Here is a 64,884-nt window from a genome sequence, read left to right as displayed (position 1 = left end):
GGAAGCTGGGATGCTTCAGCTTCTCCATGTTTTGCTGCTTTGAAATGTGATTTGGAGAATTGTTTATCAAGCATATGAATTGTTTTAATTCAATGACCAATCACAGCCAGCTGTGTCAGACCCTCTGGTCAGTCACAGGTTTTTATTATTGATTCTTTTCTAGCCTTCTGTCTGTATCCTTTCTCTATAGTTTAGTATAGTTTTAGTATATAATTTCTTATAATATATTATAATAAATATAATATAATAATATAATAAATATAATGTAATAAATACAATATAATATGATGATACAATATAATTATATGATATATGATATGATATATGATATGATATATGATATGATATATGATATGATATGATATGATATGATATGATATAATATAATATAATATAATATAATATAATATAATATAATATAATATAATATAATATAATATAATATAATATAATATAATATATCAGCCTTCTGAGAACTGGAGTCAAATTCTCATCTCTCACCTCATCCTAGAATCCTCCCAACACCACAGCTTCTCCTGCCAGGGCTGCTCCTGCCATGCAAAGCCTTGGAGTGCTCCCTGCTCCAGGAGTGCAGCACGGGGGGAGGAGGCACCACTGCTCCCTTCTCCCTCCCACACAGCCTTGGTGTAAATGGGGAATTTCTGTTCTGTTTTTTTAATCTGGTGTCCTCCTGTGAATGCCACTGGGAGTAGAAATTCAGGAAACCAAGTTTTAAATGTTTGGATGTTCAGATCCTGTTAATCAAGGCTGGAGTTTCTTAATGAAGGAAAAAGAGCAGCACATTCATTTCGTTTTCATTTCTGTGCAGAGAAGAGGGCTCCAGAAATTAAGCGATAATTTCATTAAACTATTATCCATAGAAATACACCCAGATTAGTGTGATAACTCAGCTAATGGCATCTGTAATTATTTGATTACACATGCTGAATGATGGATCTATGAATATTAAATATATTAGATACTAATATAAAGCCAAGGGATAATCTAACTCATGAATTCAGATAAAACAGTTGTAAAAAGCATATGTGCAGTATTAAGCCCCCCAAATGAAAACCAGCAGAACATCCCTTCCCAGCTCTAACTCAATGTGATGCTTCTAGGCTATTTGGAGAAACATATTGCTTTTTAAAACAGAATAATTATCTTTTCCCCCAAATATTTGGACATCTGTGCACTGACACACACCTTTCCTCCATCCTCAGCCCCAACAACCCTTGAACTGCCAGCTGTGGCACAACATGAGCCAAGACACCGAGTCTGCTCCAGAGAAGAAAATGTTAATACATATCCCATATGTATTTTTACAATCTGTTTCCACTGATTCAGAGGGAAGGACCTGGCACACTGACCTTACGTTGACAGAAATAAATACAAATGAAGCTTTTGAAAGGAATATATGATGATATATGATGGTCGCTCCCCCCAAAATGGAGAAAACATTATGTAGAAAACATGATGTGCCATGTGGAGTTAACAAAGCAACAAAAGAGGGGGCAGCAGGAGAGCACAGCTTCAGAGGAAGAATAGTAAGGATTCCTGGGAAGAAGGGAAATGTATCAAATAGCTGATCTGATTGCTGTGCTCTGTGACAGCTGTTGGGTTTTGGGTACAGGAAAACCCCAGACCTAAAAACACTTTATAAAATATCCAGCAAGACCCATCTGCTGCCCCTGAAAACACATCATAGGTACCCTGCAGCTGTACTCACTGCAAGGGTACCAAAACTGCTCTGAGTGGCTAAATTCAGTCCCTTCAAACCTGTGGCAGACTTGAGGCAGCGCAGGGAACCAAGCCAGTGCTCCAAGGATGATACAGCCCAGGAATTCCCAGCCTGAGCAGATCCCACAGGCTCTTGTCCCTCTGGCACCCAGCACCCACCCACAGACAGCACCTTCTGCCTGGCTGAGGGTGCTTTATTCCAGATAAACCACCTGGATGGATGGCATGACACCCCTGGGCAGGCAGGGCTCCAGCGGACACCGCCTGCTACAGCCAGTGTGTGCCAGTGGGGGCACAGGGAATTCAAAACAAATTTCAGCTGACTTTTAGAATGCCTTATTTGTTCTACAAGTTGTGCTGGGGTTATTTATGACTTTTCCTCACCATTTCAGCAGACATTTTTACCTCAGGGAAGGCTGATGTTTAAACAACTCTCCTTCCCTTAGCTTATTCCTTCTTCTTTCCTCCCAAAAGACAAGCTAAAGGTGAAGGCATTTGGCAGCTAATATTTCACCTGCAGAAGAGAAGAATGACTTAGAACACAGTATTTAGCTGCTGTTGCTTGATGACTTTATATTGATTCATGTCTGCTCTGTCCCTGTAATGTGTCTCAGCAGCCCCACACTGCATGAGGCCAATGACCAGCTTGGGGAACCAATCTGACTAAAAAACAGTTCTTTTACAATCACATTAAGATGAAAAAAATGCCTTCAATCTGATCAGTTTTGGCAAGTGATGGACCATTGGGGATGCTGACATAAAAGAAATGGAGGGAAACTTCTGGCTGAGGACCTTTTGGTGAGTGCCTGTACTTTGTCCCTGTTTGGCTGACACTGCCTACAATGAAATGGGGTGAGCTGGAGCAGCAAAGGAGGCTGAGATGACCCAAAATGCTTTGATCTGCAAGGCCAGAACAAGAACTTCAGATCTGGAGTAAAAGGCAAAGAGAATATAAGGAAAAAAAGAAGTTTTTAGAGAAAGCATACCCCATTTCCATGTTTATTGTACTTTAGGGTTTGTTTCTGTCTGTTCCCAGGAGTAAAATACAGGAAGAGTTACAGAACATTTGTTGACAACAACTGACTATAGCAATTGGGGGAGAAAAATGTGCTTTGGAGTAAGTGCTTCAGCATCCTCATAAATCTGCACTGGAATAGACTCTGGCCATTGTGTTTCTGAGGCTGTTACAACAGAGCACAGCGTGGTGGTTGCTCTCACCATGGCAACCCAGAAAACTGCCCCATCACAGAAGGTTTGCACTCTGCAACACCCATCTCTCCCTGCCCCTGCTTCTCAAAGGAGCCTGATGCTTTCAGCACTTGAAGCACCACTTGAAGCCCGAGCCCCAGCTCCAGTGGCACTTAAAGTCTCCTGCACTCCATCCAACAGCAGCCACTGGGAACAGGAGCAGCAGCTCTCTCATCTGCAGAGAGCTATTGAAAAATGGGGTCAAACCTGGGAAAGAGTATTTTCAATTTCTTCAATACACAGCAACCTTTTGGGGCCCAGCACTCACTCTTTATGGAGAGTATTGGAGAGGTTTGATGACCTGAGCTGAGGTTTTGGTTGGGTTCCTCACAACATTGCCCTTTACCACTGCACCACTGCCTCACTATGAAGAAGGGGGCTGAGGTCATGGCCTGAGCCCTGGGGGAATTGATTTTAGGCTGCTCTGGGGGAGCTGGAGCTGAGGCTCCTGCCACCCCTGCCACAGCCCTGCCACCCCTGCTGTTCCAGCTGAGCCTTCTGGCAAGCACCAGCCAGGCAGCCAGAGGTGATAATGTCACATTATATCTACAAACCAGAATTTGTCTGTTAAACTTTGTGTTCTTTAGTATTTCCATTCTGTTTCATTTGAAACATTTTATTAACACCTCATGGCAAAAATCTTATGCAGTCTGCCTGATGAGACAAGGTATTTCATTAAACACTTCTGGAGTCAGTAGGACATCACCCTCTGTTTCCCTCAGCTAGAAAAGCAGCCACTGCAGAGGAGAAATCACATACATTATCCACTGAGACTGAATGACTCCACTACCTTCCCCAGCTTATGTTCTGCTTGCTCAGGACAAATTGTTAAGAAGATTTTCAAGAACTGACACTATGAGGATCCCTGAAGTGCAGGTATTATTCCATACTTTTGATGGAACAGAAGTATTATCTCCTCTGTATAGGTGGAGAATTGAGCAGAGAAGCCAGAGGACCCATTTTGGGAAGTTTTATGCATCCTACTCCCACACAAACTAAATGAAGTCTTCCCTGGCCAGGGTTCCAAGAGATTACTGGTATTCCAACTGCTCTTGAATCCTCCAATAGCTGAGCTGCAGGACTGCAAATAATATATTTAGTACTTGAAATTCTTTAAACTTGAGCAGTCAGTCATTACACACATAACAACATGGGAGTAGGTGGTTTGGATTTTTCCTACTCAGTTGATTAGAAGAGTGTGGGGTGAGATGCACTTTTTGAAATAAATAATTCAGTGAAGAACTGAAAGGGCATTGAAGTTGGTTCCAAAATCCCATGTCTAACCTCTGTTCATATTACTGCCCACAACTGTGCACAATATATCCACTTGATCTTTTAAAGAAAACCTTCATATTCATTTGTCCTTGAGCAAGCAAAATGTTCAGTAGCTTCAGTGGGGGTTCTGTTGAGCCTCAGAGGCTGGATCAGGGAGCTGGCTGTCCATTTCAGCCATCTAGTCCTGCTCAAATCACTCCCTACAGAGCTCCAGGGGTACAAGAGAATCAGCTTGCAGCACTCCTGTTGGTGTGTGTCTAGGCCAGTGTGGAAGAGGTTTTACAGTGACTTCTTGGAGCTAGAGAGAAGTTTGATAAGAGGATCCATATTTACCCCTGAAAGAATCTCCTACCAAGATTGCTGACATAGAAAGCAAGAAAAACAGAAGGATAAATAAGAAAAACCTGCAACTGTCTATTCCAATAAGCACTTTGTCTCTTCTGACCAATGAGTAAAGTGTGAACTTATGAGCTTTGTAAGAATGTATAAAAAGCATGCATGCTAAAATCAAAACAGGTTTTGAAGCCTTCTGAAAATGGAGTGTGTTATTTTGTATTGTCTCCATTTCAAACATGACCATCTCCACCACGACAGGCCAGTGTGAGTTAGTGAGCCAGGCTGAGGCAGGCTCTGCTCTAGCACTGCTGTGGGTACCACAGAAAAGGAAGGCATTTGTTCTCTTTGCAACAATATCAGGTATGAGAAGATGCTGCTCTCCAAAGCCAACTCCAGCAGCACAAAATGAGTGTTTGCATGACTGCACCCAGCAAAGCAAGTAATAAACTCGTGCTCTGCCTATGACCCCATTTCTCAGTTTCAGAATGGTGGGTTATGTGACCTTACTGGCAGTGTGGAGGTTTGCTGACAGCTCAGAGAGAAAGCCATTGGATGGAGACTTCCTGCCAACAAACAAACAAACAAACCCACCTCAGCACAGGGTTAGCTTTAGAAACCCCCTTGCAATCTGCAATTCCAAAACACTCTGCAAAAGGTGATACAGCAAACTATGTTTTCTTTCATAGTCTGTGATGCTCTATGAAAAGAGAGCAGCTAAATGTTGCAGTGACTCAGAACTGCCTTTGGGAGTTTGCAGGCAACCTGCTGGAGACCTCTGGCATCCTGCTCCTCCTTCAACTAACACATGACAGAAAGTGCTGAAACACCTGCCAGCTGCAGTAATTTGCACAGTGCCAAATATCCCAACACCCCACCACGAATTCACATGCAGAAATTCTGCTTTCACTAAGGTTTTTTAAAACCCCCTGGTTTCCTGTCTCACAAAGGTACTGGAGCAAATAATCTACTCTACTAGCAAAGGAAACACTTACATGACCTCCACATTGGTTTTTCCTGAAGACTTTATTATTTTTTTTTCCCAAACCAAATATGTAGTGACGTACTTACCCAGTAAAACTGAAAACTGTGTCTCCTACTCTTTTTGGTAGAGTTTGAACTCACACAATGATCTGAATCTCATAGGAGTCATGTGGTCTCTGCTGCAAAAGGACAGTCTTTCTCCTTGTCTGATTGTTAAATGATTTTGAGATCAGAGCCCTGACATGAGGTTTGGAGAATCTTGTTCTCATAGAGTAAAACTGCTTTCCTTCTCAAACTGAGAACAGATTTTGGGCAAAGTCCCTGGATCACTATTTTAGGCAAAACCAAATTGACCAAGAGTTACTCAAATTGCTTTTATGTGACATGATTTTGATCATGGTCTTAGAAGCGTTGTTACTGAAGTGCTCTCAGGAAATTGCAGGAATGATGCAGATGCTGTTGATACATCTTTTATTTAAAGTTATCAATATTTTAAAATCCAAAACAGCATACAACCAACCTTTTTGCAGTGCTTACCAAGTTTTATTTTTTCAGAGCAAACCATTACCTAGGAACACATATTAGAAAAGAAATCCTTTAATCCTATTTCCTTGCTTTTCTACTTCCCTGACTCAAACCCAGGAGAATATGAGGCTCTTGCACCCATAAGGAACCCTCATGCTTTGATGCTCTCAACCTTTGTCAGTTGGTTTCTGTTTCAGACTGATCAAGTGTTTGCACTAAGGGTGCTCTATCATCACATTTTTCAGATGGGAACAGCAGTAACAGCCAGCAGACATAAAAACTCATCTGAGCACATCAGGAGCAGCCTAAACTGTCTTGATTATGTGATATACAACAGTCAGTGCATGGCTGTTCTCTGTGAGCCACACTTCTCATAAATGCCTGCTGCTTGCTTGCTCAGCCACACTGTGTTGGACTTCCCCAGGATGAAAAATTTTGTCTGATAAACATTGCAATTTGCAGCTGAGTATCCACCTTCCCTGCTGACCTGCTTTTCTGGAGGGCAGCATACTGAGAGTCTGATCCCAAAGGACAAAATGGTGAAGAGAAATGAAAATATTGTCACTCAGATGTTTTTTTCCTTTGGTGAAATGAATACCTACTCCCTTCAGTTTCTCCTCATAAAATATCATGAAAGTTCTCTTATTCAAGTGTCCAAGTTTGGCTGCAGCACAGTGAAAACATTCCTATGTCTATATTCAGCCATCTACACATTCAGATAATTTAAAATGTTAGTGTTCACTTTGGATAGATTGTATTATCAATAAACTTTTTTCTTCCCCCATTCAATATTTTCATATTAAAAAAAAAATTGTTTTCCCTTATTTATCATTAAATTCAACTCCCAGTAAGAGCCTGCAGAAGGGAATGAAACAAGTCTTCAGAGCCTTCTACAATTAGCATATTCTCATCATGCTCCAGTAATTATCTCCCTTGATAGTTCAGTTGGGATGCCACACTGCTCTCATCACTACAGCATTCCCATGAGGGAAATTAAGAGGCAAAACACCAAGATTACTCAGATTCCACATTTGCCATGTGCATATCAGTGCCCTCGTGGTCTTTGTGCATCTGACTCTCCTACAAATCCCCCACCAGCAACCAAAACCAGCACAGTTGTGTTTGTGCCAGTCCACTGACAGTGGGTCAAAAGCACAAAACTTGTTCTTTATTTCTGGGGAGAAAAGATTCTTTATTGAATCAGTGCTGCTCAGAGCTGCTTAGGACATGTCAGGGAGAAGAGTGTTTGGGTGCATTAAAGGGTTTTGTGCACGGTGCTTTTGTTCGTTTTTCTTCTTTGCAGCCTCCTCCACAAATAACCTCAAAAAGTCAATCAATATTGTCTTCATTCTCCATTTAATTCTCCTTCTCTACTTGCAGGACTCATTTTGGGTACATTATTCTTCTAGTCCCAGAAGGTGTTTGGCTCCTTTCCCAAGGCCCTAACACCCTTTTTATCTTCAGGTGGCATAAAGAAGTCTGTAGACCAAATTAAATTTCTTTTTTCTACCAAAAAATGACATTTTTCTAATTTCAAAATTCAGTATCCCTGTGTTCTCAGTGATGCCTCTCTCCATTACTATCCCAGAGATCACCAATGGCCACTTCACAAAACTATAAAAACAATTCATACAACTCCAACATTACCCACGCCATCTGGTGTAAGGTGTGAAAGGAAAACAACCCTCAGAATCCCAGCAGTTTCTATCAGCCATAGCTATTCCTGAAAACAGTGTGCAGCCAGGTTTGTCTAAATTAAAGCAGGAAATTCGGGTGCTCAGCTTTTACCCAGGATTGCCCAGAGATGCATTACTGCTCCCTGTTTGATTTGCACTGAATGGGCACCAGGCATAGCCAAATTTCAGGCTAGTCTGCCTGATAAATCACGACTGACACTACATTGTATTGCAGGAATGAACTGTTTATTTCACAGCTGCCAACATTATGCAACTCTTTAGAAATAGTCAGAAAACCAGATGTGTGGTACACAACGTACAAAAAGCCATGTCTCCTCTTCCATCAAACTCCCTGCCCTAACTTCTGATCTCAGAGAGCATCTGCAAAGCCCATGAAAGGAAATTCTGCTATGTTTCTGATGAGGGAGATGAATTTCAGTACTTGATTTATTGGAAAATACGAGAACACAATCCCATCACACATTCCTATGTGATGCTTTACAATATTTCAACAATTTAAGAATATAAGGAATGAGTATTTCCAAGTTGTAGGTACTTTATAAGAAATCCTATTCAATATAGAAGATCTCTTCTTCTGTTCCTTGCTTTTCTTAAACCAGTTGCACAGGAGAAAAATCCATGTTGCACCACAATATGTACTCAGTGCCCTTCTGAGCCATGGATGATTTACAAAACCAGTTTGGCTGAAGTTCATAATCTTAAACAAGAATAGACAGAGCTTTACCTAGAAAGGAGGGGAATATCCATGCCTTTGTGTTTGTGCACAAGTGTCATTTATCTGAGATACTTATATTAAAAGCCAGTGCCACAATTTCAGTTTAAGGAGACATGCACAAAGTTATGGGTGCTCTTACCCCTTCTACTCCCATGGAGTGCCAAGGCATAGCCCACAAGTAGGAGGCCCTTAGTAATTAGTCTTAATGGTTTAGGAAATACAATAGCTTTAGTTTTCAGTTGTCCTCTGAGATAAAAACCCCAACCCATCAGTTCCAACTACACCCTCATACCACTTCTTTTCCCACTATATATGATTTAGGCTTGAATTCCTGAATGTTTTATGAAGTTGCATGAACATCCAAGTTCAAAAAGGGAATAAGGATGGACTGGATAAAGCTTGGAGGAGGGAACAGCCCATAGAGCCAGTGAGTGGTTCTCCCATGGGTGGGATGGGCACAGCAGGCTCTGCTGGGCTGGGATGGGCACAGCGGGTTGGCCTGGGTCAGGATGGGCACAGCAGGCTGCCCATGGGTGGGATGGGCACAGCAGGCTCCCCATGGCTGGGATGGGCACAGCAGGCTCCCCGTGGCTGGGATGGGCACAGCAGGCTCCCCATGGGTGGGATGGGCACAGCAGGCTCCCCATGGCTGGGATGGGCACAGCAGGCTCCCCGTGGCTGGGATGGGCCCCAGGCTGCTGCTGCGTGTCCGTGCTCTGTTCAGCGATGTGGAGGCAGATCCGGACCCGGCTGCAATCCCCGGTGTGCAGGCAGCTGTGCCCGGGCCCCGCTCCGTAGCACGGGGACATTTGCTGCGGCTGGAGCAGCTGGAAGTGCATTTCCACTTGCACGGCAGCCGAGTGACGGTATCGCGGGGTGAACGAGTACTTTTAAACGTGCGCAAAGCAGCTGTGACTTCAATCTGCTGGCTGGGACTGTGCCTGCTACAGCGCAGAATCAAGAACTGGTAAATAATGTGTAAAACAGACGGAAGAGTGATGCCGTGGGTCTGAACTCTCGGACCAAACCCCTCAGCGGTTTCTGCCGGACGCTGGCCCCGGGCCCGGCCGTGTCACACGGCTCGGCCCTCGGGCCCTGCGCGGCCGCCATCTTCCCCCGGGGCCGGGAAGGGAACCGCCTCCCGGGCAGGCTCTGCCCCTCAGCGGAGTCGCGGCGGCCGCTGCCACCTCCCGGTTCGGCCGCGGACAGCGCCTGCCGGGGCCGCCCGAGGCCGGCAGCGCCTCACCCGCTCGGGGCGGCCCCGGGGCCGCTGCCGGGGGGGCGCGGGCGGGGCCGCCTCACGCCAGGGGCGGGGCCAGGGCCGGGGCCGCGCGAGGTAGCTCACTGCGCACGCGCACCGCGCCGACGCCCCCGGCACGGGGCTGTGACGGCGTAACCAAACCTGCGTTAGCCCCGCCCCCCGGGGTGTCCCGCGTGACGGACACGTAAACGGACCAATGAGCGCTGGGGATCCCGCACAGACCGGCCGTGCCGGGGCGGTGGTGGCCAATCGAGCGCTGCGGGCGGGTCGGGCCGGCTGCGCGTTCCCAGGCGCCTCGGCCGAGCTCTCAGTGCGCTCGGGGCGGTGCCGGCGCTCGGAGTGTTTGGGGCCGGCGGAGCGACGGGCGGGCCCGGCATGGGGGTGAGGTAGGGCCGGGCCAGCGCACGGAACGAGCGCGGCCGGCTGTCGGGACCGGGTGTTCGCGGCTGTGGGACGCGGAGCCGGGCGGAGGATGGAGGACAAGAAGGAGGAGGGCGAGGCGGAGATCCAGGAGCACGGGCCCGAGCACTGGTTCAGCAAGTGGGAGCGGCAGTGCCTGGCTGAGGCCGAGCAGGAGGAGGCGCTGGCGCCGGAGCTGCAGGACGAGGCGGCGGCGCAGCCCGAGCACAAGCAGCAGAAGCTCTGGCACCTCTTCCAGAATTCGGCCACCGCCGTGGCGCAGCTCTACAAGGGTGAGCACGGTCAGGGGCTTGGGGAGCGCACAGCAGGGGCGGCTGGAGGCCGGTGGAGCCCGAGCGCGGTGGGCTCTTGGCCCGGCCCGTGGTGGGTGGGGGCGCCGAGCAGCCGCGGAGCCGCCGGGGTGGGGAGGTGTCCGCAGCGGTACAAAGGGGCCGAGGCGGCGGGAGGAGCGGTGCCGGCCCGTGGCCGCCCTCGGAGACGGACGGGAAAACAAAATGGCGAGAGGGAGGGGGAGCCGCGGTCGCGGCCCGGACAGCGCCCGGCGCGGCCTCCGGGGCGGCTCCTGCGCCGGCCCGGCCGCACCCCCTCCCCCGGCGGCCGGAGCGCTCGGGCCGGAGCGCGGCCGCGGGGCGTCGGGGCGCTCCGGCGGGGGCCGCGCCGGGAGGCTCCGGGCGGCGGGGGCGAGCCCCGAGCCCCGGGGAGGGTGGGGGGGGGGGCCGGGAAGCCCGGCCCTGCCGGCGGCTCCCGACGCCCAGCCCCGGGAAGAGACTCCCGACAAAATGGCGAAGCGGGGCCGGGCTCATTGTGCGGCGGGGCCGGGGCGGGGGCGGCCGGGCGCTCCCCGCCGCGCTGGGGGCACCGCGCCCGCTGCCCCGGCCGGGCCGCTGCCCGCCCGCCCCGCTCGGCCCCGATCCGGAGCTGCCTCCGGAAGGTGGAACAAAATGGCGAAACCTAACATGGCCGTTCGGAGCGGGTGACTCCAAAATAAACAGCGTGTGTCCTTCCCTCCCTGCAGACCGGGTGTGCCAGCAGCCGGGGCTCTCCCTCTGGGTCCCCTTCCAGAACGCCGCCACTGCGGTCACCAACCTCTACAAAGGTAAGGGGCTGCCCCCCCGCTGCCCCGGCAGCCCTCTCCGCCGAGCCGGGCCCCACTCTGCCTCCTGCCCCGGCTTACTCATAAGTAGGGCCTGTTAATGTCTCTTATTCACCCTGATAAAATCTAACCCGAGACTGCTTCCTGAATCTTGCAGGTTTTCCCTGGTCCACTTCAGCTGACGGTAGCTGAATCTTTTCTGTTGCCTCATGTCAATGACTCATAAACTTAAAATCTGTTTTACTTTGAGACCCTTGAAAAAGGGTATCTTTAATATGTGTCAGTTTCTTGTGAATTCAAGGGAAATGTACAACGGCTTATTAAACAGTACTGAAATTCCCTGCATTGTTTATATTTCATGGTGCATTCGATGTTGGGGTGTCAGTTTAATGCCTTCTCTTTTGTGGTGAAGCGAAGTTGGGTTTAGTGCTCATAAGATTCTGCACAGATGTTATGTGACAGAAACTTTTATCTTCTTGTGGCACTGAGGCTTCTTAAGTAAGCCTCACAGTTTATTTTAAGCACTAAAATGTCATTATGTCTGTGTTCAGCATGGCTGTAAGAAGGCAGTGTTAGCCAGAACTTTGATAGGAGTGTGCTTTGCATGTGGCTGTGCTTTAGTGCTGGTTTACTGGGTCTTTCTGAACTCTGCAGTTCTTTGGGTTGTCCCAGGAATTCATGTCTGCAGAAGGCTCATTCAGTGGCTTGTACTTTATTTAAAAGGTTGTGCTAAAATAATACATATCAGTGAAGGCTGAAATTGGCACATTGTGATTCCCATTGTTACTGCCTTCCATTACAAGGAAGGGAAGTGCTTTAAAATTACAATGTTGGTTTTTCTGGCTTATGGTTTGATTTTTTTTTTCCCCTTGGTCTGTACGGCATTATCTGTAGTTCTACCTCCATGCTCCTTCATTTGCCTCCAGTTTTGTCATTTTGGATTTGCTTTAAGCAGTTGATGTGTTTGTGACGGGTGATCAGGTTTCTGACAGATGTGGACAGAGCGAGGAGGAAGTGTGGGTGCACAGCCCTCCCTGCCAGAGTCTTGCCTCCTGCAGAAGGTGCATTTGAATGCTGTGTGTGTGTGTCAGGTCATGTGAAGGGGCAGCACCTGAGAGCAGGAAGGTGCTGGCCTGAGGGTGTGGGTCACTAGAACATGTCTGGGGACAATAGTCATTTGAGAATGGTGCTCGAGTAGCAGCAGGTACTGTTAATAAATTGTCTGGAATAATTACAGTCTGTCTTTACAAATGGCATGGCTCTCCCTTATAGCATCTTTATTATGAAGACTTAGACTGTTTATTTCTGGTTAAAATGTTAGATTACTTCTGTTGTAGGCAAATTGAGCCTTTTTGTTGGCAATGATGTGATTAACTGATGAGTAGGTGATTGGGGAAACTAGGCTTTAAGTTGGAAGCTGACTTTGGTCAGGTGTAATGTAATACTTCAAAAACCAGCACCTGAAACAAATGTTTTCTTCAAACAGATCCTAAAGTACCTGAGTTACTCAGGAATGCCATCTTTCAATTTTCAGGTAACTTGTAAGTGAGTAGAAATTTGGTGATAACATGGTAGAACCAGCTGAACACTGTCATATCTGACAAGTTGGAGCTTGCTTACTGTGAGCTTGCTTTCCCTAGTGGTGAACATGGCTCTTAAAAAAACTCCTGTTTTTCACATTCTCAGTACTGTTTGTTTTGGAGGACACTGTCAAAATACTGGAGGAATACTTGGTGGGGTGAACTAAACACCACAAACTGCTTCTTGCCTTGTCAGCTGCTTTCTGATCTGATAAATACTTGGATTTTTGAGGCATCATCTTTTAACAAGAACAACCCGAGGAATGGTGCATAATGAGAATGCCATGATGTCTTGAATGTCAGCATTTCTTCTGAATATAGATTAGAAGTTTAATATCACACCACACTGATGGTCTTACATCCTGCATTTCTGGTGCTGGTGATAGAGACTGCATTCAAGACACTTCATTATCTTGATTGCACTAAAAAAGTGAAGCGTGGTTTGTAATGTAGGATTTAGAACTTAAGGCCACTGTGGAAAGTTCTAGGTATATGTTAGAATAAGACTTCTGAGCCTACAATTTACTTTGTTTTTATTAAAAAAGCCCTGAATATTTTCTAATGTTGATTTTGACTTAGTAATTTCAGAATATATGCAGCTTGACGGCTTAGGTTTTGCAAGCTTAACTTTGTAAACAAAGTGGTTGTGGCTTTTACCATAAAAAATCTAATGTACCCGGGGTAATGATGCTTGAAACTTCTCTGGGCTGCATCAGCAGTCAGTGTTTGACCTCATACCTAGTTCACAGTTAGCACTTTGTAAAGCATTCTCATACACAAAGAAAGCAGGGTATTGACGTAAAGCCAGCCTCCAAGCCTCAGAAGGACACTCTTGGTATTTCAGGAAGTGATTAAAGGAGTATTTTCAGTTTCCAGGTTGGCTCCAGAATGTTTGGGCAGCTTTTGCTGCCAGTGCATTGGAGTCCAGGCTGCTGTGCAGTATAAAATGGCAGGAGGAATAATCTGTCATGTTACCATTGCTTTCAGAGGAATTAACATTTGTAAATGTAGCCTTTGGATTACAAAGTAGTACAGGCAGAATACTCTTAGAGTGGATACAAAGAACAGGTTAAATTACATTTGTTTACTTGTTTGGTTTATACTCCAAAAGCTCCAAGATTTAACTCAGCTCAGTTTGAGGTGGTTTTGGTCTGTTGTGTTAGGTTTGAAGTGCTGCTCTTTGACAGTGTAGATCTCAGTGCTGTCTTTCATAGTCTGTGCAGTGGTGCCTTAGAATACAAGTCCAAGAATAACACTTAACAGTAGGACTTTCTGGGTTCTGGAGTGTGACAAAGCTACATTAGATGTGTATGTCATTGTTTGTAAACCAATATTTTGGGATAGCTGTTCTTAAAGAAATACCTTTGTCTTCTGGCTTTTGCCTTGGGCTTGTTTAATAAAACAAGATTATAAAATGCTGTTAAATCAGCTTTGCCACATAGAAAAAAATCTATGGAATTCAAGTAAACAAAATTGGAGTGGATATGTTCATGTCTTTTAAGGAGCAAGAGCAACATAAGAGTATGAAACTTTACATGAAACTGAAATAGGTGTTGTCAAAGCTCTGATAGCAAACCTGTGACGAACAAGATGAGCATAATTGTGTGGTGAACAGGATTTGTCCCACCTGTTACTGTGGTTTGAAACTTACTCAAACTGGTAGCCAGAAATACACTTCCCAAAGTTTGAAAGCAACTTAATCCATTGGAGACACAGCTATAACTGATGTGCACAGGTGACTAGTTACATTAACAGAGAGAGAAATTGCATTTTGTAGTAGGATATATTGTAAATTGTGTGTTTAAAACTTTTCTATATCAGAATTGCTATGGGACCCTAAATGGGGAAGGAAACTTTCTTAGCCTTTGTAAATGATATGTTGGCTAATTGAAAGACATTGGGGACACTTGTGTTCTAACTAGTTTCAAAACTCTGGCCTGTGAATTGCCTCTGCAATTGAAATCCAGCTGAAAATAGAAGAACTTGAAAGAAATCCTGAGTTTTCTGGCAGTTCCTTACCTGTCAGAATGCAGAAAAGCAGTTACTCCTTTCTTATGTTGGGGCTTCCTGCTGTATTGATGCACTGTGTGTGTCTAAGTCTGTTGTCCATTGATTTAAGTATCTTCCTCAGCCTGACAAGCTCTAAGTGTGTTTTTAATGTAAATAAACAGTGCTGTGGTGTTGACCTGAAGTATAGTAAATGCTGTTTAAGTGGAGCTGGAGTTGCTGTTGACTATCTGATGTGTAAAGAGGATGGAACATTTTGGCTTTACTCTCTTCAGGTTTAATGGAACTCCTCCTCTTTTCTGCTGCAGCCACCTTGGTGCTGCCTTATGGAGTAAGCTGTAGAAGATGTAGATACTTCTTCTTTCCCATGCTTGGCAGGAGGCCCCATCAGTGCTGTGCTGTACATTGCTGTGTAACACTAAGAGAACTTTTTTCTGTCCTCTTGCAGAGAGTGTGGATGCCCACCAGCGAAGCTTTGATTTAGGAATTCAGATTGGCTATCAGCGTCGGAATAAGGATGTGTTAGCCTGGGTTAAAAAACGCAGAAGAACTATTCGAAGAGAAGACTTAATCAGCTTCCTTTGTGGAAAAGTCCCTCCTCCAAGAAATTCTAGAGCTCCCCCAAGACTGACTGTAGTATCCCCTAACCGAGCTACTTCAACAGAAACTAGCTCATCTGTAGAGACTGATTTGCAACCCTTCCGTGAAGCCATAGCTCTGCATGGTAACTGTCACTTTTTCAATACTACTTGGTTAAAATTGGGTGGGGGTTTTTAAGGTGTGTTTGGCATATCATAATGTGTCATGTACCTGGTGTTCCAGCTGAAGGTATCCCCTTCATTCTTTAAGGGAGCTTTTGCATGTATAAGGCATGTGTTGGCTGCTAAGAATTTGTATAGTTGAGTATTTTCAATGAAGAAAAGATGCTGAATAAAAATGAAATTTGGGTCTGTAATATTGCACAGCTGTGTACTCAGCAGTTAAGTTTCAAGTCTTGGTAGTGTTTTTGAAGCATGAAGAGACTTGCATTCATGCCAATGCTAAAGTAAACAGAATTCTTGGAAAATGGCAATGCTATGCTAGCAACTAGTTAAATATTAAGATTTGACTACCAGCAAATTTTTGGAGGATTAGGGAGGGAATTTGATGTCTGAGGCTTCTGTCTCTAGCTCTCTAGTACCTTTGTTAGGCACTAATGCAGTTCAGCATTCTACTAAAAGTACCCTGGGAAGGGTGTTTCAGTTACACATTTTTACAATAATTGAGTCCTGTTCAGAACTTTGTTCTAGTTCACTTTCAGATTTACATGTCTTCCATCGTCATACTGAATTGCCTTCCTTGCCATCACCAGCAATGCTGGGTGTATCTATTTTCAGATATGAATATTCAGTAGCCTATTCTGTGTTGGATTATGATTGAGCAAGTGATAGACAGATGTGCTTTAAACTGCTCTTGAGGTGAGATGGGGCAGTTCACCTCTGGGTTTTGACCTTCTAAAATTCAAAAGGGTATTAGATATCTTGAGGTACAAACCCTAGACATTCTAAAAATGAAAATGAAGCTATCTAGAAGTGCAACCTAAATTAAATTTTTACTGTCTGGATATTCTCATTGGGTGGTAGAATTGATGGGTTAATTAGAAGCATGAATTCCAGAAAATGCAGATTTGGCTTCTGCTGTGCTGTGGTGGTTTTTAAAGATGCCCAGTCCAGACACTGTTACTGTCTAGGTGACAGCCATTTAAACCAAGCATGCTTCCCTACTCAGCCATGTTGGTTTTGGCAGTTTCCTGTCTCATACTGGAAGGAGGCTAGGGAATTCTGTGCACCACTGTTGCTTACTCAGTGTAGATAAAATTAATTTCATGAGAACAGCTGCAGAAGCTGGCTCTCGCTGTGGTAAGCACCCTCATAAAAATGCTTTTCTGAAAATATAGTTGAATCTGTGGAGTTGGATTTAACTGGAAAGGCTCAGTCTCAGGTGAGAGGAAGCTTAGGTAGGCTCACTTCAGCACAGTGAGCTCTCTGAGCAAACTCAGAGGTGTTTTTATTGGTAATATGGCTCTTTTTGTGTCCATGTATTGTTTCCTAGCATCTGCTTTGTACAGAGGTGGTTTATGGAAGTCACTTTTCTATAGCATGAGGATCTGAACAATGATATATATATATATATAAAGTTTTCTATATTTCATAATGTAATGCAGGGTTATGAGGAAGTTCTGTCCTCTGTAGTGGCACTGCAGGGGCTCAAAATGTACTTTTTCCCCTTCATCAGCTGGTTGACAAGATTACATGTCAGTCACCTTCTGGATTAGGTTCTCCTCATATCAGTTTCAATCTGGTCCTTGACATAAATGCTTTTGTGCTAATCCTTTAGTGACTAGGCTTGTATTGGGCCTCATAACTGTTTTTAGGTTATTTATTGCCTACAATGTTTGCATTACTCCAGCTTTTCCCCTTTTTTTTTTTCTTCAAGGAAGTTGTGATTAAGCAATCTCATGAACTCATTTCCTATTTATTGTAGGGCTTCTCAAAAGTATGTTTTGATTTTGAAACCTGCCAAGGACCTTTAGGTGTGTGTATATTGTCCTCATGAGGCCTGTGCTTATCATAATTTTTGGCACATTGTTTGAAAGTGCTGCTTCTAAGTTTCATGAGGGAACATGAGAACCTGGTGATAGTGAGGAGCAGTCCAGGCACAGAGGTTTTGAGAGGAGTTTCCAACTGGCATGTAAAGGTGAGAGGTTGTTTTGTGCTGGTTGGCTTCTGGTGGGAACAGAGTATTTATTGATCATGTGGATGGGTTGAATTAGATTTGAGGGATAATGCTAAAACTTTGCTGCTTGCAGCAAGACCCCTTTTAGTAAAGCAGGGATAGATATGAATAGCCCGTGGCACCAGGTAAAGTGGAAGCAGAGCTGGGGTATTGACTTCTCAGAAATAGGTACTATTATATGTCTAAAGATCATGGCATTATAGCTTGCTGATCTTCCCCTGTGATGGTGGAAAATACATGTTTTTTCATAATCTAACCCCTAAATGCATCATAAGCACATCTGAAAATTTTGAGAGAAGCAGTGGTAACAAAATAGCTAATAATTGAGTATTTCCTGGAACATCAAACACAGTTCTGGGTGTATGCCCTAGACTAAAGCATTAGAGATTAGCATCCTTTAGGCATCAGTACAATCTTTTAACTGTATGCTTTCTCTGAAAAGAAATATCTTAAAACTGAATTTTTGTCTCTAGCCTGGTAACCTCTAACCTATATTTTATCTCTGTAAGATGGTTGACAGTTTTTTGGACAGGATATTGACCCCAGAATTTCATCTTGTGATACTGGTTATCAAGTCTTTGTACTACAAGAAAACTTGAGAGCAGAACAGCAGAGAAGAACCCGTTATAGTAGCTAAAAGCAAAATTATCATGGCAAAAACTTAGGCATGAGAATGTTTAAGATGTGATCTCCCTTTTCTTTTAACTCCATAGCACTTATGCTCTGCAGTTGTTACTGACATCTACTGAGAAGGAGACTTTGGAATGTTACTTGAGAGAGAGTAAACTTCAGTAAACAACATCTTTTCCCTTATTATCAGCTTTTCACTGTTAGCATGCTGATAGTCACCAGCCATGCTTTATTTCAAGGTTACCTTCAACTGTGAATATTTGAAAAGAAGTTCAAGCCTTTTAGAGCAGCTGAGTAGTTATCTCAAGGTAATACATGATGTTTTACTCTGGAGTGCCAGTGCAGTTTTCTGAAACTTTAATGAAACATCAGTCTAATGCTTTAAGATGTGGTAGTAGAAGATAATACCTTTATTGTCCAACATCTCAATTACAGAGTTGGGTTTTTAACTTCCATTAGTCCCTGAAATGTCATTGCAGCCAGGGAAAGTATGGATGTGTCTTCACCTACTCTCTGGATGTGTATTGACATTTCCAGTTCTGTAGGAGATGAGTTTCAAATGACAGAATTGCATTAATCTGAGCTAACAGTACAAGACTCCCAAACACTGCCACGTGCTCAGCCACGTTGTGCCTGGCTGTAGCTGCTGTACCAAGTGTGGTGCACAGCCCCTGTCCTTCCCTGTGCATGTGCTCCATGTTTCACACACCATCCTCCCAGCAAAATGGGAGAAGATGCTGAGATTTCAGGAGGGGCAAGAAGCAAACTTGGAAAGGTAGTGTTGAAATGCATTTGACTTGAGCATTCTTAATCAAAAATTAGGTGAATTTGGGGAAAAATAGAGCAGCAGTACAGTGGGAGAACATTAGTTCTTTTTCTCCTTAGCTTTAATGTTGATGTATATAATTCATGTGATTTGGTCTCTGTGGGGTAGGGAGAACACTTGCACATAAAAGTGTGTGACCTGGCCCCTTAAGAGTCTGAATTCCCTCTAGGCCTTTGTGTTTGCTTCTCAGAATATTCAAGTGCAGTTTAAAACAGGGGCACTTAGCAGAGTGGAGAAGCTGCAGCTGGTAGAAGAGGGGATGGAAAACAGAGTTCAGATTGGTCTGACACAGGTTAATTTAAAGGTTGTATGTAAATATAGCTGTGATGGAATTGTGTATTGGTATGTGCTGCTAAAGCTTGCTCTTTGAGCCAGTATTATGAAAGGGTGAATATGACAGAGGAGTGACAAGGATCTCTCTGCATGCAATTTTGTATTTATCTGGGTTATTAACTAATTCCTGCTTTGGTCACACTACCTAAGCATGAATGTTCCTTTTGATACTTCCTGATTAAAACTTCTAGAAACAATAGTTAGTACTATGTGGAACAGTAGCTACCCAGTATATTATGCTGTGATAGTGACCTGAATAAGTTGTACATGGGCATGATTGTAGTGCAGATGAAACAGCATTTACAGTTTGTTAGGCCAGTGGTGACAAACTTGCTAATTTTGAGTTGATAGTTTTAAGTATTTTGTAATCCATGAAACATATTTTCAGTCAAGCATTCTAATATCTTGATAGTTTTGGAGTGTACTTAGCTATAAATTGGGTAGTATTGGTCACAGCTCCTTTTAATAGCACTGTAAGACCTTTTAAAATAGAATTCTTTGTAAAATCATTGTCTATGAAATGTCATATTGTTGATGAAAGATATGACAGGAAAGAGAATGTACTAGGTACTGCAAAATGTTTGAGATATGCCTTCCACTTCAAACCTTTCTAATTCAAAAGGGGGTCAGAGCCATGTGGACCTTTTAAAGTCCTCAAAGAATAAAGGAGATGTCCCTGGTAGAAAGGAGTGAGAAACTTCAGAGGTGATGAGATTGTGGGGAAAAATAAAGGCACTTCAGCAGCTGTTTGGATCTCTGTCCTGTTGTATGGACAGAATCTGTCCTTTTGTATGGACAAAACTGATGTGCGTGTGATTAAGGCCATATTAATCACAATCCAGACATTTGAGGTTGGGAAGTGGTGTTTGCTGACAGTCATGTCATCTTACCACTTCCTAGTGTCAGTTACTGCTTTAGATGCTTTGGGAAGAGCTCTGAGTCTGCTGAAAGCTTGAACTCAGAGTAATTCACAGTAAATGGTTTTTCTGAGATTTCCTCTGCTTTGCCACAGCTTCCCAAGGAAAAACTTAACTCTTTTCCTGTCAACCAAAAGTGGATTTTTTTGAGCATTGCAAGTTGTTCTCAGAGATGTTGGTTCCATGTAGTGGCATCTTGATATTTGAATATATGCCTTGAGTTTGCTTTGACTTTTCCATGTTAGCTCAATTAGCCAATCCTAATGTGCAAATCCAAACTGTGATCTGAGTGTTTCATTTGGCAGTCTTGCCCTTCTGGATGGATGGGCAGTGCTGTGTGATGTGGTTCACTGCCAGGAGCTGGGGCTGTCAGTCTGTCAGTGTACCCAGCCACGACTCTTACTGGTACTAAGTACCTGTGTGAGATGCAAGATTAACCTGTAGCTCAAAGCCCATGCTGTGATGCAATAGCCTTGTATTCTGATCTCTAGGATTAAACTCAAAGCTACTCTCCTGCCTTAGACACTAAGTTGACTTAAAGATTTTAACTTGTAATTACCTCCTGAAGGTTGTTTCTGTATTTAAATGTACAGTGATTCAGCATTACCTAAATACTGGGAAGTCAGTGACTGCTTTAGGCATTGCTTGGGAACTTTGGCAGTCTGGTTTAGAATATGCTGCATGTGTTACAGATACATCTTTTAACTGTATCAACTATTTTAAAGAATGCTTGTTACTTGAAAAGGCTCCACTTAAAAGCATAGTTCTTGAGTGGTGGCAAAAAATGTCTTTTGACATCACAGGTCAGTTTTGGGGTTTATTTAAAATAATTTTTCTGCCCTTACTTGGGCACTAGATGTAAAAAAGATGTCATGATAAAACTGAATTGCTATGTTGCTCCTTTGGTATGAGTTGTATAACAGTGAATGACTGATAAGTGATGTAAATTGTTGACTCTTAAGTGTAAGTAATGACACTAAACTTGTGTGGTCACAGCAGTTTTGCTTGGAATAGGGATGTGGGGGGAAATCTCTACAATCGGTTTGGATTTGAAAAAATGTCACCTGTATGCTGTCAGATTTTTTCCAATTTAAATGTACAGGATGAATTAATGTTTTTTCTGATGTATGTCATGCCAGTTGAAATTAAACTACTGATGTCTTTGAATTGTGAAGTGATTTGTTACCTGCCCAAACTGTGTATGTTTGTGGTTTATCCAGGATATGGTATCTGAATTGGCTTTTTCTCATACATTTGTCATCAAGTTTAGCTGCATTACTTTCTTTGGTGGATGCATGGGAAATTCTTTTCCTAATGGTTTTGAATTTAAGCTCGACCTTAATCCTGGGAATACTGTCACAAACCTCATTTCTGAGTTACCTTTACACTAAAACAGCTTCTTCTGTTTAAATACTTTCTGCCATTGTGAATGAGCAATGATTTTGCTATTAATAAAATCTGCAGGGTGCCTCTTGGAGTTCAGACCATGCTTCTGGGCCCTGTTTGAACACCACTTGGAGCTGTAAGCAAAAGCCCTAAGAAAGAATCAGTGATTAGTGGCTGTGTCTGCTGGTTGTTGTGTAATGCCAGATCTGTGTGAAGTATTTCCTGTGCTGTTACAAGTTGGAAGCTTTAAATGTTCATTCAGTAATGTTCAATAGAGTGACGTTGGCTGGGCTGCTCCATCCTGACCTGTGTATCAGCCTGCCATTGCTGCAGATGGCTTTTAGACTTCAGCTTCTACCTGAGGTTTCTGGTGACTGATGATGTAGTTCTAGCAGTCCTCTCTTCCCAGAGCCTCTGAAGTTGCCTATCTGGCCTGCTAGCAGCTGGTGGATTGGGTTTTGTTAGGCTTGACTTGTCAGTCAGTAGTTTTTGGCTGCTCATTTGACAGTACGTGGAGATGGGAATTAGTGCATGCACAAGGTTTATGATGGTTGGACAGAGCTATGGAATATCTGAGACTGGAGAAGGGAGCTCTTAAGATTTTGAAGGTTACTGAGAGAGGAATCTTCCTGGACAGTTCAACGTTTCCTCATTCTTGTTAGAAAATATGCAGACCTATCTTTATCTTTGCTAGGGCCAACAGATGTTTCTGTACTCTCCTACTAATACTCAGGCTTGGAAAGTTATGATAGTAAAGATGTTTGTCTTAACTCTGAGCTCCTGTTTATCTCCAAATACAGACTGAATGGGAAATTGAGAAGAGTAGTTAGACTTTTGTGTATTAGTCCTTACTAAATTTTTTGTTTTAGAATGTCCCCCTTTTGCAAAATTGTAATGTTACAGAAGGCAGAGGTTAAATTAGTATGAAAGTTCATGGTTGTCTTCTTATGGCCTTTTTTTCTACAATAAATAAACTTCAGTTTGAATCCAATACTATTAATCTGAATACAAACCAAAGTTCTTGCAGGGTACCTGTGACAGTGATTTGTATCAGATCTGTTGATAACAAATTTTGGGTGATTGCCATGTGGTTTTCCTTGCTTGTTCTTTAAGTGCATTTCTGAATTTAATAATACTAATGTGTTGGCTGTTAGAGTTAGCCATGAAATAAAGCTTGTGTTTATGAACTGGCTGTGGTGTACACCTGTCAGAGACCTGCTGCCATGCTGCAGTTTCCTTCAGGGAGTGAAAGGGAGCAGGGTGGTGGTGTTGACACAAGACCAGGTCAGTTCAACTCAAGTCCTTGGCAGGGCTGTGTAACTCTTGGTCCAGTGTGAATCTCTTTAAATTGAGATTATCTGCTCTCGAGTATGTCCCTGTATTGAATAGCATGTCATGCCTATGGAGTTAATGTTTTTCAGAGTGTGCTGTTACATCCTGGTGCATAAGCTCACTTTTAACATCATAAAAAGCGGTTCTGGTAACTCCTGGACTATTGCACAGGCTGAAAGCTGAGAAGGTGTGGTGCTGTGGACTGGAGTGGTACAAAGAGCAGGGTGAAGTGTCTTTAAGGTGTCGGTGGAACGGGGCTGAGTGCAATCGTGTGTGGCACACGTGGGGACTGAACTGTCTGTGCTGTCTGACTGAAGCCCTTTTTCTCTCTCTCCCCAGGTCTTAGTGGTGCAATGGCTAGTATAAGTGTTCGCTCGAGTACCCCAGGCTCGCCTACTCACGTGAGCAGTGGCTCCAATGCTAGTCGAAGGAGAAATGGACTCCATGATGTTGATTTGAACACTTTCATATCAGAAGAAATGGCACTCCACTTGGACAATGGTGGAACTAGAAAGCGTACCTCAGCCCAGTGTGGCGATGTCATTACAGACTCACCAACCCATAAACGCAACAGAATGATCTAAACTGCAAAAATTTCAAACCCACCATGCTGCTTGAAAGCCACTTGATCCTCAGAGTACTATTGAAAAGGAAACATGAGGCCATCTTTCCATATTCACTGTTTAAGACAAAGAATTCAATAAATGCCATAAAGGAAATTTTAGATATTACATTAGATGCCTCTTGTAACTGCGGCTTTCTTAAACTATATTCTTAGCAGAGGACATCAGATATTGTGTAGTAGTTAGCAAGATCATCATAGGTGAACATGTATCTGTTCCAAGGCTAAAAGTGACCTTACTTGTATTATTAAAGGGAAAGGAAATTTCAGATGTTTATTTGGCTATAGAATTCTTTTTTTTTTTTTTTTTTTGTCCTTTATTTCCTGCTTTGAGTATTTGCTTAAACAGTATTGCCAGTTTGACTGAAATTGTCTACAACATGACTTGGCATCTTTGTCAAAACTGCAGGCTTCCATTTTTGCAGCACTGTACCATGCACCTAGTTTCTGTATAGTAACAGTGTGCAAGTTATAAATATTGGACTGTACCCTTTTTAGTTTTAAAAGCAGTTGATAATTCTGGTGATTGTGTGATAATGTAAAGAGGTGCTATGATGGTCATGCAATTAATACTTAATATTGAATCAATACAAGGATCTTTATTGGATTCACTTTGTGTGTTCTAGTGCTCTGAAGTAGCAATATTAAACTTTTCCCCAATTAACTTCATAGGCTTTTAAATCAGTTTGAGAAAATATATGTACTTATTGGTATTATCCTTGTGGTAATCATACACAGTGCAGACTGCACCAGTGCTGACCTAAATTTAGAGAAAAATGTCCTGTAATTGGAAAATAGGCTTTTCTGTTCAGTATTAGTGGAGGGTAGGTTTTGTGTACACCCATATCCTATTTTACATTTCTTGTGAAGTAATTGCCCATTGCTGGGGAGGGGTGGGAGGAGAGGGAATGTGGGGAATAGTTGGAAAAGGGGTGTGTTCTAACAAGTAAGACTTCTGGTCACATGTGGAAACTTGGACTAACTTAAACAAGATTCTGTGATGCCATCCCCTTTAGGAGGGAGTGACATGCAGGTTCTGTGAAGTGCTAAGAAAATAATTTAAAACTGGAAGTTGATTATAAAACTCTGGATAAACATGCTGTAAGCATGAATTAAAAAGGATAAATGGCTTTCTTTTTGTGTTTAGCTTACATTCATAGGATTGAACTCTGGCTGCCGTAACTTAAGCATAGTCTAAAACTGAACTAGAGATCAAGACTGATCTGCTGCAAATCTGTTTCTGAATGGGGAAGGACAGATGTCAGTCTCAGAGTGTCCTGACTATTTTTATACATAGAGGGAGCAAGTCTTTGGTGGAGAGCTCTGGCCTTAGGGCCTCTAAATCTCTGCCTTGGAAAGGGATAACACAGGAAGAATAAGAAAAAGGAGAGCTCCAACCCTGCACGTTGGGAAAGGGGTATTTAGAGACGTGGTATGCATGCTTTAACTGGAAGCATAGGTTGATCCTGGGATGAAATGTAGTTATGCTAGATTCCCAGTACTGAGAATTGTGGTTTCTGGCGAAGTTAAGGCACCTTGAGCTCCATGTTAATACACAGCTCTTCAAGACTTTTGCTTACATGCTTGTAGAGTCAGATCTCTTTTGTATTATCTTTGCTGTTTGAAGCAGACTTCACTGTAGGTTTGCCCTTTTTACCCTCTCATCGATGTCTGTAGTCAAGGCAAGACAGCAGTGCTGTGTGAGATACTCAAGGCTCTCTACTTGAGCATGATTTCCTTGCCTTGTGGTGCTTCCATCACATTTCTTTACACCCAAGAGCCCTTGAAGATGTCAGTAGTTGCACAGTACTGTAGCAAGAGGCTCTGTAGTTCATGGACAGCTGTCAAAGTGTCCAAAGAAAAGTGCTAAGAACTGCTCCAACCCCCACCTGTGTTACATAGCTGAACTTGCACATCACTTGAAACTCAGTATACATTAATTTCAGTTACTGCTGTTAACTACAATTCATAAGGTTTGGTTTATGTAAGATGTTAATACTGCATAAAGCTAGTTTCTTTTGGAGACTGCATTTTCAGCAAAGATTTTGAAGATGGTGTCTGAATATACATTAGTATTTATTAGACTATTGGCAGAGGGATATTTGTTTTAAAAGAAAGGTGGAGTCCTGAACAGAAAGGACAGGTGTGAGAACCATTCTTCAGCTCTTCTGTTTATTTTTTTAACTGGCTTGTACAAGTAAGATGCTTATGCTCTGCAACTTCTAACACATTTTATTCTTGATGTGGTAAAGGTGACATCGTACTGGTATCAGTCCTGCACGCAGGGACTGAGCTGTAGCAGTGCTGCTGGTCTAGCCCAAATACAGAGCCTGTTCAAATTTCTTCTCCCCTTTCTTGCCGTGAAATAAATCTTGTTGATGCTCTGAAGCATTAAGTCAGTCTATTACCATCTAAAACTAAATTTGTCTGGCTTCTTATTTAATCTGTGCCATTTTTCTTTGAAAGAAAGCAGACTTTGGTATTAAACTGGTTGCATTAATGTTTTTTTTTTTTTTTGCTTGTACCTTAAATATTTGGCAACTTTTGATTGTTTTTCATTTAGCCCCAACTGTTGTTTGCTCTTTGACCTCTGCCAGAGTGATCAAAAATGCATGTATTCACCTGATAAACACAGGAGAACAGGTTGTCTCTGAAAAAAAAAAAAAATAAAAAGAAGTCCAGTACCTGTTGCTTTGAAGACTATTTCTTGTGCCAGTGTAGAAAACTGATGTTCTGGAAATAGCTTTCAGCTATATCCAAACTGTAGCTCCTGGAGCCAGAAGTGAGTTGGTTTTCAGTAGGGAACACTGACTGGAGAACTGTTTAGTTTGGTACAAATGGTGCTCACTTTTGCTTTCTCCTCTGACTCGTGCAGTTGCCCGGTCTCTTCTCCGTGTACATCCAATCTAACCTGAATGTGCGGCAGTTACATAAAGTACATCCTGCACTGAAGCTACTGAGCTTGGCTTGCTTATTAATGAAGTAAGTTTTAAATGTTCAATTGAAATCTATATTACAATAAAGTCATGCAAAAATGATTTTGGTTGAAATTGAAGTCCTGCAGTTAAACTTACTTTCAAATGTGGTTTACCCAGCTGGAGTAATAGAAACTCTATAATAAACCTAATAAAAAAAAATACAACTAATCAGGCTGCTTCGTAGTTCTTTGAAGTTTGTGAATAATACAGTCCAGTAATACCAGACAAGAAGTGATTAGTGTGAGCTGACAGGCTGCCTTGGTTGTGCAGATCAGGACTTCCCTTGAATGCACTTTGGTGTAACTTTCACACAGGGTTTTGTTTTGTCTCCTTTGGACTAATGATGGTACAAAAAATTGGGGTGTACTACATCTGTACAAAATGTTCTGCAGACTTTCAACATCACTAATACTTAAAAGAAGCATCTTAAAGAGATTTAAGTGGCATAGTTTAGGAAGTTAAGTGGTGTTGACTTCAATAGTAGAGCTTTCCAGTCTTTTGCAACAAACTCTTTGGACTTAAGTGAAATCAGGTGCTTTAATTAGCAGCATTTCCTGCTTCATGTGGGTGTCCCTAAACCTGCAAACTATTTTCCACTTGCTTTATCAGCAGGTTTTAGAATTCTGTTATGAAGGAAAGCTTTATTTCATAGGGGCTTTCAAGTTTTAAAAGTATCTTTTTAATTAAGGTTAACATTTTTTCACTTACTTAGCCACCGAAATGTTCCAACAGGAATTTAGAAAGATTCTTAAAAGGCTTCTAAATCCCAGCATCTTTCAATTATTAGCCTGGAGCTAAGTAATCCTTTGGCAGAGATGAGGAATGCAGGCCTGGTGTGTTGTGTGGGGCTGATGTGGCTGTGTGGGGTGGCCACAGGGCCCCGTGGCTGCTCCTGCCAGAGGCTCTGCTGGTGCAAGGGCAGGGCCCTGGCACTCCTTGGGTGAGCCTGGGGCTCCTGGGGAGAGATGGAGCCTGGGCAGTTCCCTCAGAGCCCTGAGGCAGTACTGGTGTGCTGTCTGCTGCCCTGCTGCACTGGGCCCCTCTCTGACTGTCCCAAAAGGGTAACACACGTGGGCTGGAGTGAGCAAACCAACCAGAGTCCCTCCTGTGCAGGAGCGAGCATCACCTGCCTCTGGGGCTTCTTGCAAAAGAGATGGAAGCCAGATGTTCCTCAGTGGGCAGGGAGATTGCACTTTTCCTGTGTGCCTTTGGTTGGTGTGCTGCTGTCCCAGGGACACCAGCACTGTTCACTGGCCACAGGGGGATGTGAGGGAAGTGCACAAGGTACAAGGAGCTCCTTGAGCCCTTTGGGCAGACACTGCCTTGTAGAAAATCTTACAATTCAGTATTAAATGCATCGATCAGCTGGTTAAAACAGCATATAAATGCTGGTAAATTAATCATGCTTTGCAATATCTCCCTGCTCTTCTATCAGATTTATTTGAAGGTGAAGTTGTCTCTGGGTGCTATAGAACAGCAAGCTGGCATGAAGGGCAGTCCTGGGGTCCCTGTTGGTGTTGTCGTGGTGTAACAATGTTACATTTAGAAAAACTCACAATGCTTTTCCAGCTCTGAAACTCAAGCCACAGGAATTTTTTTTGGTACTTTGAACACCTGGTATTTTTTTTTTTTTTACAAAACATCAAAGCAGAGGATACACAATGTTTGCATTTAAAGTAGGTATGCTCAGAACTTTGTTCTGTTTCTACTGGAGTTCTGAGAGGGCCACGTCCAGCTCCTGCCCATGCAGCCCTGTGTACCTGTGCTCACAGAACAGGCCAGTGCTGCCCAGCCCAGAGGTTAGTTTGTTCTTTTCCTGGGCATTTCCATATTTATATTGCTGTTTAAACCTAGCTTTCTTTTTTGAAGTGAATTCCTTGAGTACCATCTATAATATGTGTTGAGATCAAGATGGGGAGAAAATATGAAATTCTGCTGTTTAAGTGAGTAATTACTTGATCTCATGTAATTAATAACTCATGGTCTCAAGTGTTACCTCTCTGCAAGATTATGGTCTCTACATCACTTTCAAACCACAAAACTCTGTGCACCTCTGGTATGCTTTAGGCCAGTCTTATGGCTGTTTTTAAACAAACACCTGCTGTGCTTTTTTGAATCCATTTCAAAGCTCTGGGGGGAGAGCTTTGTCATAAGTTTGCAAGAGTGATATTGCTATATCTATTTCATAGAGTACAGCTGAAGATAACTAATGCTGGCTTCAACAAAAGAGTTCTAATGCCTGTTTTCCTATTCTCTCTGAAAGCCTCAACAAAAAGAAATACATGGTTTATGCTTAGAGGTGACTAAACTCAGCTGAGGGGGACCATCTTCTAGAGCCTTGCATTGAATGCCCTGCTGAATTGAATCCTACTGTTTATTCTACTGAGGGAGCTATAATTTGTATTTTTGCTTTCATCTCTAATCTTTTCTGCTGAAAAAGCTCACTCAGTGAAACCTGATTTTTTTCCTGGCTACATTTAAATTACTTCCTGTGAAAGAGCATCTGTGATCTCCCATGGGGTAGGCAGGCTTTTTTCCTCTCCCCGGAGAAACTGTTGTCCTTAATGTGAATCACTGAAGATGTGTGTCTTGCTGCTAAAAGGAATTTTAAAGTCTTTGATTTAAGTGATTGTGGCTTTCAGAGCAGGAATCTGCTGAAGAGACACTGAGTGTTGTAGCTGCAGAGGCTTGTGTGCTGCCAGATGACAGTGCAGGGATGCAGCTCATTTGAAGTCTGACATTATTAATTAAAAGCTGATTTGTCTGCAGCTGCTTGCTCTATAACAACTTCTGATGTAGTCTTGCCAGAATTTAGAATTCCTTAGGCCTAGATGCATATCCCAAAATATGAGCAGTTCATCTGTCCTGTGTAGAAATTTTCCAGAAAAATGGGTTCAACATATTTAAATCCCAATAACTGGGTCTTTAATCCCTTCAACACAAGAACTAAGAGTTCCTTCAGAGTAAGTTTCCAGGTTAACCTGATCTTTCCTGATTGACCTATGAGCCTTATCTGCATCTGGTTTTCTTCTTCCCATGTGTGACCCTACCCAAGAAGCTTCTCCCTGTGCTAAGCACAGCCTGTGTGAAGGTCCAGGTGTTTCTGGTAAGTGCTTTTGCATAATTTGTGGTTTTTCCAAGTTAACATAATCTTGGATTGTCTGCAGGTTGTGGGGCTTCCACCCCTGAAGATACTGCGGACTCCATCCTGTTCTTGGACCTGCTTTGGGCAGAGATTGGAGCCAGGTAACCTCCCAGGCTCACTTTCCACCTGAATTAATCTAAGATTTGCTCTGTCCTGACCTTCTCAACACAGTTTTATCTGTGAGGGGGTAAAAGGCACTGCTGTCCTTGCTGCCAAGCCATACCTGCTGCTCAAAACACTGACCACTGGCAAGAACAGATGAATTTTCCTTTCCTATGAGGCACATGCTCCTCTGGAAACTTAAAGGTTGTCATCAGAACTGTAACTCCTAAAGTACAGGTAGCCCTTCAAAGCAGAAACCAATCCCAGATTTGGCTATGTGGATTTCTTGTCTCTATCGTGAACATTTCATGAGCTTTGAAGGAACTGGGTGGGTTTGGGCTGGATTGTGAAGGTGCAGGTGTGTGCTGAGTTTGTGTCACCTGATGGAACCATCCCCTGCAATGGAAGGAGAACATCTGCCAGACCCTGCTTTTGACAAAGGCATAAAAATGCCATTTTCTAAGGGCTGAAATTCCAGTTACAGTTTCTCAGTGGTTTTGTATTAAGGCCAAGCCCCCTCCTCATTCATATTTTGGCAGGTTGGCAGTGAACTGGGGAGTGAAACATTGTATATGTTGGATTGTGTTAATGTGAGTTCTGATGTGATTTGGTACAAGGGAAAGGGCAGAACACTGAGGATTAGATACATAATCAGTTAAGGCTCTTAAATGTTGTTGTGTCAGTTTCTTCTATGACTTATTGAGAGACCCTAACTCTGAACTCACACCTGTTACAACTTTCTACTTATTGGACAGTGTCACAGAAAAGCACCAAGTGAGCTGCTGGCTTCTTGAAATTGTTTTACATTAACCTGGGATATTGCCTGAAAAGTAGACTCCAGATTAGTTATTCTGTTTCAACCTGAAGTCTCCAGAAATTCAGATTTTGGGAAGTTGTTCCAACGCCTGAATGAGCCCAAAGTATGCACAGATGGCCAGCAGGAGATGCTGAAAATCAGAAGCAGTAAGTGATGTGCAAGAGGTGGTACAGGAGCCTTGGAAGGTGAAGGGAATTTTCCTGTGGGCTCTCATTGCCCTCAGCTGCAATAGCTCTGGGATTTTGGGTAGGTTTGTATTCCTGCTGGCCTGGTTCAGCATTGGCTGTAGCTGCCAATGGATGGCTTTGTTCACTTTAAAAAGTCATTTTTACAGTGGTCCACGTGCAGTATTACTTAGAGCTACACAAAGCCAAGTGGCCTAAGTTCCCAAATAAAGCCCTGATGCAATGCTATGGAGGGGAATCCTTCCTCCTTTTTAAGCCTGTGGCTTTGCTTTGTGGTTTAGGCTCAGTGGAGGCATCTCTATGTCACAGGGGATTTCATGGGAGTGATGCTGATGCTTTAAAATATCTCCCAAGTTTTTAAAGCAATGCAAAGAGCCCTTGGGATTGTTTAGATGCTATGCCTAGTCCCTTTACCCCTTTGAAAACAAGTCCTTCAGCAAACAAAAATAGTTCCCCAGGTGATTCTTGCCAGTGATTTTGCAATGTTCTTTGTGAAACAAAATGCCCAGAGTCAAGTAACAAGTTCTGTGCTCACAGGCAAGCAGGTGATGGCTCTAAAAAGTGGTGATCTGCTGTTGCTGCTCTGAGAATCTCATTGCTCTGAGAAAAAAAAAAATCCCCAAACTGCTCTGACCACAAAAATGAAGGTTTGGTCTGAAGAATGTGCAGCCACGTGTCAGCTGCCCAGGGCCTGTGGTGCAGGGCAAGATGGCAGCAGAGCTCCTGCCAGGGGCCTGGAGAAAGCACAAAGCACCAGGAGCTCTCCTCTGCTGCCTTTCCAACCTGCCTGGCAAGCACTGGAGTAGGTGTGAGTAAGGATCTCCTGAAGGAATACAAAACCACCCCACCAGGGGCCATCACCTTGAACTCGCCCTTTCAAGTGTTATCTATAAATAGGGTTCCCCAGAGCAATCCAGCTGGCACCCTGTAGTCAAGCTCATCATGATCTCAGATAAAACTATCAAGTGGAGCCAGATCTTCAGCTGCTTTATGGAGCCTTGCCAATTTCCACTGCTTGGGAATGAACTGGAGGAGCTTCTTCCCATGCTGGAGCCTCACAGGAAAGGAGAGGGGTGAACCTGCCAGTGGTGGATGCGGCAGCTCACTGATCTTTGTAGGGTGCAGGTAGAGAGGAGGAGATGAGAATCCTCAGCAGGATTACAGAGATCTCATGTCCTTTAAGTCCCATGTGGTGGTGGAGCCCCTGGTTTTTGGGAGTCTAACTCTAGAGCATACCCATAATGTGGCAGTGACGCAGCTACTGTGTAAATATATTAAAAAAGCAGTATTTGTCCCTGTATCAACAGGCAGAGAAAAGGAAAAGTGGTATGGGCAGCCTGAGGTGTGGGGAAGGAGTCCTGGCTCTCCCAGGTCTGGAGTTCTGCTTCTTTTGTTTTAGCCCAGATTTTCTTCTGGAATGTGGTGTCCAGCAGGTTGTGCCAAGAGATGCTCTGCCCTGTGTGATAGCAGGGCTGCATCCCTCCCCTGTGGGATTGCTTCCCTGTGCCTTTGCCTGCTCCTCTGACTGGTGGGGAATCAATTCCTTTTTTAGCTGAAGAACACCTAAGATTATCAGATGAACAGAATTGTACAACAGAAAATGTTGAATTTACTAGCTGTATTTGTATCCTTAGAAGCACAGTGTGCTGTCATCTTGCCTTTATAAAGACCAAAATCCATCCTGACAGCCTGTTTTGCCTACTTTCCCTGTGGCTGAAGGCAACTTTGCAGGCCCTTGGAGCTGAAACTGTCACTTTTTGTTAATCCTGTGTGTTTCTTGTGTTTAAACTTTCAAATATATCAGTAGAGCTGGTGTAATCTCCGTAACCATGACTTTATTATACAAGAGTAACTCTTGAATATCTAGCCCGAAGTTAACTCTTCTCAGACAGCAGTGACATGGGTGACAAGGTGGCCAGGATGCTTTTCAGGTGATGTGGTAAAACCTGTGGCACTGCCCAGCCCAGCAGGGTGAGGCTCAGGCTGGTGCCTTGGCTGCTGCAGGGAGATGCATGAGGCAGTGGATGGAGTGATGCTTTCCCACTTCTGCTACTTGTATCTCATTCTGGTTTTCATTTGTAGACATATTTTGTCCATTATCTGCCACAGTGACATTTAATCCATGTGGAAAAGTGAAGGCTTAGCATTTCACTTCATGAAGCTGGTAATACATTGCAAGTTAAACAACATTATTTGCTCTCTTTTCTTCTCTCTCAAGCTTGTTTCCACACAAGATGTGCTCAAGAAATGCAAGATGGAAAAAGAAAATCAATAGTCATTGATGCTAAAATATTAATGTTTCTATAGAATGAGGGGTGGAATAGAGTGAACTCCCAGGAGTTCACTGCAGCCCTGACTGCAGCAGTACAGAGTTTGCAGAGAGCATTGGAGAGCAGAGGCAGGACCAGCATGGGCAGGGAAAGAAGAGTCCCTGCAGGTAGGGCATGGGCAGGGAAACAAGAGTCTGGTGTGAGCTGACTTTTGTGGATTCTCTGGCACCTTGCAGAGCGAGGTGGGTGCTGTCCTGTGTGCCAGGGGGGAATGGCACCCAGCATTGCCTGCTACCCTGTGCTCCTGCAAAAATCCCAACAGGGTGTGACTGCTCCTGGGTGGATGCAGCAGGAATGGCCCAGCACTGTCCCACACAGCCATGTCCCCCTGTGTACCCTGTCCTGGGATTGTCCTCTTGGCTGGGCAGTGAGGAACCACCAGGGAGCTGGGAACAGTGCACCAGTACTGATGAGTGCAGTTATTGTGAGGTGTGGGTATGGCTTGGAAAGGACTACACAGAGAAACAAGCCAAGGTTTCCCCATGCTGAGTGTGTCCTCCTTCCCCAGTGGTTCAGCCCTCCCAGTTACCCCTTCACAGCAGGTTTGTTGCCATTTCTGTGCCAGAAAAGTGTTTTGGTGGGAGAAAAGAGCAGAGTATGCCTGTGATCTTTGCAGCTGCCTGGCAGAGCTGGCTCTGTCCTTGCCGTGAGGGGATCTGAGCCCTCGGTTCCCAGCCTCCAGAAGCACCCTGTGTTCACATCATGCTCCTTTTGCTCAGGTTTCCAGAGGAATTTCTTTTTAGATGGAAGCCTAATGGGATTTATGTGAAATCCCATCAGGTGTGGGCAGATTTGGGTTTCCCAGCCCATTCCTTGGGTGCTGCTGCCATCTAGGGTGTGAGCCAGCAGAGCCTCGGTGCTGGCAGCCACGGCCTTATCACACTGTCCACGGCCTAATCACACTGTCCACGGCCTAATCACACTGTCCACGGCCTTATCACACTGTCCCACAGCTTAATCACACTGTCCACGGCCTTATCACACTGTCCCACAGCCTTATCACGCTGTCCCATGGCCTTATCACACTGTGGCCAGCCTGCTCTGCAGGGTTTGCTCTGAAGGGCTCATGGCAGCCAGGCCAGGGCCCACTGCCGCTGCCAGGGCCGAGCCAGGTTTGGGGTTAAACGTGGTCATCGCACCTTACTAGGAGCTGTTATTCCACAAAAAGCTGTGCAAATGCAGAGGAGCAGAGTTCTGAGGTGGCAGTGAGGTGTGGGGACACAGGGTTTGGCTCCTGGCGTGGCCATGAGCTCCCTGGTGCTGCAGGGGCAGCTGGGGCTGGTGAGGAGCCCTGGGCTCACACCAGGTCTTGCCCCGGGCTGGGCAGGTTGGCTTGGCTGCTGTTTAAAGGTCTGGTGTTTAAAGGACTGCTGTTGAAAGGTCCCTGTGCAGACTGCCAGGGTGTGTGGAAGGGCTCAGAGATGGCTGTGGTGACTCTGAGCTGAAGCCCCTCTGAAGCAGACTTGGGATGTACCTGCCACCTTTTGTTTTTGTGTCAAACAGGCTTGCTCTGCCAACCCAAGAAGATTTTACACACACTTAGAGAGAATGTGAGCCAAAGCCAGGCTGGCTGCTGCCCAGCCTGAGGGGCACGGGGAGGGAACAGATGTTCACTCCAAACCAAAATCATTCCTGAGCTTGAATCTGCACGAATGGCTCTGGCCCCGCATCAAGGACTTCAAAGCAAAAGGAATTTTCTTTTTAATAGTTCCAGGTCAGGTGTAACTGCAATCCTATTTTACAGACTATTTCCACAGACTCCATGTTTGTGAAGCCCAGGAAACAGAACTCACTTTTCTGCAGCAAACTGGAAACTGCAGCACTGGCTGAGTGTGCTGATGCCACGTGGATTTTCCCTGAGCTTACCTTGGTGAGGTAAAGCTCTGAGCTCAAATTCCTGGTTAAATAAATTTACATATGGTGTGAAATCCCTCTCATCTGTCCTGGAGGCAGGTGAGGGGCTGCCAGGGCTGTTTGCCACCCTTGGGATGGATGAAGCAGGCACTGAGTAGTGCAGATCAATAGCTCTGCTGTATTATTGTGACCCTCCTGATGGAAGGAATGGCCATGGAGATGCCTGTGGACTTCAGAACAGGAGACACGGCTGCCACAAACAAGCAAGTATATTTTTTAAACTGTTTTTTTTTTTATTTTTAACCATTTCTATAAGTAGAACCAAAACTGTGGATCTGCATCTTATTCTGGCAAATTGTTTCCCCCTTGTGCCCCCCTGTGGTACCTCCTTACTCTGCTTTCACTCAGCAATACCTCATCTTTTCTGTCATTGTTCCCTTTCCTTTTCTGTCATTCTTTCCTTTCCTCACATCCTCTCATTTTTTCATTGTTTTAAATAAGTCTTGAAGTTAAGTGAGTGTTGAAATTATCTGATTAGTCCATAGTGCCCAGCTGTGAGACAAAGTCCACCAAAGGGCCAGCAGAAATTTGGTGTTTTCATCTCAGTGGGAGCTATGCTTTGTTCCAGGTTTCCTATTGATTCTGATGAATTTCAGCAACTTAGAGCACAGATTCTAACATATTTTTCATGTGCTGTGGCTGTAGAATGAAGTATGGATCAGATTTTAGAAGATCTATGGTTTCAGATGCTTTGACATGTTCTTTTGGGAAGCCTTATAAAGTTTTTAATCCATGCAGGTAACTTTCCCTCCTCCATTTCCTACAAATCGATTCTTTACACAACTACTACAACATTTTGCTCTTTTGATGTAAGTGTAGGATTGATCAAACCTTAGAGTGTGCTCAGGAGTGGAGACATGATTTAAAACATGCAAAATAATACTGGGGTGAACATATCTGAACTGGCTTGTAGTGCTATGATGGGGCAGATTTAGAGCTACTTGGTGTTACACCAAGGCTTTGAGACTCACTATTTACTTACCTTCAATAAATATTAGTTAATGCCAGTATTTACTTGACTGACTTGCTGCACTGTTTTGGTTTCTTTTTTTACTTTTTCATGTTTTAAAATCATGTGAAGTTGAAAGAGAATATTCTTCCCTTTGAAAGAAAGCAGAAGACTGCACACCAAGGAGCCCTTCAGTGGGTAGTACCCTGAATTTTCTTTTGGGTAGCCTCTGTTTTTCCCTTACCTTTGGAAGAATATGGCAGAAATTACTCATTGTTGCCCCCCTCAGTTTTTTTCCCCATTTTTTGAAGCTTCTTGGACATTTTCTCCCTCTCTGAAACACTCTTTGGAGTCCTGTGGGACTGGTGGAAAGGTGATTCAGTTCCTAGAAAAATGTTGAGCTGGCACTTTTTAATGTGTGAGGGTTTTAGATCCATCTCAAATGAGTGCATTTAAAGCTGTATTGATCTCAGTGTGCTGGGGACTTGACTTTTTTTCTTATTTGTTAATATGGATGTAGCTCTTGGAGATAGCTGCTCAGTTTAAGTATTACAGATGGACTGAAATCCATCAGTGACTCAGAGTGCAATTAAATGCTTTCTACTTTGGGGTGTTTAGAGATTTCAGAGGTTGCTAGCAATGTGTTAGGGAAGCAATTTTGTTATCACAAGTATTATAAATTGTATCTTTTTTTATAGAGTTCTGTCATACCTTGAAGTGATGCTTTTGGGCCACAAAACAAGAGAAGTGGAGCTTCACTGAGGAGGCTCTCTGGCTGGGGGCTGTGAGGGATGGTGCTGTCCCTGCAGTGGTGACACTGAATATCAGCAGAGAGAAGATCAGCTTGCTAGGTACAGGCATCAGCAATAACTAGGAATTTCAGGAGAGACCTTTAGTGCCATAAATGGCTTTAAAGTCATCAATAATTAACATTTGTGTCCCACAGAAAGGAAACTTTCAGCAGCTTCCCTTAGCAACCTTGCAGAGCCTGGGGCAGAGCTGTGGGGTGGATTTTCCCCAGAGCCTGTGCTGGGTCTGCCCTGTGTGATGTGGAGCCACAGCAGGAGCCTCAGGTGCAGGGATATGCCCACCTGGAGTGTCATGGTGTGTGTCACCTCCTGAAGGATGGCTCCATCCTCCCCAGGGCTAACCTGGCTGGTGCCCTGCATAGGAGGGACACCCACACCTACAGCACATGAACAGCTCTGGCTCCAGCTCAGCTGCTGCTGCTGCTTCAGGCCAGGAGACCCCAAACCTGATGATTTTGACACAAAAAGGTGATTTCACTGATGAAATTGGCCTGAAACTGGCCATAGTTGGCCTGATGAAGGTGCAATTCAGTAAAGGTAGGCTCCTGGATGTATGGCTTTCCCTTCAGATTTACTTTGGGACTGATTTGCTCAGAAATGTGGGGCATTGCCTCCTGCTTGCATGTCTGTCTGGCATCCACGGTGGTGAATGTGGATGTGCCTTGATGGGCTTTTCCTCAAAGTGCTCTAGTAGGGCTCCTATAAACTGGGAGTTTGGAGTAACAGCCACAAGTCATTGCCTGTAACTCATTTTAGACTCCAACCAATACAGTTTGTGGTGTGGAAACACCTTTAGTATCTTCTAAACTTCAGTTTACTTGGGTGCAACATCTGCCTTGTCTTGTAAGAGTCCCAAAACTTGTTTTTGGATAAATCTCCATTTCCCAGGTGGCTTTCAGCAACTTCCAGATGTGGTCCTAATTATTGCAGTGTGAGCATATGTTGTGTAAAGAACTGACAAAACTCAAAATCATTGGAAGAACCCTGGTAGGGTTTTGTGTGAGCATCCAAACTGGGACAGATTAGTTTTCTCTCATAGATCTAAGCTGCAGAAAAAAGAAGTTAGAGATGTCCAAATCTGCATGTGAGGAGCTGTGGGGACCCCCTGGGTGTGACCACCAAGGGCCTTGCACAGGTGCTGGGAGCTCTGAGCTTTGCTCTTTGGCTGGAGCAGGGCTCTGTGGTGTCACCCTGCTAACACCCAGTGGCTGCAGTGGGGTCCTTGCTCTTCTGTGACCCCTGTGAGCACCACCCCAGGGCTCTGCTCCCAGCAGGAGCTGCCAGCAAATGGGTTTATAGAAGGGTAGTGGCATGAGACCTGGCAGCTGATAGCAGAGCAGCTGTATTTGTTGTTTCTGGCTGCCAGAACACAAAGCAGAATTAATTGAAGCTACTGTACAGGTTAATACATCTTTTAAGGTGAGAGATACTGTATAAATATAGTGCCACCAACACCCTAGACAATATTTTAGTATGAAATTTTGTCTGATCTTATTAATTTTACTTGGAGAAAAACATAAAGGAAATATAAGAAATAACACATGTCAGGTTGCCCATCTATGATCACAGAGACTCTGCTCTTGTCATCCATTGCTGGTTGGTGCTGATGGGAATAACAGACAGTGAGAGGAGCATGAGAGCTGTTTCTGCCCTCTCACCTGAGTCCTGGTTTTCTGTTGGGCAAACTGATATTGCTCCAGATAGAGCAATTTACCTTCAGATAGCCTGGCATCCCCAGGAGGAGAGCCTGACTTTGCCAGGAGTCCACCCCTGGCTCCCTGTAGGGCAATTTCTCTTGGTGCTGGTGACAGCAGTGCCACCAAAGCCATGCTCTGCCCAGGAGGGTCTCCAGGAGCTCCTCCTTCCTGCTCAAGGGTGCTTGTCAGCTTCCCAAAGCTGAGAGATGCTAAAGATGTTCCTGCTCTGCTTAACTTGGGTGTTTTTGCTCTCCATCAGCTGATCAGGCCTGTTTCTGTCAGCCTGGTTAGGGCTGAGATGGTCTCAGCAGTCTGTGTGTCACCCCTCTCCTCCCTGAGCTTTGGGTGGCCCTGGCCCCTGAGGACATGGGATGGTGTGAGCCCTGTGAGGGGAGGCAGGAGGGAAGGTCACTGCTGGGGTTACAAGGACAGGTCAGGAACTAGGAAATCCTGTTTGAATAGGGAGCCTTCACTGCTCAGTTTGCAGTGCCCTTGCCAGAAACCTTGCTCAGCTGAGTTTGTTTTGAGGAGCCTCGGGTTATTTTTGTCTTAGTTTTAAGCCATTAAGTGTTGTCATGTGTCATTAAGTGACAACTCTCTCAAGGATGGAAGTTGGAGACCTTCATTCACTGCAGTAGGCCTGGTGCTGGAATTCCCACATTACAGCATGGCTCCAGGCAGTGGTGATTCAGAAGGAGGGAAAGATGTTCCCTCTGTTGGCACATCAATAACAATTCTAAAGGCATCTGGGGACAGTGTCCCTGGGAATATTCCCACTTTCCAATAGTGAAAAGGTTTGCTACTCATCCTTTTAATTCTTTCACTTGCTTTAGGATGCTTAATAACATCAGACCAGAAAACTTCATCACAGCTGCCCTTCAGAAATCCTTGAGCTGAGAAGAGAACTGTTTGGAAAACACTTTGTAGCAGCACCACTGCTTTTAGTACTGTGGGAAAATGAGGATAAATCTGTGCTGTTGTGATTACATGACAGTGTAAAAAGTCTGGAAATCTGTCCAGGTAGGGTGGGAGGATCAACCCCAGTGTCAGCCCCTGATGACTCCCTTTGGCTTTGCTTTCCTCCTCTGTGACTTTGTGAATACATTTGGCAGTGGCAGCCACACGGAGTAAAAGTGGATGTCATTGAAGATGTGCCCTGGAAAGAAGATGCAAACCTGCTGTACATAATGGCATGGGCTAGTCTGAGGATTATTTCTTTCTAAAGGATGGCATGGGCTAGTCTGAGGATTATTTCTTTCTAAATGGCCCGATGCAAGTGATAACTCTTCTGGACTGCAGCAAAGAGGACACAGCGTCCACAGAAGTTCTGCAGCGTTTTCACATTTCCCTTAACCTTATAAACACCATTTTTAATGGGCTGTTAGCAGGATGTCAGGCTGGGAATGTTTCCCCAGCCTGTAAAGGCGTGCAGAGATGCTGTGGAATGAGCTGGTGCACACTGAACAGGAGAGGGCACTGGCACTCCAGCAGCTGTGCTGGGCTCGGCACACACACACTGCCTTTTTACTGCAGCTCAGCACACACACTCTCATCATCTTCTGCTCTTAATGTGAGAAAAGAGTCTATGAGAAGAGTGAATGAACTGCATTTATTGTCTGTGTCTCTCTGGGGACAGGGAAATCCACTTGCACCAGGTGGGAACCAGCCCCTTTCCTTTGAACTTCATCTGCTGTTGTCTGGTGCAGCTCCTGTGAATGTCTTTTTGAAAAACTCTGCTGTAGTGAGCTTTTTCTGCACTGACATTAGGTATTCAGTACACAAACTAAGGTGACATTCATGCTGACCAAGGCCAGCTCAGATTGTGCATTCTCTCCTGCAGCTGTGGAAGTGCAGCCCTCCAGCCCAAGATCCTGTGTGTGCTGCCTCCCCTCCTGCCCCATCTCTCAGCCATCAGACACTCTGAAAAGCTGAATTTCCCTCCTGCTTCACAGCATTAACCACAGGATACAGGGGAGCAATGTGCAAGTGGCCCCTAAGCAGTGGATGAGGAGCTCTGAGTCAGGCTCTGTCCCTCTGGCCACCTTCCCACCATCTCCAGAGGTGATGCTCATGAAGGTATCCATGCCCTGACTCAAAATGCTGGACACATCTCTTTTTTTCTTTTTCTCTCTTCCTTGCACTTCCATCCTTTTTTAATTTTCACCTTTTTGCTTTGCACATGTAAAGGGCCTATCATACTGGAAAGAACCAAGTTCTGTTTGTTTTCAAATCTGATAAGTCTTAATTAGACCCAAAGTAAAGCTTTCGTGGTGCTGTCAGCATAATTACAGGCTGGGAGAGCTTTCCTGCTGAATCCAAATCCAGCCCCCAGCTTCCTGGTCCTGGCAGAGTGTGCCAGAGGAGGGGGAACAAGGCAGAGGAAGGGGGAACAAGGCAGGGGTGACAGCAGCCCTTTTGCTTTTCTCCCAAGTCCTTTGCAATTTGTTTTTCTGCTCTTTGCCTTTGTGAAAGGCAAAGCAGAATAGGCCTGACAGCAACAGAAGGAAATATATTTAGAAACATGAAAAATTGGAAGAAAAAATGTTTTATTTGCATTATTCACCAGGTTCTATTATTTATTACATTGCTGTGCTAGTGCCTGGTTTTATAACTCCCAAAGAAATGGTCATGCTTCTGAGGGCAGCTTTGTGCTGCTGTCTCTTAAATATGGACTCTTGATACGAGGCTTCCTTTGGCTGCTGTTGCTGTGAGGGTGGGGAGAGAAGCTGAGGTGCTCAGGGTGCCCAGAGGAGCTGTGGCTGCCCCTGGATCCCTGGAAGTGTCCCAGGCCAGGCTGGAAGGGGCTTGGTGCACCCTGGAAGCTGTCCCTGCCCATGGCAGGGGGTTGAAACAAGATGATCTTTAAGGTTCTCTCTAACCCAAACCATTTCAGGGGTCTGTTTCAGTGCTGCTTAGTTTAAACAGGGAATCTGTCAGGTCAGATTTTGACAGGAGAAAGGTGAACACATTTATTCTGCTTGCTGTGTCCCCAGCTCAGCCTTCTGCTGGATTTTTCCTGAGGTTATCTTGTGAGCTTGGGCAAGGGCAGGCAGCAAGGTGCAGTGGAGTGATTTCCATGCCGGATTTAACAAAGGTGATGGGGCAGCAGGACCTGCTTTCCTGCCCAAGCAGGTCAGTGGGGACTCCATCCTCCTTGATGACCTTCACAAGCACTGGCTAACCTCAGGCTCATCTGAACCAGAAGGGCTGTCCTGGGCAGCAAAGGCACATTTCAGTCTTGCACAAGCACGTTTAGGAGGTCTCTGCATTTCAGCATTGTTTGTGAAGGGCAATGGAGCTGCTGGTGTTCTGTGGGGTGGCTGGGATTGGCAGTGATTGTGCACAGCTGGGTATAAGGGAAATGTATGAGCTTAGGAGAGACTTTGCTACACTTTTCATACTATTACAAAAATGAGAATTTCCTTGACACAGGAGAGCAGAAATTTGGTGTTGATGTGATTTGGTTTCTTACTGCAGGTTTGTGGGAACACTGTCTGCGCAGGCCCTGCAGCAGCTGCTGCCCACCACAGCTCTGTGGTCATCTCAGATTAATATTTTTCCATTTATGATACAGGCAAGCTTTCTATCCTGCTAAAAATCCACAACTCATGGAGTCTATGCCTTCAATGCCTTTCCATAGGCAAATGTTTGTACATACATAAAAAATTCATGAATTTGCGTGCAACGCCCCATTCAGGTCCATCTGTCCTTTAATGAGGCTCTGTCTGAAGCCCAGCATTAAAAACTGTCCTGATTCCGTGGTCATCTGAACCTTAAATAGCCTGGAAAAAATAAGGAGCTAAAATGATTCTACGCTATGAGAATGCATAAATATTCAAATACTAAACTAAAAGGGCTCTCATCTCATCCCACAAACCGTTTGAGACCATTGCTCATTCAGCCACGGGAGGATTTTAGTACTTTAAAAAAATTGCCACAAAACATCTGCAGTGTGCAAAGAGCTGCTCTGCAAAGCATCTTGTAGGCATTCTGTGATGCACCCCTGAAGGATTTATTGCCTCCAGCTGGCTGGCTCGCAGCACATCCTCCTTCCTCCGTCTAGATGGCACTCTGCAGTCTGCTAAAGCCTGTGCAAACGAGCAGGGACGGGAGGGCTCAGCAGCCACTGCCTGGAACTCGAGCTGCAATTTTGTCAAACTCTGGTTCTGTGAGTTGGCAGGAAGGGAAAGGGAAGGGAGGAGAGAGAGGGGAGAGAAATTACATCCATAGAACCTTTTAGAGTTTGGGCTCTGGGAACTTAGGACAGTCTTTGCTTCTGGAGCAGATGCTGGTGCCTTAATGTTCACCTGATAATTCATGCTGAGTATTCTCCTTAAGCACTTCAACCTCTCACCTGCATATTTCTTGTCCTTGAAGGTGCTTCTGAGTCTTTCTGGTACTGGATATTGGGCCCATCTGAGCTTGTTCACCCTTTCTGTCCCCCAGGCCACACAGCCTGGCCTTCAAAGGCTTGCAAATAAAGCAAAGTATAGAAAATAAGGATGCTCATTAGTTATATACTGACATATTGCTGAGCTGTCTCAGGGTAATGCATTTTTACTTTTAAGGGCAATTTTATGTTCTTCTACAGGTTTATTTTTCTGGTTCATTTTGGGCATGAAGAGAAATGTCTGGGGGCACCAAATACAAAGCAGGATCCAATAAAGGCAGCTTGGGGAGGATGATGAATGAATGTATGGGGATGTGCTGAAATGACTGGGGGAAGTGCAGTGAGGAAGTATGAAGAGAGATGGAGGAGGTGGGAACAGCAACATGCATTTTTAAACTGCATTGAAATGGCAGCATCCCCAACAGAAGCAGAGTGCCACTGGTGCCATTTTTCCAATGTCTGAGTTCATGGTATGGATTTCAGAATGTGAGACAGTCAAGTTCCTCAATCTTTTCAGATGTCTGGAGATGCCCAGGGCACATATGCAATATGTGTGTGCAACTCCCTATATAGCTTATTGTAAAATTATGGAGTTTATTGGCTTAAATGGGATGTTTGGGGAGCATCCCAAGCTGCTGCAGGGACCCTCCTTTCCCTGCGCTGGGGCACTTGGCCATGGTCTTGTGCCAGTTCAAATCCCCAGCACACATTGCTTAGATGTTTTCCAGGAGCAGCTCTTTGCTGGGTGGCAGCTCTCAGAGCAGGGTTTGCCAATCCAGTGCCCATTGTCTCCAGGTGTGGTTCTGCCCTGGGAGCCCATGTGTGCTGCCTGGGGTGATGGTATGAGCACAGCTCACATGCTCCTGTACCAGCTCCCACTGCTTCCTGTCCCTGCTGTTACTCATGTCTGGGTGATTACCTGCCTGCCTGGAAGCACTTCCTAAAGTTCCACTCTTTAACCTCTGCCCCTCTGTGGGCAGCTCTTGTACAGCTGATTCTTGTCCACGTGCATGAGTGCAGTTTGCCAGACTCAGGTGTGCCTCGTTTGTTGTTTAGTGTTCACCTGATTGTTGCCTGTTTGGGGCTAAGGATCTCTGGGAATGGTTTGTAAAGCTGCTGCCCAGTCCTTCAAATCCATGGCCTCAAGGCCTGCTATCTGAAGCAAGGAAGAAGAGGATAAAATGTGTGCAAATTAGGAGATTTAAGTAAATTAAGTTACATAATCTTCTGGTGTCTATTGACCAAAGATGTGTCAAAAGAAAATCCATCTATCTAGGTGCACGGGCCCATCCTCTCCCTATCCCTGTCCTTCCCTTCCCTGGCCAGGGTCCCTTCCACAAAACATTGTGTTTTGTGTGACTCTTTGACCTGCAGCTCCAACCCTCAGCAGCATCACTCGATGATCCTCCTAAAATTAACAAGTGCTCTGAAATTCATAATTCATGGTGTGTTTTCACATGAACCCACACTTTCTTCAGAGCTGCTTGACCCTGCTTTAGACAGCTTTAAATTCTGCTGTATGTGCTACCCTCAGGCCTACTTGTCCCACAGGGATGAAGGCAGGAGAGTGATGGAAACACTCCTGCTGGGTTGTCACTCATCATGGTGGCTGGGAGGTGTGACTGGATGGACCACAGGGTGGACCAGGATGGACCACAGGCTTGGTCACGCAGGATGTGAGTCACTTGAGGAACTGTGCTGTCCTGACACAGAGCAAACAGGGGTGGTGACTCAGAGGTGGCCTGAGCACGCCATGGTGGAGCACCAGAAATAAGCTCAGGCTCCATGGAGGAGCTGCTGACGTGGGGACAACAGGAATTCCAGGATCCTGACTGTGTGTAAGGGGGTGGCAGAGCTCCACATGGGGTCCCCCATGGTAGGAGTTAGAGCAGGCTTTGAACCTGTGCTGCTTTTAGAGCTGAAATAGGTTTTCATGTCTGTCTGCTGGCCCAGCAACACCCTCTCTGCACTGAGGAGCCTCTGAGTGCACAGAGAACCTGCCAGGGCCCAGCAGCAAGATTGATGCGTCTGGGAATTTCCTAGTGAGACTTTTTGTGCTATTTACCAGAAACCCCTTGAAGGCAGAAATTATTGCATTAAAAGATTAAGGCATCATTAATCATATTTTTTGTCTTCCATTTTCTGGCAGGCTGGCTCAGCATTACTGGTAAGGTTGTTTTTTATATTTTTCTCCATTCAGAAGAATAAGTTTCTTCAAGTCTTTTCTGTGACTGTGCCATCCTCAGGTAAGAAGGAATCTTGAGAAAATTTTGGGCAGCTGAGTGGAATTGCTCACTATTGTGAACACTGACATTTTGACCTCCTTGCTTTCTAGGTTTCTTTTAAGTGATGTATGTAATGGTTCTTCATAAAAATAATAGAAATCATTTAAAAAATGTATTTATAAGATATACTCATTGTCCAAAGTTCTTGCCTGGGTGTGAGGGGGCAATGTGGGATGGAAGATGGTTGTAGATGTACCAATTTCTTCTGGTGTGGTGGCAGGGGTTGAGATGGAGGGGTTGACCTGGTGGTGGAACTTCAGGATAGTTCCCAGCTATAGTCTGGCTCCAGAAAGAGTGTGGTTGAAGTAGAGTTTAGATGTCCATTTTGGAAATATTTGGAAAATATGTCCTAACTTTAAAAGCAGAAAATTTGAAATGTAATCAAGGAAGAAATAGCTGCTATGATAGAAACAGGGTGATTTTTTAAATTTGCTTTGGTTATCGAGCGACTCTGCACCACGGGCCATAGATATGACAAAAATTTGTGTCCTGGCTCCCTGGTGCTTCATTCATTTCCATGCCCACAGCTTTCCTTCTGTGCCGTGTCAAGGAGGGCCCTGGCTGTGCCTGGCACTACTGCGAGCAGAGCGTTTCTTAATTTATGTGCTAATTAACCTGACAGAGCGACTTGCTGGTTGGGAGCCTGGGCTGCAGGCAAGCCTGTGTGTGCAGGCAGGGCTCCTTCCCTTCTAGCCGAGCTGGAGCCGTGGGAGGCAGCGGCTCCTCCGGGGGCGGCTCGGGATGCGCCGAGCGCGAGCGCTGTGGAGGATGCGGCAGCTTCAGAAATATCTGCTTTCAGCCTCCCCTTTCAATGGAAGCTTTATTTTAGAAAGTTTGAGCTAACGTCATTCTAAAGTTTATTTCCATTTGATCTTTTAAATAAAGAGGCTGTAAAGCTCCCGGCTGGGTTTTTCATTCCTGCCGGCTGGGAAAAGAGAGGTGAATGGGCTGCTTGTCTCCCGCAGGGATGCTTCAGGGGCTCAGGGCTGCAGCCTGACCTACCTAGGCCGGGACATGGGGCAGGTGGGGCTGTGGGGTGGGTCCTGCAACCTCTGGGGCTGGATCATCCCTGGGACACCCCATGCATGACACCCTGTCACCCGTGTCACTCTGTCCCGGGGCCACCGGGTTTGCTTTGCTTTCAGAGCTGGATCATCCCTGGGATACTCATGCAAAGCCCTGTCCCCTGTGCTGCTCTGTCCTGGGGCCATTGGGTTTGTTTTTCCTCTGGAGCTGGACCATCCCTGGGACACCCATCCCAAGCCCTGTCAGCCGTGCTGCTCTGTCCCAGGGTCACTGGGTTTGCTTTGCTTCCCGTGCTGCTGCCCCAGCCTGGCACCGAGCCTGGCCAAACCTGCTGTTGGTGGAGAAGAGGTGAATCTATGCCTTGCTGGCAGGGCAAGGCAGCTTTGTGGCATCTGTGCCAAAGTCTTTGCCCTCGCTGCTGGCTGGCATGGGGAGGGGGATGCAGCAGCACAGTGTGCCAGGGGTCCCTGTGCCAGCCACACCTTGGGGAACTGCAGCCCCACTGCTCTGCAGGCTCAGGACTCGCCCTCCCATCATCTATTGCTAAGTAAATCTAAACTGCATGGCTGGCCTTTCTATGCTTTTCCTTAATTTCCTGTTTCCTACATGCCTGGCATAAGCTAACTTTGAGTGAAGTAACATAAAATGAAAGTCTTGTAGTGTCACTTTTCCTAAAGAAGCCAATTTTGTGTTACGTGGGAGCATTGCAAAGGCCAGTTCCAAAGCTGGACTTAGACCACTTTTGGGTTCATTTCCTACACTGCCACAGGTTCATTCCTGCCTCTGGACAAGTCACTGGAACTACTGTGGGCTTTTGATGGAAGTCTGTGATGAGAGCACCCAAATCCCTTAGGTACCAATTCTCTGTGTTCCCACACGTGCCTCAGCTGCTCTGCCAAAGGTGCAAGTGCAGCATTTGCCTCACAGCTGTGATGAGCACAAGGTGATGGTGCATCTTGTATCCCCTGATGGTGTTTGTGCACACTTCTCTCTTCCCTTGCACCCCTCTCCTCTTGGCTGGAGCAGTCCCTCCCCAGGAGGGTGCACACATACAGCCAGTGTGTGACGGCACTTTGTCACTGAGGAGCTTTTCCACCCTAACACCAATGGTAGGACATTTGGACTGGAAGCAGACTCAATGCTCAGTTTATTCTTTGGTTTCCTCGTGTGGAATAGGGGAATTTTGAGCATATGGATAAAGCTAAATCAAAATGATAAAGTATTTCATTTCAGACAGAGGGCATTCACACAAGAATAACTCTTCCAGAATAGCTTATCACATAGACAAACTAAAAAAAAAAAATCTATTTTAACCAGAGGAATGAAGGAGGCATGGAGCTCTGGGTGACAAGCACAGCTCCCACAAACACATAAATCACAGATCACAATAGGCTCCTTTAAAGCTGTAGAAATGATAGTGCTGTTTTGGTAATGGAACTTCCTGATCCCATCTCTATGTACATGAACTATATTTATATTCTACACATGTATATATTCCAATTCTATTGATAAAAATCCAATTTACAGGTGTGGGCTTTAATTAAGAGCTCTGGTGTGTACTTTTAACTAAAATAATGTCATAGAAAGGAATGTAATTTATCAAAGAAACACTGCTGAATTTATGACAAGAACAGGGAGATAATGGGATTTCTGAGACACTATGGATGCTCTTGCAGTCATTTGAGAGGGCAGGATATGGGGGAACTTTACTGAAAATGAGTTTTTTCTGAGATTGTTTTAAACCTAATCTATTTGCAACTCCTATTTTGTGGATGCACACAGATTCTGACATGAATACTGATTTTTTAGATCATTTATTGTAACAAGTAGTTTTTGCCTGGAAAAGATCTGATGCTGCAGATTCCATTACAGCATATTCTTTCATAATGCCAGCCTGTATTTCTTTTTAGTTGCAGCATTCTAACAAATTCCAGACTTGAATTAAATCTGCTGTTCTGACGTGTGAAATGTTGCCTAATCACTCTGGAGCTTTGTCACGTTTTTCCCCCTCCTTTTAATTGGATAATGGGCGGAGTCCCCCCGCAGCTAATCCATGCACAGGTTTGAGTGGAAGTGCTTGTGGTGGGTTGGAAAGCACAACAGAGGTGTGACTGCAGAGGGTGCTTCATTTATGTATAATTGGGCATAAAGGCTTGATGAGCCCTCCTGTGCTCCACTTGTGCATGAAACCTGACCCCAGTGCACTCTTCAGTGAGCAGAAATGAGTATTTCTGCCTTCGGGCTGGCATCAGAATCTGCAGTTCTGCACCTGTGAGGGGCCAGTGGGGAGGGGGGTGTCCTGCTCCTGCCTCCTGGTGACTTTGCTGAGGCTCTGTGGGTTTTGGGTGAACCACGGGGACCTGGGGGGAGGCTGTGAGGCTGCTGGGCAGCTCTGCTGCGGCAGCTGGGGGCACTGTCCTAGGTATGATCTGTCATTTTTTAAATTCATTGAATCCTGCAATGGTCTCAGTTGAAAGGTACAGTAACACAGCCTCAAACCATGCTCAGGTTGTTCATGTATCAACATGAGGAATAAGCCCCAAAGATCTCAGTGTCCTGTGCTGCAAATGGCCCTGGCAGGCAGTTTGAGCTGTGGGCTCCTCAGGTACGCTCCATGGAGCATCTTGGAATTTTTCCCACTGCCATTAACCTCATTTTTGATGCTGTTAGGGGATGTGTCACACATGGGTCAGAGATGGGCAGCTAGAGAGGGCCATTGACACAACTGGGAGGGGTTTGTCACCTGCAGGACCCCCACACCCTTCTCACTTGTGTGTCCAGCCTAGGAGATGCTGCTTGCACATCCAAACTCCACCTGCACCTTCTGCTTTGGGCTCCTGATTTCAGCCTGGCCTTTTATCCACACGTCACTCATGCTTCTCACTGAGTGGAGTGGAGCTGATCACAGCCCAGGGTTCTGCTTTAGAATGTTTGCTGCATTAGCTGCTTCTGCAGTGTGTCCATTTTGGCTGGGCCAGGAGTCACCCGCTATCAGGTTTTCTTCCTCTCAGAGGTAATTGCAGACTGGAGCTGAATTATCCCTGCCACCTCTTGGGAAAGCTGCATAGCCTGAGCCACAAAAGCCTCTTACAATGAGGCAACTTCCAGAGCTAATATGACTTCAGAGTCTTGTCTGAATCCTTCATATATTTCCAGGCCTATCCTTGCAATATGGTCACCAGAGCTGCTCTCAGCATTCAGCAGTGGTATCTTGGATACTGGATGCTGAAATAACACCCTTTCCCTGTGCTTGCTGGTTAATCTCCTCTTTATGGAGCCCTGGATTGCTTTTCCCCTCAGTAACAGCATCACATGAGGAGCTCACGTACGGCTGGTTCTGTACAAACCTCCTCATTTCCTTTCCTTAATTGCTGTTATCTGTGTGATTAGCATGATCCTGTATCAGTCCTTAGACAGGCACTGTGCCATGTGCAGCTATTGAGAGCTCTTTGCTCAAATGAACGGATATTGCCTGGCTTCCCAGATCTGTTCCCGTCATTAATGCTGCTCCTGGCAGCCAGTGCTGCATCAGCAGTGGCTCTGTGAGCTCCCCACATCACTGAGTAAGGGCCTGAACAGGCTTGGATCAAGGACAGAAACCATTTGGCTATGTGGCTGTTTATTGTGTAGTACCTATTTGTGGGGGGATAGAATATAAAAAAATAAAGACAGTGTAGAAAGGAATCTCACCCCTAAGGAGCTGCAGCTGGGCCAATTATCAAAGATTAGGAACAGGCCTGACTTTAACAGGCCACAGGTGTAAGCAATGAGAAGAAGATGCTATAAAAGAGTGGGGTGGGGCCTTGAGAAGGGAACTGGAGTCAGTGGCTGCTTTGGGAAGAAGGAGTCAGTGCTCTGAGGAGCTGCCCACGAGAAACACCAAGGAGGTATGGAACTATTGTGATAAGGAGACAACAGAATGGAACCCCTGCAGTAAGATGATGACACCTGTTGGTTAACTAACTTTAAAATAATTTGAGTGCCTTTTTTATTTTATAAAATACTTTTAGACTGAAAAGCTGCTGCACCTGGAAGTCTGCTTTAAGCTTAGATCTGTTAAATACTGATGCAACCCAAACACCTGGTTTACTTGACATTTTATTTTCTATGGTTGATGACATGCAGATTAGCTGATCTTTCCCCAATACCCCATTTATTTATAGGTATTGGTTTATAGTGAGCTTTATCCAGTGTCCTCAGGTGGATCTTGCTATATTTTTTGTATGTATTAATAGTTGGCTTGAACTGCTCAGGAGTCTCCTTGGCACCTTGTCTCCACACGCTTGCTGGGAAGTCATAATCTGCTGTTTGGTTTTAATGAGAGTTTGCCATAAGAGAAGGGGTCCTGGCCAGGGGTGCAGGTCCCAGCAGTGCTGTGGAGCACACTGAGAGTTAAAATGCAGGACCCTTGGTGGCAGCTAGCAGCTTTAGCTGGCCCCAAATCAGTGAGTGCTTCTGGACGGGTTTAATTTGGCTGTGCCTGTCCCAGCTGGCTGTGTCCCAGCCTGTCTGCCAGGCAGGAGGGCAGTGCTGGCAGACCCTGCTCAGGGCTGGGGCTGTGTTGGTGCTGCAGAGCTCCAGCTCAGCCTTTCACTGGGCCAGCCCTGGCACTGCTCCTTAGGCTCTCACGTGGGCATGGATGGAGATGCTGACTGAAAGTTCTGCTGCAAATCACCAGATGTTGATAATTGGCCACAACTGTCCTGGAATGGATCCAGATCTGAAATCAGGTTACTTTATGAGTGGTTTGTTCTGTGTTCTCTAAGCACCTCCAGAGAATTACTGCTTCCACAAATAGGAGGGGCAGAGTGTCCTGGTTTTGGGTTTCTGTATCAATACTAACAAGCTTCCCTCTGCAGCTCCCTCAGTGAGAGCACCAGCAATATTGACTTTCCCTGTCCCTTGGCTGTTGCAGAGGTGCTGCAATGCTCACTTGGAGCTGAGGGAAGGGGTCTCTGGGCCTCCTGGAGCACCACATTTGAGAAGCCTGTGCCTAAAAATAAGAGCCACCTGGTCCATAGGTGTAAACCCACCCCTAGCCCAGCCTGCAGCTGTGCCCAAGCCAGCAGCACTGGTACCTTGGAGCCACAGTGCAGACCCTGGCTGCTGCACCGGTAGGAGCTGCTCATCCTCTGGGCAGGGTCCAGAGCAGGGCAATACCTGGCTGTGTTTCTGCAGCACGTGCTGCTGCTGTCATTTCTGTAGCTGGTTGCTTAAAAAGAGAGGGCACATCATAGCTTGTGGGGCTCTGCAGAGCAGTAGCCTGGTTTTTCAGGAGGAATTTGCCTCAATCTGTCCCTGTTAGGGATCTTCTGCATGAAGATTGTACAGTATTGCCTTCAAATCAGGCAGTACCTGCCGGGGCTATCCCCTGGGATTTCTTACTGCCAAATCCCCCAACAGAAGAGACATATTCACATCAGTAGAAAAACAAGACATGAAGAATTAAACCTGAAAATACACGTGGGGAGGGAAAGGTGGATTTTTGAGCCCTGTGGCTGTCGTGGAGCACTCTGCTGACGTGCCAGTCCCCTGTGATGCACAGCATATGTCAAGGCAGCTCTGTTTAAAGGGATAACATCAAGGCATCTGAAAGGCTGCCTCCTTTTTGTTCTTATTTCATCCTGTATTACAGGATTTTATTCAGGTTTTTCAGTGGCCTCCTGGGTAATGCTTTATTACAGTGGCAGTTTGGAGTTCAAGTTTGTAATAATGGGATCTATATAAATAACACTGATTCTGCTGCCTCCTGTAATGCTTCCTGCCTGGGAACACTTAAAAGCTTTTGAAAATGTTAATTTCCTGTAATTTGGGATAGAGAAGCACCTCTGGGTGCTGCAGAGGGCATGGCAGCAGTGTGTGCTGTGCTGGTCAGCTGCCTATAACAGCCATTCCTTTGAATCAAGGGCTCCAAACAACTGAGGGTCTTTTTGCACCCAGAATGAGTAATTAAAAGAATTGCTTTCTTAGGTGTTGGTGTTTTTTTCCTTTTGTCATTTTGAGGCTTTGAAACAGAGGCCAGGTAGTATGAGGCTCAGTTTCAAGCACTGAAGATACTGTAAGTGCCTTACAGAATCTTCAAGATTCAGCCTTGAAGAGGAGTCAGATGGAGGTTGGGAGAAGGGATTGTTGCAGCCTTTCACAGATTTTGACTTGATGTGCAAAGAGATGAAGGATGCTGTGACCCAACTGCAGTGCTGTGTTGAGGACAGGCTCTTTGGCTCAGAGCAGCATCCTTGGTCCCACAATACAACTTTCCTTATGGTGCTGCCTTGTGCTGGGTGAATCAATGGTCAGATACCGAGGCACAGGCTGAGGCCCCCAGGTATCCAGGCTCACTTTGGGCATTTATATTGCTCTAAACAACCTGTGCTTGGTCAGGAAGGGGAGGGTGACCTGACTCCCTGGGACTCTGCCCTGCTTTTCCCTGGGGAGCTGTTGCTGATGGGAAGGAGATGCTGTGCTGGGTGTGGAGCAGAGCCCAGAAGGCACATGTGGCATTGGCAGGACAAAATGGCAGTGATGGTGAACAGGGTGAAGGCTCAAAGGATTTCCTTGAACCATGCTCTGAAAGGGCCTGGTTGACAGGATTTGCACTGGATTGACATGAGTTTTCAAAGAAATGAGGGCTGGGTTGTACAGCAGCAGTGCCACTTTCCCTGGCTGACCTGCTGTGCTCCCTCCTTTCAGGCTAACATTAAAATGAATATGGTACAGCAGAGAGAGCAGCACAATTGGCTGCAGACAATGCATGTGCTGTTCTGGGCAGTATTGATTGCTCCCTGCCCAGATGTGTGTGTCTAAACCAGTCCATTAAGCAGAGCCCCTTGGGTGGATGCCAATCCTGTCACACTCGGCTCTCGCTCCATCCTGGCTGTGCCACAAGCACTGTGCACAATCTGCAGGCACCCACAGCCTGGCACACAGGGACACAGCCACAGGCAGGTCACTGCCCAGCGTGGCCCCCCAGCCTCTGTGTGTGAATATTCTTTGCTCTGGTGGGGAAGTCCCTCCTTGTGCTGCTGTGGTCAAACTCCCAGTGATGAGTGGCACTTGTACCACGTGTGTGTCAGGGTTTTGGGAGGCTGCAGTTAAATCACAATGGAAAACTGGTGGTTTTTTTAGGTAGATGAATTAAGGGCAAGCCCACCATGGCTTGGTAGATGCAGAAGGGGGTCCTGGAGGTTGGCACTGTGAGCAGAAGTGATGCAGATGCTGTTGGGGCACACCTGTGTCCCAGCACAGTGAACAGCCACCCTGGCTGCTGGAGGTGGTGACACCAGCTGTGCAGGGCTGGATGGGCTCTGCTGCTGGTCACACTGGGGCTGTGCCCTGTGCCTGCTGTGCTGCCCTGTCTGCTGCCACCCACCCAAACAGGGGCACTTTGGTCCCCTGCTATGCCCCTGCTGAGCCAGTGGCATTGATGGCAGCCTGGCTCACTGGTGGGCATTTTATCACCTTTTAACACTGAAAGGCTTCAGAGTCTCTGCATTCAGAGAATCACAGCAGTGCTTTTCCAGCAGGGCAGAGGGTTGCAAGAGAAGGAAGCTCCATGTGCTGCTTCTCTCCATCCTTCATCTCCATTCTGTGCCCAGCAAACCCACTCCACAGCACCTGCCAAAGCTGTTTGGTGCATCCATTCCTACGTCTTATTCTGTATATATGTACACATATATGAATGGGAATTATTCCTCTGGTAAATCTAAGTCAATAATTCTTTTCCTCCTGCAAGCATTTAGCCTCCTAGCAGATCCTGTAATAAATTAATCTTCTTTATCACTCCTTTAATTGGTTCCTCAAAACCAGTGAGCAGTGAAACCTATTGATTGATGTATAATGTTAGATTAATGTATCATGTAAATTAGTAGAAAGCAATTACAAGAGCTGCTGTGTGCTTTGGTGCTGCTACTGGATTTGTGCTACAAGGAACTCGTTCAGGGTCAGTGTGTTAGCCTGTCCCTTGCATGTAGGAGCAGAAAAGTGCAAAGGTTTGGGGAGCAAGGACTTCTTCTGTGGAGTTAAATCTTGAATGGAGGAGAAGAGGGGGTGTCTGTTATTTTACACACCCCACACTGTCTGTTCTAAAGAGAGAAGAGCAATATGCCATGATGTGAGAGACTGCTAGAATCAACAGCTGAATTTTTAAATAATGCAGAATGATGAAGAGCCTTGATGTTTGACTCCTGGGGAGCTGTGGGTGGCAGTAGTGGCTGTTAGGAGGGGGATTTGGATTCATCTCACCTGAGCTTTGACATTTATTCCATGGGATGGGACAGCATTCCCTGTGGGCTCACTTTGCAGGAAGCAGAGACCAAGGTAACATCTGGGTTGTTATTCAGCTCACCTCAGCTCTTTCTCCCTCTGCAGTATGAAGGGTGCTGTGTGTGGGCTGTGGGCATTTAACACTTTAAATTAATGCTTCATATTTAGGTGGGATGCAAACGTGCTTAGGTACACAATCAGTTCTTCAGTGCCCTGCTGTGATCTGCTGATGTGAAAGGCTTAGTTATAAACTGTGCTTATTGTGGCTACAAATAATGCTTTGGGCCATCCCAAAATTCTATTGTTTTAGTGCAGCAGTTGGCAATGGCTGAAACTCCTCTACCTGCTTGTTCCCAAGACAATGGGGCGGGAGGAGAGAAGCAGAAAAGGAAACACAATAGAATGTCCCAGTGGTATTTTTTCTATTACGTACCTGCCAAAACCTGTAGTGCTGGGTTAAGACAAAGGGCTGAGCCCTCAGTGTTGTCCAAGGGAAAAAGCACAGAAAACTCTATTAAAGCCTCTGTATTGCACTGACCTTTGGTTTGCTCCCATCTTTTCCTGCTTTCTGTGATGTGACACACATCAGCTGTGGGGAAGGGTGGGCACTGCAGGTCCTGTTCTTGATTTCAGCTCAGAGGGTTGAGGCACACAGGTGTCACATGGAGTGAAGCCATCAGGGCAAATGGAAATCTCATTTCTGTGCTGGGATTCTCCACAACGCCACAGTGTTGGCTTTGTCCTGCCCTTGGACTGCTCCTTTGTGAAGCCAGTGCACCCCTCACCCCTGTGTCTGCTGGCTCCTCAGCCCTCCATTTGCTCATGCTGCACATCAGGGAGCCTGGAGCTGCTCACAGCTGATGGAAGAGGAAGAAAAATCATTTTTTGACCTGATTTTTCTTCCCCCCTTTGTTATGGGGAAGAACAAAGGACTAGAAACTTCTGAGAATTCTGTCCTAGTACAAGGAAGAAGCTCAAAAGGAGTTAGGAAGTCATGCTAACCCTCATTGCTGCCTGGATGAGACACTGAATTTCTGGTGCTCCCTGGTGACAGGAGCTGTGCTTCTGCTCCAGGGGACCTCTAACAAACACCCCTCAGAGTAAAGCAGAAAGGAAAGGTAAGTTGGAAAATGCACATTCCTTTGCCTAGCAGGAGTTTTTGCTCAGGGCTGGGATCCTAGCTCACCTTGTTTCCCTGCAGAAGGGACCCTCATACTCCAGAGTCACTCCTGTAGAAAGGCACCTCTTCCCCTTTCTTCCCAGTAGTTCTCACAACTAAATAAGGCCTGCTTTTGAAAAGCTTAGAATGTGGAGAGCACCAAAGATCAATTCAAATAATAAATAAAATGTAATCTGGTGGGAAATTGCAGAGACTAGAGATGGACTCTCTTCTGAGCTGTGTAGCAATGGGCAACGATGAGCTGTTTGCAGCAAGTGGAATTGTTAGGTAGGAAAATTGCTCAGTCTGTGAGTGTGGTCAGGCATTGCCACGGGGACCCAGAGAGGCAGGGAGACCTCAGTCCTTGGAGACACTCAGAGCTTCACTGGGCACAGCCCTGAGCAGCCTGACCTGATTCTGAGGTTGGCTCCAGCATGAGCAGGAGTGGGGATTCCTGCCAACCCCAACTGATCACTGCTTCTGGGATTTACAGGGGCAAATTCTGTTACAGTTAAGCTATCATTTTGTAGGTCTGTTTTTATCATGAGAGTACCCTGCTTCATGAACTGTGGTGTCTCTGAGCATTCATTATTCAGAAAAAGTTTGTCTTCCAATTACACAAGATCATAAGAAGAAAAGTGTCTGGTTTGTCAGAACTGCAGAGCTAAAATAAGCTGCAGCAAGCACATCTCCTTGGCAAGGAGCTGGTGTCTCTAATTAGAAAAGCTCTGGAGAGTTAATCTTCTTGGGTATGAGACCTATTGCTTCCTCCTGCACCATGTGATGGCTGGAGCTGAGCAGCTTTGAAAAAGGCCTGGAGGCTGGGCTTCAGATAATTGCTATGTCCTACTTGGGAACTAATATCTAGATATATATTTATATATATATATAAGTTCCCAAGTCGGATATATTAATATCCTACACATATACATATATATATATATATATGAATTTTGCAAACATGAGGTTTGGTGTGCTCCTGTCAGATGGCTGAACTGCAGCAAGGCTGAAAATTGACTGGGAATTGAAGTTGTAAATTCTTTTAGTTAAAAAAAAAAAAAAGTACTGGAAGTCCTAATCTCTGGCAAGCAGCTGCTGCAGAGTGGAGTAAGTTGTTGTACCATCTAGCTGTGTGAGAGCAGTGTCCTCAGCAGGCAGGAAGAATCCTGGTTGCCTGGAAGTGCCCAAGACTGGGCTGGTTTCTTGCCTGGGGTGGTCATGCCTCACCCTCCTGGAGGTATGGGCAGCAGGAGGGGAAGGGGTTGTGACAATGAGATGAAACAAGCATTTCCTGAGACTATAACCTCAGCCACACTGCCAAAGAGATAACCTTGATATTTCAGTGCCTATCAAAGGTGTCTTCTGCTCTCATGCTAATGCTCTCCAGAGCAGGGGGGGCAACTAATCAGCATTGCAGCAATCAGTCATGTTTCCCTTGGCACATGATGAGTGTAATTATTTTGCAGTTCACTCCATGTTCTTGGTACCTGTAGTGATGTTTATTCTGGGACTGAGGTGCTACAAAGGTTTTAATTTCAGACAGGAACTAAACAAGTTGGGTTCTTGGCCTGGGCTCCAAATTTCCAGATTTTCTCTGAAGTCCTGGTTGACCTTATGAGACTTTATCAGTCCTAGTTCCTTCTCCTGAGACATCTACCACATGAGACAGTTTTGATGTGGATACTGATGAACCAGGACTGACTGATGAATCCCATCAGATAAAAATAGCTTGTGTGTATCAGCAATTGAACCAAACTGCTTGGTTTAAAAGCAAAAGCCTTGTCTGACTTGTCCAGCATGGTGCACTCTGTCTCCTCCCCAGCAGAACTTCCAATCCTCCCTGCAGCTCATGGGCTGGAGGCACAGGAACTCTTGGCTAAGGCAGGAGGGACTGGGGCTGCACTGGAGCTGCACTGGCTGTCCTTGGGCTCCAGGAAAGCTCAGGGTTTGTGTGCCACATCCAACAGGAGCTGTGGTGCCTCCACTGTGGCGGAGCTGTGTGGCTCCCTGGGGTTTGAAAGCACTCACCTGGTGCAGTGGGCAGCTCTCTTTCAAATGCTCAACAGCCCCTGAGCAGGTTAGCACTGCCCCAGACCTCACACTTCCCAAGAAGCACTTACTGAGGTATTAGTCAGTAAAACCTGGGCAAGACTCTCTCAGCCTTCAGGCAGCTCACTCTGCCATAGGCACTCTCCTGACCAGTAGCACCCAGATAGAGCCATTTATCTTGTTCTAATAATTGCAGTTACTTGCAGATATCTCTATCATAATGTCATATTCTCATATCTGAATTGCCCCAGATTTGCACCTTACCCATGTCAAGCTCTGCAAATAACCTAAGAAGTGATGCTGTAGGAATTTTGTTTTTACTGTCAATCTCCTGTGCAGCACAATACCTTTGAAAGCTGCAAGAAATATTTTTATTATCGGATGCGAACTCCCTGGGAATGTGCAATTGATTATTCAAACCTCATGCTGCTGCTGCAGAGATTTGTGTTGCTGTGAGTGACTTTGATTCCCTGATAGCCTGTCTCATGCTCCTGTCCCCTAATGGAGCTGATAGCATTAAGTCATGCAGTTAATCAAGTGGAAGAAATTGTTTCTCCTTATTCAAAGACCTGATGACTTTATCCAACAGAGAGGGTCTCTAACAGAATAAGACAAGGAGAAGTAGATGAGATAAGAAACAGCCACAGGACTCACTAAGCAGTGGAGTAGGAGTGTTTTTAAAGGCTTCAAATTTGGAATAGAAAAACATTCTGAATGATCTATGGAAAGTCAGCCTTCTGGCTGGCACTTTATTATTGCATTTCTCTGTATTAAGGAGTCAAAGATCAAAAATAAATTCAGTCCAGGTAGTGATACACAGAATTGTTAATTGAGGTGTGTGAGGACAGTGTAGAGCATGGCAGCTCCTCCTTGGAGGCAGCTGGCAAAGATGGGTGCATGGTCCCAAATTATCTGTGTGTGATGGGTTTTCTGCACAGTATTTCCATCACTGATAATGAGGAATTAAAACATAATTCACTAATGCATGAAAAGAAAGGTCTTCACAGGGCTGGGTACTCCCAGGCAATGATTATCCTGATGAAATTAACTTTAATACAGGAGGCTCAGGAGGAAGCATAATTCTCCCTCCTTTTCATGCTACCTATTATAACAATGATCTGTGCAAAACCAATTTGACTATTAGATCGTTCCTCCTAAAATAACTCCAAACCATTTACAAGTATCCTATTAGGACTTGCTGCAAGTGGATGCTGAAGCACTTCCAGAGCTGCTGAGTTTAATTTGTACCTTCCCTGTTACCTTTGGCAGGTGGAGCTGCAGTCTCTGGCAGGTGGAATTCCTGCACTTCTGGGGAATGGCAGCAGGCAGAAGGGATCACTCTGCATCTGAGGGGGACAGTGGCAGTGTGCTCTTGTTCACAGCCTTTAGGGAGCAATACAAGGATGCTGTGTGAAACTGCCCTCTGAGACAGGCCCCACACTCAGCTCTGCTGTGCTCTCATGAATTTATAACAGCTCTGCTACACTGAAATTGTTCCAAGGCTTTGCTGGTGAGGATGCAGTCAAAATCTCTCCCACAGGGAGCAGAAGTGCTGCAGAGGAGTTTGCTCCCTCCACCAGGTCACTTTGAAGTCTGGCTGTCCTGCTAAAGTGTGTTGCTTTTATTCTCAGAGTTACAGGCAAATAAGAAAGGTAGGAAATAAGGTATTTTCACCAGGTGGTGGAGTTCTTTGGAGCAGTGAATCTCCAGGGAGGCAGAGAAACAGAAACCACACTTCTCCTATACATGCTGCATAAGGGATAAAAATGTACAAGTGTTTTCCATTCCCAGGTTCATCTTTTGCTTTAGGCTTTGGTGAGCTATAGTGATAGTAGTAAAAGATAATGAAATAGTGGCAAATGTTAATAAAGGTTATGTGGAATAAGCCTGAACATGGACTAAAATATTGATAAATGAGAGTTTTAAGACAAATCAAAAAGCATTTTTTCTGGCAAATGCTTATGCATCTTCCTCTCCATTTAGACAAGATCTTACTTGCAATCAGCTGGCAAAGGCATTGTACATCAGTCTAGAGAAACCAGCACAGCAATTGTAAAAAAGGCACTATTTTAGAGTTTATCTACTTTTAAGTGACTGTGTAACTCCCTTGTGTCAAGGAAAGACAAGTTTTTACTTTTTTGAAAAGTCTCTATCCTGCTGGACTAAAGAGTGCAGAAAATGCTTGTTTGCTGGTGAGTCACTAGTGAAATCATTAGATTTGAGCCTTGAACTGCAAGTTGTAGATTCAGGTGCTGAAGAGCAGAACCAAGAGCCATGAACTCTTCCCTCAGCACAGTGCTGCACTGCTGAGCTGCTGGTGCCAGCTTTGTCACATGTGGGCAGGTCTCTGACAGCAGAGCTGGTAAGGGTCTATGAGAAATCCCAAAACCTGGAGAAAGGAGGACTTCTCAGTCACAGCCCCATCCCAGTCCTGGCTAGGATGCTTTAGGGCATCTCAGCACGTTGCTGTTTAGCTGTCAGCTGCTCCTTAAGGCAAACAGAGTTGAGTGTGAATTTGTCACAGTGTGTGACACTGACAGAGCTGGAGCTGCTCAGTGCTGTGGTGGCATTCAGGATGTTGTGCCAGCATCCTGGAATTTACTGCCCACACTTTGCCATGTGTGTGAAGGTGAGCTGGCACCACATGAAATGAGCCCAGGTAATCCCTTTAGCATATATTTAAACTGTTGTGGGATTGATCATGCTGGGTCTGGGCTGAGAATCACACTGAGCTCACACAGTCCAGTGCATTCAGCAAGAGTTCAGGTATCTGCACCTTAATGTGTCACATCCTCCTCAAAATACTACCGGGGGCCTCATCTGCAGTGCTTACCAACCTGCATCTCACCCTCTGCTGCACTTACTTTTCTCACAGATTTCTTTTGTTTTGCTCAAGATAAGCCCACACTAGAGAGAATTGATTTGGAACACCATAAAGTCAAGTGTTACTTGCATCCATTGATGTTTCAGGCTTGTGTCTCTTGTCTGCTGTAATTACTACAGAAAGGAGGATGTGATAATGGTCAACATCAGAATTAATGAAGGAAAAAAAAAACAAACATAAAAGGCCATTGCATAGTGCAGTAGGCTTTGAGCAGAAATGTAACAGGTCCTCATGAAAAATTTCCCTGTGAGTTTGTAAATACTGATTTTCTTCTTTCTTCTTGCAGTTTCTCACTCCATGTTCACAGTGGCTTTCTGTTCCCTGTGGCAAACCAAGGCACAGGAAATCCAGCCAGCCACTCTCCCCAGCATGGTCCCTTCCAAGACCACTCCTGCCAGGCAGGATGGGAATCCCCTTGATGCTGGGATTGTTAAGTTTTCCTGCTGGTTAGGGCCTTTTATACCCTTTCACTGCCAGTTCTGTTCTACTGCTGAATGGTAAGAGCCAAGCCACTCTGCTGTTGAGTTGGTTTGGCTGCTCCACTGCTCCTGTTCCTCATTTGTTTCTTTGGAGTGGACACAACGCTCAAGGTGGGTGCTGTCTTTGCCCTAAATGCTCAGGTTTGAGATGTTCTGTGGGTTCTGCTCACTCCTTCCTGCTGATCAAAGACTTTTCTCTCCTGGTACAAGTCCAGCACTCTTGTCCACAAGTGCTCTGGGCAGGGAGAACATGGATGGGCTGTAGGAGCAGCTGGTTCCTGTGGCTGTGATCTGCTGTGTCATCTCCTTTTGCTGGTTCACTCCAGCTGAAAAGGCACCTGGGAGGAGTTTGGTGTTTTCCTAAGGCACACTTTGGTGTTCCAGCCCAGCCTCTGGGTAATGCTGGTTGTTTACTCTGCAGTATTTGCCATAAACACTGTCACAAGGTTGTGTGTCAAACATCTGTTAGTAAATGGTCACATTACAGAATTGATACATAAGGAAAGCAGTCATTGCCAATGCCCAGGAAAAAACATAATCCATTCCTAAAAATAGAAGTGTGACAGCTCATGACTTGGTTATTGGGTCTTGGTCAGAGAGTATTTCATTGATTTCCAATGTGGTGTATGTTATTTTTAAGTCATTACCTATTTTTGGCCTTAGGAAAATTTTGCAAAGAGAAGGAGATATTGCATCATACCTGTTCAGTAAATATTTTAGTAATAACATGAAATAGGTTATAAGCAACAGGTTAGGAATTTCCTTCATAGAACACAGTCTGCTCATCAGCTTGCTAAGGATTATCCCCCCCCAGTTTGTGGGAATTTGGGGTCAGTGTCAGGAAATTTTCTAACGTATTTTTTGCTGTATAGGTAATGGAATATTTTAGTATTTAGATCTGATTTTTTTTTGGAGGATAAATAAATATGGTATGATAAGGGATTCTGTTTGAAATCACAGATAGATTTACTGGCTATTGGTGACTCTGTGGGCTTTCCTTGCAGTGCCTCTATGACCTGTCTGTATCTTCATGTGTGGTTCTGCATTCCCTCTCTCTCCCTGTGCCCACCCTTTCCTGTGCAATCAGGTAAGGAGGTTTCACACCATGTTGCTTCTGCCTGCCAAAGCAGGGGCCTTTGTTTGAGTCCTTCCTGGCCAGAGATTGGTCACAAAACAGGCCTGACAAGAACATCTCTGAGACTGCTATGTTGTCATTAATTCAAGTTGAACTTGGCCAGCAGGCTCCAGACTTATCAGAGTGGACAGACAGGCAGGCAGCCCAAGGACAGTGACTGCACAGTCTTGGGAAATGAGCTAAAAATAATAGTGTATTTATTTCTGCAAAATGAAATTGGGTTTGATTTGACCAACCTCTTGAGCTAATAAACATAGTGAAAATGAGATTACCCTGGCTGATTTATTATTTCTGGTAGGTATTAATTATTGGGTTTTTCTTTTGAATAATTAAAGAATTTTTCCTGCTCTAGTGAGTGCACTAGGTCTCATTAATCTGAAGTCTTCAAAATATATCCTTCACCTGGAGAGCCTAAAAACCCACTAGTTTTCTTATAATTGTTCACTTGCAATGTAAGACCATGAAGCTACTCATAGAAAAATTGTTTTTACTCTTTCCAAGTTTCTGTGAGTGTGTTAGTCCTATTTACACCTTGTCTGTTTATTGCCATCTTGGTTCTGCTTTCTGTTTCTCTCCTGGACAGATCCAGAGTCCCTCTGCAGGATCAGTCATGGCTAAATTTAAGCACACAGCTATAAAATAAATACTGGATAGTTTTTTTTCCCCACAGACTTCAGTTTCCCTGAGAGAGACCTTAAAACAGAGGCATGTTACAGCAATTTTTGGTGGTAGCCCAGCTTTTATTTCTGAGGGCATGTTGTGGAGGCAGCTTTCTGTCCAACAGCAGCAGGATGATGGCCTTTAAAAATAGGACCTCTTGCCATTTTGTGTTCTTGTCAGAATGTCACAAATGCCATAAGGTCAGGTTTGTTTTTTCCCATTTTTCTCTTCTGGTTATTGCCCTCATCAAAGGAATGGATTGATTTTGTGGGTGTGGGGTTTCATCCTTGCAGTGGCAGGGCAAGGAGGCCCAAAGCTGTGCAGAGGTTCCCCAGGGCAGCAGGGCTGTGTGGGCACAGAGCTGGGCTCTGCAGAGTGCTGCCCACTTCCTAACACTCCTGTTAGGAGGTTTTGACCTTTCCAAGGATGGAAACAGCAGCTGCCCACAGCTGCAGGAGTGGAGGCAGGACTTCTCACCCTTCCCTCCCCGGAGCACGAACAACCCACGCTCAGGCTGTTGAGGTCCCTGCAGCCCATCTGCCCTCAGGGTTCCTGTCCATGGGTGTCAGCACAGCCACAAGGGAAGTGTTGTATTCAACAGCTCCTAAAGATTGTTGTGAAAAAAAACAAAGCCAAACAAATCAAATCTTCTCCCCATGAAACTCAGCCACACTGAGAAGCAATGTGAGCACAGAGCAGGGAGAAAGAGAAGGGTGGTGTTTGGTCAAACATGTTGGCTGAAGGGTTCAAGTGCCTCCTGCTGCTTAGCTGGCCCAAAACCTGGTCCTGAACTCTGCAGGGTGCATGCCAAAGGGCTCTGGCTGCCTTTGGGAATGCTGCAGTGCCACCAAGCCAGCCCTACATGCTCTGGCAAAAGCCAAGGCTGTGTTTGGCACCAGGAAAGGTCCTTTGTGCCCAAGTGGCTCCTCCAGGGACAAGCTGTGCTCGTTGCTGCTGATTTCCAGGTCACAGTGGGCTGTGCCCTCAGCTGGCTTCGTGCCTTGGGGCTGGCTGCATCCCCTTGTGTGCATTATCAGGAATGGTGGGCAGGATGGTGTGGTGATGTTCACAGGGGTCCCAGGATGAGGGAAGAGATGAGGGTCTGACTCTAAGTTTCAGAAGGTTAATTTATTATCTTATTATATATATTATATTAAAAGTATACTAAAAGAATAGAAGAAAAGATTTCAACAGAAGGCAAGCAAAGAAAGCAGAGAATGGAATGATAAAAAAGCTTGTGTCTCTCAGAGAGTCTGAGACAGCCAGATTGTGATTGACCATTAATTAACAGCAACTAAATGAGACTAATCACAGATCCACCTGTTGCATTCCACAGCAGTAGATAATTATTTACATTTTGTTCTTGAAGCCTCTCAGCTTCTCAAGAGAAAAAATCCTAAAGAAAGGATTTTTCATAAAACATGTCTGTGACAGACAGGATGGGTGTTGGGAACACCACCTTCCTCACGCAGGTCACTGGGGGCACGTGGGATGGCCCTGTCCCCTCTCCACATCTCAGTTTATTCAGCTGCAATATTGGAATAGTAGGAAGCTTAATGTCTGGGCTAAACTGCTACCCAAGTCAAAGGTGGTCTCTTTATTGCTTGTAGTAAATAACAAACATGTTCCCAAGGCTCTGTAATTAGCCTTTTTTGTAAAGGGGAAATCAATTTCCACAGTTTCCTTGCAGACTTCTGCATCCTGTCTGGAGAGAGCAAACATTTATCATCCTTCAGTAAATCCTGTGGAGAATCTTTGGAGCTGGCAGGGTCCAGCTCAGAGCAAACTCCTGCAGGTACCATCCCCATGACAATTTACCTTTGAACTTCAGACCAAATTCCTCAAAAAAGGAGCAATCCCTGCTGTAGGGAAGGGAAGGACAGTTTAGGAATATTCTCTATTGCTTTTGGAAAGCAGAACCCAAAATAGG

The 64,884-nt window shown here is 45.2% G+C and overlaps 1 protein-coding gene across 1 annotated transcript; it reads left to right on the top strand.

The window, feature by feature from the left end:
* Positions 1–10,105: 10,105 nt before the first annotated feature.
* Positions 10,106–26,845, top strand: HAPSTR1 (HUWE1 associated protein modifying stress responses). The gene is made up of 4 exons (XM_036392361.2): positions 10,106–10,470; positions 11,214–11,294; positions 15,327–15,602; positions 23,417–26,845. The coding sequence occupies exons 1-4, from the start codon at positions 10,251–10,253 to the stop codon at positions 23,659–23,661; spliced, it is 822 nt and encodes a 273-aa protein (XP_036248254.1). The 5' UTR covers positions 10,106–10,250; the 3' UTR covers positions 23,662–26,845.
* The last annotated feature ends 38,039 nt before the right edge of the window (positions 26,846–64,884 follow it).

Source organism: Molothrus ater, chromosome 16, assembly GCF_012460135.2.
Source record: "Molothrus ater isolate BHLD 08-10-18 breed brown headed cowbird chromosome 16, BPBGC_Mater_1.1, whole genome shotgun sequence".
NCBI classification, from domain to species: Eukaryota; Metazoa; Chordata; class Aves; order Passeriformes; family Icteridae; genus Molothrus; species Molothrus ater.
This window is presented reverse-complemented; position numbering and strand designations above follow the sequence as displayed.

What these genes read in the sequence shown, in the direction of transcription:
- HAPSTR1 (XM_036392361.2), top strand. Translation starts at nt 10,251, where the DNA reads ATGGAGGACAAGAAGGAGGAGGGCGAGGCGGAGATCCAGGAGCACGGG. An exon ending in CGTGGCGCAGCTCTACAAGG is followed by an intron (nt 10,471 to 11,213) that starts GTGAGCACGGTC and finishes CCCTCCCTGCAG; the next exon opens with ACCGGGTGTGCCAGCAGCCG. An exon ending in GGTCACCAACCTCTACAAAG is followed by an intron (nt 11,295 to 15,326) that starts GTAAGGGGCTGC and finishes GTCCTCTTGCAG; the next exon opens with AGAGTGTGGATGCCCACCAG.